Here is a 72,089-nt window from a genome sequence, read left to right on the forward strand (position 1 = left end):
ATGTTATCTGTGGATCCAATCTAAAAATTAATGAAATGTGGTCCCTGAAAGCAAAGAGAAGGTTGTAGCCTTCTGTAGGCCAACACCTACGCACTAGTATCTTGGCTAGTGCAAGAGCTAAGGGGGTAGTAGCTCCCTTCCAGGAGAAGCTGGAGAATGAGAGAGAGTTTTAGCTCTCTGCAGGTTGTAGCCTGTGTACTGGTAAAGGACTGCACCAGTACATTGTAAAAGAAGTTTCTAATTAAAGAAAGATAGAGACGAATTGCAGCAGGTGGTTTTCACCCACATTGGGTTTCCAACTTATATCTTGTGTTCTTGTGTGGGATTTTCTTTTTGCTCTGTTTTATTGTTTCTGGTTACTGGTTATTTGATTCTGAAACACATATTAACAATCAACATCAGAAAGATAAAGTAAATTAAAAGATTTCAATGTATACGTGAGTTTCCTTCTGCATAATTGCGTATATACGTGGGTTTAATTAGATGAAGTAGCGTATATCATTTGATTTTGAAAAAGGGTTATTTGTCTTGATAATACTGATTCACCCCCCCTCTCAGTATTATTTCCAAAAACATAGTCATGAAAGTATTTCTTATCAGGTGTGGCATGGAATGAGGCCCCTGAATCTACCACCCAGGAATCGATAATATTTTCGAAAGAAAGAATCAAAGAATCTTGTAACACCTCACCTGTCACATTTGCTTCATGATTGTTTTCTTGTTGTGCATCTCCTTATTTTCCCTTCCGAGATCTACAGTCTTTCTTTAGGTGTCCTTTCTTTCCACATTTCCAACACACTATCTAAAAAATTAGTCTCCTGCCATCGGAAGTTCCTGTAGAATCGCTAGGAAACCTTTTTGATAGACTAGATATGTCTGAACAACTGTCGACATCTAGGACTGTGTCATCTAAGACAGTAGTGGCGAAACCTCCTGCTGCTACTCCAACGATGTTTTCCGGCATACCATCTGTCCCAACTAGCACTCAATCACTAGACGAAATCCATCCAAGGGCTGTTTCGACAGTATGGTTTGTTCCTGTTTGTTCATTTGAAATAATATCTAGAATCTCTTATGTTGAGTCTCGGCAAATTGGTCCTTCGCAACAATATCAATTTGGACAGTCCGGTCCCCAAAGGCAAATCATCCCTTTGAGCATTGGATTGCCGCCATATGGGGGGCAGTATGCCCTTTCATTGTCTCCTCCGGGAGAACAACCGTACGAGAGTTCACAACAAAATTCGGGTTATGCTGGAATTACATCCAACGGTTCGGTGCCGGTACTGCCTCAACAACCAAGAGTTGTATAATCGATGCAACAAAGTCTACCTATGTCAAATATCCCCACTACGCTGGCTATTGTGACGGTGTCGCAAGTTCAAGCATTGCCTGTTGTATGCCAACCTCAAGTTTCGCAGGTCGTAATACAATAGCCTCTTGTCTCTACGAGGCAACCACAATCGCTGACTAGTGATTCCTTAACTGGAATGACCCAGGCCCAAACGAGTACTATTACCCCTCATCTTGGTCAAGTAGTTAGTATTGGACAACAACAAATGGCCTCACAACCATGGCTGGTACAATATCAACAACCGAAATTCCAACAAGCTTACCGAGGATCTGAGCAACAAATCTTTGCAAGTAATGGGCAGCTGTATATTCAAAATGGTCAACATCAATCATATCATAATGGTTATGCCCATCAACCTTACCAAAGTTATCAGCATCAAATGCATTATGCTGGTATGCAAAGACCCACGGCTCAGGCAATCCCATCTTATCCTGGGTATGCTTCGCCTAACCTAAATCAACAGTTGCCTTTTGTGGCAACTTTGGAGTTACCAGATCTAAATCGGCTAACAAATGATCCAATTGCTTATGCCCCTTGGTGGACAACGATTCCTCATAAACTTCCGTCAGATATTCCTAAATATAATGGAAATCCAGGTGAGGACCCATCGAATCATGTGATGACCTTTCATCTGTGGTGTTCATCCAACACTCTCAATGATGATTCGATTAGGCTTCGCCTCTTTCAGCGAACGTTGACTGGTCCAGCAGCAAAATGGTATATCGAATTACCTAGAGCTTCGTTTGATAACTTTAGCACCCTAGCCACAACCTTTCTAACCCATTTTCAGTTACCCATAAGGTACGAAACGGGAACAGAGCTTCTTACCAATTTCAAGCAAATGACAGCCACTCACATATCCGATCATATTCATGAGTGGCGTCGTCGTCGTAGAATGGTAAAAACATACGTTCCTGATCAGTTGCTGGCTGAATGGTTTATTAAGTCATTATTACCTTCTATTACAAAAGATGTGGCAAAGGGAGGGGTCGTCACTGAGGAGCAAGTCATTGCTCGTGCGCAATATCTAGACTTGATCTATACTCAGTCTGGCACGCTCTACCATAAAATACCTGATGCTCCTAGACCAGAGTTCTCCGTTCCTCCTCCTCCTAAATCAAACATAGACTCTCATGCCGACGATGGCGTGATAGGTACAACAAGCATGAAATCGACAAAGGCCGCATTTAAGAAATCCCGTAAGATTTCTAGTCAAAATGCAAATGCGGAACTTCTTGCCTCGGAGGTAAATGCCGTGTCGACTAACAAAGGCAAAGAACCGAAGCAAGTAGGGGGAAAGAAGAAAAAAAAAGGGAAAAAGAAGAAACAGGAGGACTCGTCTCCTGAAAAAAATTCTGCAAACCTTCTGGAGAAAGGAAACCAAGTCATCCATGCTTTATATGTGACGAGGATCATTGGACAAGAGATTGTCCACATAAAGCTGAGCTTAGGAAATTCTTCAAGAGTTTGAAAACCTCAGTGGTATTGACTGATCCATTTCCAAACCCAGGAACCAATCTAGTTGCTAGTGATAATGCTTCCCCATCCCAAGTGCTAATGTTGTCTATTTCGAAGTAGCAAAATGATGCTTTGATATCGATAAGGAGTAAAGATTACGTGAATCCACAGCTGTCGAACAACGAGGCTAATGATCAACCTAGTAGTTCAAAAACAAATTCGACCGAAGTTGTACCATCCATCATTCCTGAGCTAATGATAAAACCGCCAAAGGGAGTAGTACATAGATTGACATTTAATCCTTGTGCTGGAGCAGCACAACATTATAATATAGTGGAGGATCTGGCCCAATCGCCATCCGCTATGTCGACACTTGAGGTACTGCAAAATTTCCCCTCCCAAAAGCAGGATTTATTATCAGCAATAGGTGGGATTGAGCCAGCGGATTCCAATCTTGTGGCCTTTAGTCATAAAGGATATGACCCTTAGTTACCAGCTCAAATAACTTTCCTTATTCAAGTGAAAGCCCTCAACAAAACTGTTCATTGAACAATTATTGATGAGGGCGAATCTACATGTATTATGTCGATGAGTTACTGGAAAACTTTAGGATCTCCACCCTTGTCGCGATTGTCAACGACATTAAAAGCATTTGATGGAAGAACATACACCCCATACCGGATTTTAAGTAACTTGCAAGTCGAGCTGGGGGGAAAAATAGTAGAAATTGATGTTGAAGTTATCGAAGGAAACCTCGATTACAACATCCTACTAGGTAGGTCCTGGATATATGCTATGGCTGCCGTTGTGTCGACGTACTTCAGGAAGATTGCATTTCCCTTCCAAGGAGGAATCACAATCGTTGAACAATAAACATTTTCTCCCCAACAGTCCACAAGTTACGGGAAGCATTCCGATGATCCACCGAAGCCCTCATTCGCTTCAAAATATCGAAGTAGGCCTACTAAAAGACCCTACATTGATGGGGACTTTTGCCCTACCACCTCCAAACAATCTGGCGGAAGTGGCCACGGTGGGAACCTGCAATATGGTATCTTCTATTCAAAATATGTCCAAAAACGATATTAACACAGATCATCAATTGGTATTGCCTCCATGCCCAATAGAAATATTGTAGCAATCAATGTTTTCGGCATGGGAGGCAAACCCAAATCAACACTCATCGAATGTTTGGATAGCTAGGTCTAAGGAATATGGCACCCCTTCAGATCCTTGGTCGCAAGTACATTTTACAGATGAAGGAATTGTTCAGTCAATGATGATTGACAGGGCACCATGGGAAGATTACCACCATCGTTCCCATCTTCCGAATTATGACGAAGATTATTCCAGTGACCTTAATCATCCTTTAGTTTTTGATTTTCTATCAAATACTGTAAATATGGTGGATTCCGAGGACGGTTCTTATCTCGTGTCGACCTCGTTAAAAAATGAAATAAGGAGTCATGAGGATAGTTCTTTTACTATGTCAACCTCATTAAAAAATGAAACAACTCCCTTTCCAGTCGAGTCTTTCAAAGATTTCAGAGGTAAAACCTTCATTCCAACGATCGTGTTGAATGCAATGAAGCTTGGGGGGCATGCACCTCGATTTGCGTTATTATGCTGGGGGCATGCGAAATTATCATGAGCAATGTTACCGCAGGGTTCAAGCTCATTAAAAAATAAACCCGCCATGAGCAGTTTTTATGCAAAGTTCAAGCTCGTTAAAAATTAAACCTAAGCGATGAGAAAATGTCCCCCCTAGAGCTCATTAAAAAATGAACCAATATATGGTAAATAACCATTAAGAATGCATTATCATCAGCCTTTGAGCCTTGGTCATGTTCTCATCATCACCTCCACTCTGTTTTAGCCGATCATATGCCTCCATTTGATTGTTTACCCTTTTTGAGGAACATCTGCGACAAGTGATCTTGTTAGCCATCCTTGTGACACTACCATGATTGGAAAATTCCAAACCTTACCTGGAATCAACTGCTACCTGAAGTCATCACTCGTTCCTCAAAAAATGAGTCTCCTTTAAGCTCTTTTCATCTAACTCATAAAATATGAAAATATTGCTAAGCAATTGGCCTCTCCAGCTCGTTAAAGCTACCGGAAGTGCTATCCATCCTCTAGATTTTAATCTTTTTGGACCTGAGGGATTATTACACAAAAAGATCGAGCGCTTGTCTTGCTCGGCTCGTTAACACTATCGAAAATTCATCCCTTTCATATTATTTTATACTTTTTCGGACTTAAGGGATTATATGACAAAAAAGGATTATTGGAGTTTCCTTTCTGTCCCTTTTCAGACTCTCTAAAATTGAAAAAGGACCGATTTATCATTGTCGTTAAACTCGTTAAAATCAATAGCGACAAACTTGTCCATATAGGCAAGAACGAGTTTCACTGTCGCTAGGCTTGTTAAAACATAGCGACGGGTTTGCCCGAAGGGAAAATTATAGAACAAGCACATGTTATCCTCCTCAAGCTTGATAAAAATAAAGAGGTACTAGTCAGCAATGACTGGGGAAAAATTGCGAAGAAAACTTGAAGAAACTTTATTGGTAGCAAGTCGCTCTTGAACACTTTCACTCCATGTCTGAGACGGGTTAGGTTTTTCCGTTCGCCGGTCATATTTCCATTGGTCTATCACACGATCCATATTTGGGGTTAACACTACCAATCCATTTTAGTGTCACCGGTATGTTCAAGAGAAGTCGCTCAGAGAATTCACCTGTGTCTCATCCACTGCAATAAATTCACGCTTCATTCTTTCATGACCGCCACCCTAAACCTTGTATCATCAGATCGTTTTCACCTCCACAAAATCATTTGCTCCGTTCCGTGTCGTAGATGTGGGATTCATTAAGGCCCTCCTACGACAGGTCACTTCTTGTCGACATCAGCTCATTATCCAAGAAGCCGACCTAGGAACAACCCTTTTAGTACTTTGAAGCTTGCATGCCTCAATGGCAAGTTTCTCACTTCCGACGACAGGTTTACATCAACGGCCTTCGACTGAAAGATTTTACGTGGTGTTTGACGCCAAGTCCCATTTTCACACCACGTGAATTGTGTTGTCATACCTTGAGGGTCATCATCATTATCGGTGATTCCTCTCGTGCCTATTAACGGCTCACATCATTGGCTGGTAATCAGGTGATGTCTTTCCATGTTCGACTCCATAACATCTTTCACATGGATCGACCTGTACTTCGGGCGAAGATTGAACAAGTTTGAAGACCTCGAATCTAGTTTCATCCATCCAGGCTGCGATATATTCAGGAAAATAAAGACATCAAATGTACATCATTTCCGAATAGATGATCATCCGAATCAAAGGATGATGGCTCTATCCGAATCATCAGTCTATCACACAGACGGTTGTCTGTCCTATGTACATGAAAATGAGTTTATAAAGCTAAGCATGGGAATGCCCACCTCAGTTAGATAATGGAAAATATTATGAAGATAATGTATTGTATTATATCCTATTACAGGTCGCCTTCCAGTTCAAAAAAACTTTAGATACTCATGATAAAGCATTTCACCTGACATCAAAAGATTAACGATCTCATGCTTTAAGGGGCAACTGTTATAGACATTATTGGGCAATGCAACCCCAATTTAAATGTCCATAAACTGAGGGCTTCTAAGTCCCTAAAAGTGTTGCTTCACACCCTAAAGGAGCAAGGTCAGCTGATTACATCTTCTCCCAGAAGTTCTCCATAGAAAACCGCTCAGAACTGGTCAAAACTGGACCATACAGACTGCCCAGTGCTAAGGGTGCGATGCATCTCACCTGCCTAGTGAAAAAAGTGCGATGCATACTGAATATCCCTTCTGTAGGGTGCGATGAGCGAGGATGGACAAATGGCAGAGACAATTTGCAAGGTGGAGGATCATGGAATCTTCCAGAAACTTCTCCTGTGACATTTGCCTCTCTGAATTCGCCCAGGGATGAGTAAGAGATCATGAATCTACAAGTGGAACCAAGAACTATCATAGAGAGGACACTAATAAAAATCCCAGTAGCTGACTCACCCCCCTTCAAACATCTATATATGGATCCCTCATCACAGAGATCCGGAGGCTGGAATCTTGTATTTGTAAGGAAGTGTTGTTGGTTTCTTGGTGGAATATCATAGTGTTGGGTGATCTAAGCTTTTCATGAGGTGAAGAAGGGCTTTCATGTTGGGAGGATGATGCTAGGTTAGATCAATGGGTTGTAATCCTCTTTGCTATTCTTTCTATTAATAAAGCTATTCGGGTTTTCCTCCACATTCTTGTATGTTTGATGATATATGCGTTTGTGTGGTCAATATATATCTGGTCCTATATTGTTTATGATTGTAGATCTCTGTACTTTGATAGTGTTATGGTGCTTTAACTTTATAGGTACTCTCTGAAGCGGGATAAGCAAGGAAGAAGCAGCAAAGACCTGTTAGAGGGGAGAAGAAACAAGCAAGGAACCAAGCGAAAGACTGAGGTTGGTACTCTGCTTCTCTCCCATCTACTTCTCATAAAGGAAAACAAAAGTAACCTTAGTGTGTTTGTTTCTAAGATAGCTACCCGTCTTAGTGGGACTAGCAGCTCTGCATAGACACTAGATTTCCCGATAACAAATATGCTAAGTCTTGGGTAAATTATTGTGAAATAAAAAAAGCCATCACTTTATGAAAGAAAAATATTTAGAAAAGTATCTCATTTCATTCACTAACATAAATAAAATAAAAACAATGTTGTTAAAATACTAATAAATTCCCACATGCTACATAGTAAAACAAGGGGTTGAATAAATTCTCACAAGCTCCATAGTAAATTAGGAGGTTGGATAGTTCATGTTAGTTTCAGTATGTGCACACTGCCATCAGTGATCAAAACTCCTCTTTTCATATTCATATTTGGGTCTCCCTAAGAATTTTTTGTCATTCCACCTAGGTTCTCATTAAAAAATTTACTCACTCATGGTAGCCTCCCATGCACTCCTAGTTATGTTAGCCTCCATTCCCTAACTTATATGTCATCTCCCACATCCACGTCATTCATTTGTCTCATGATGATTTGATACTATGATTTTTCCTATACTCTACATTGACTTCAAACATTGTTTCCAAACCAATGAGGACGAATTTTCAGAAACTGAAAGATGTTTTTTTTTATAACATTATCATGTACAAAAATCTCTCTCATTTTTCTAATAGCTATTATGGTTTGGGATATACAGATGATGCTTTGGAGACATATTTTCCCAAATTTGGCTGTTTAGTCATACTTTTGCAGAACATATTGTTGCCAATCCGAGATGACTCCTGAGAAACTGGAAGAGGTTTATGTTCTTAATATTCCGAAGTACAACAACCTACTTCATATTTTACATATCTATTATAAAATGAGAGATACATGTACATATTTACAACCTATTTTTAGGACTAACACATATTTCATTAAATTTGGAAGTATTCTATTACAAGGCCTTCAACAACATTCATTCTTTTGTAAATCTCCATATTAACTTAATTCAATATAAAAATAATTTTAGTAATTTCAAACCAAGTAGAGATCATGAATAGGTCAAACACGGAGTTTTTATTTACAATAGTATCAATACACAATAGGGGTGTGAAATCAAACTCTTAGAAGCAATTGATTTAAGCTAAATCATATTAGTATGTCTAATATTCAATAAAGATATTATAGTTATGGATAACAAACTAGATTCCTCGATGTTTGAATTTTGTGTCTGATGACTCTAACCCCCTTTCCCACAACCTACGAGGGATTTATTGATTGAATGATGGTGATGTGAGGATCTTAGTGAAAATGGAAAGGATGTGTGTCCCTTGCGTTGCATTGAAACTATTCTACAAAAAAATTAGTAAAATGTTTTTGTGCTCAATTTCCTACGGTCCCTTCATGCCCTTATGAAGCACTAATGGGGGGGTGATCATTCATCTTCATAACATCAAGGGATCCATTATAAAAGTTAGGCATTGTTGATTTAGGTATTTTAAGAAAGTTAGGCACCTTTGATCTATCTCCACTAAAAATCCAAGTACATCAAATGAGAGTTCTTAAATGGGTATTCAAGTCATTCCATTGTGATGGACAATGTAACAAATTGAAGTAAACAAGAATTAGTGGTCTTCTTGTAAGTAGTGGAGGCAAGGGTTTTCAAAGATTAGTAAAGTTGATGGTAGTGTGGATATTGATATCTTCTTGTAAACATTGTCAAAACCAATAATAGTCTCAATGTATGTAAATAATAGTCTCAATTGTATGGAAAACCATGATTGACCATTACTTTCACTAAGAGGAGAAAATTATAAGAATTTTTAATGGGGAAGAAATATTTGTGAAACATAACTCATGAATTTTAGTTGAAATTTATATAAGTCCTCATGTTCTTTAATTATTAAATACTTAATGTAAATACAAATAAATTATCGTTAAGATATTGATTTTGAAGATTAAATATGTATTAAAAGGCATTCATCTATGACACTTGATTTTTGATATAATCTGAATAAACCACTTAAAGTTCATTATCAATTAATCCTAATTAGTTTTGTAAAAGATATATCTTTACTTACATTAAGAGCTTTATTTCAAAAATAAATTACATTTATAAACTTATATCAATACATATAAGTAAATGGAATTGAATAAATAGCTTCTAAGTCTTGTTGGATTCTATGAGATTATTTTAAGTACAAATAGTTTCTTTAAGAATTGAAATTTACAAAATGTTTATCTTGATGGGAAAATCATGTCATATGGTGCAAAAAGTTTAAAGACATTCATTTATGGCTCATCTATTGAATGAGCTTAAATAGTCTACTTAATGCTCATTGTGAATTCATTAACAATGTCACATTTATACATTCATATTAAACCACATGATAAATAATGGTTTCTTGACTTATTCACTTATATGACATGATTACATATAGAGATAATTGATTTAAGAATGCGTGGTTAGAAAAAGTTGTCAATTCAAAATAGAATAAATTAGTTAGAACTCATCAAAGATTGATTTTAAATTATTAATTTTCTAAAAATTATATTTTTACTTACATTAAGAACTTCATTTCAAAAACAAATTGCATGTATACATACATATATACTAAATAGAATTTAATACATACTTGTCTTATTGTATTCTATCAGATTATTCAATTACAAATAATTTATTTAAGAATTGAAATTTACCAAAATGTTAGGGGTGGGAAAATCAAATGTCCTATGTTGCAAAGAGTTTAATTACATTTATTTATGGCATGTATCTTGAATGAACTTGAACAATCTACTTAACATTCATTACCAATTAATTATTCTGTGTGTTGTTAGGAAAACCATTTAATTTTACATGGAGTTTTATTTCAAAAAAAATGTCACATTTATACATTTATATAAAACCTCGTGATAGAAAAATAAAAGTCAATAAATGCTTTTGTATAGATTAATTAGAATTCATTATCAATTATATATATTAAGCGCTACATTAAAAAAATACATTACATTTATAAACTTCTATCAATGCATGTAACCAAATAGAATTCTTCAAGTCCTAATGGGTCCTATGAAATTATTTAAACCACAAATAAACTATTTAAAAATTGAAAATGACAAAATGTTAATATGAATGGGAAAATCAATGTCTTATCGTGCAAAAAGTTTAGATACAACCATTTTTGACCCATCTCTTTAACGAGTCTAGATGGTCCACTTAACACATTGTTAATTAATTATTCCATGTTTTATGAAGAAGATAATTTTGTTTTACAGAGTTTTATTTTAAAACAATACAATATGAAATTAATACTCTTAATAAATTAAGTGATAGGATTATGGATTAAGAATTTCAATTTATTTAAAATACAAATTTACAAAAAATTAACTTTAAGTAATGAAATTAAATGTCTTAAAGTTCAAAGATATAATTCATCCATTGTTAATTAATTATTCCATGTTTTATTAAGAAGATAATTTTGTTTTACATAGAGTTTTGATTTAAAACAATACAATATGAAATTAATACTCTTAATCAATTAAGTGATAGGATTATGGATTAAGAATTTCAATTTATTTAAAATACAAATTTACAAAAAATTAACTTTAAGTAATGAAATTAAATGTCTTAAAGTTCAAAGATATAATTCATCCATGATAGTGTCTAACCAAACCTTGATAATCCACTTAGCAAACATTATCATTAATTATATGTTTTTTTAAGAAATGCAAAATTATTTACAATAGATTTTTATCTCAAAAATTACAAATCATATTTATGCACTCATATTAGTGCATTTTATATGTAAACAATAAATAACCGACTTTGTGCCTTGTTGATTTTCATTGTTATATGATTGCAACTACAACCATTAATTGATTTAAGCATATAAATTTAGGAAAATTATGAATTGAGAAATCACATATCTTATGCTTCAAAAGGTTCAAATCATTCATCTGTGACACATTTCCCATTAGCCTTAATAGTGAATAATGCATTGTGAATAGTAAATAGTGCACATAGCATTTATCAAGTAAATTATTATAAATCCTTGAGTAAGAATTACACCTTTGCTTGCAAGGAGTTCTATTTCAAAACTTATATTTCACATTTATATATGATTATTGATGCATATAAGTAAACAAAAATCATTAAAAATAACATGTCTCGATGGTTCATGTAAGATAATTTAAAAGGCAAGCAACAAAATCATTGCAAAAGAAATTATAAATAATAAGAAATATACATATTAATATAATTGGCAATTCCCATATATTTCAAAAAATATAAAATCATACAAATTGATACAACAAAAACTATGTCCAAAATGTATTGAAAATTTGGAATGTACTTTTCAACAAATTTATAAAGGAAATTATCTCCATCCACTACAATGAAGTACATGTTCTATTGAACATTCGAATGTACTCATATTTTTCTTTGATACAATGAGGTGTCTTAAGAAAGGGGAATAAAACTTGCATAAGTCAAGTACCTTGCTCTTTTCCTGTATAGGCTTTTATCAAGATGTGGTTTGATCGATATCCAATGAATTGAAAAGTATGCTTTGTTGTATCATTAGCAATACATTTGATTCTTTATAATTATCTCCATATTGGGACCACACATCAGTCAACTTTTTCTCATAAAATTGTCTTGTTCTCCATGCTTCCAATTTTGTTTGCAAATAACAATGAGACTTGTCCCATGCAGATTTAAAGTACTCTATATCAATATTTGACTTTTCAAGTACTTTTCGGATGTACTTGTCAGTGACATTAATGTCCATATTGTGACATCATAATTTTTTAAGCAACATTTTAATATTTATGGCCCTTAAAAAATAAGACCTACCACCAAACTATCAATCTAGTTCTCTTTGAATATGAAAATTGTGTTCATCTTTGGTGTATGATTTGAAGAATACTCCTTCCATTTCAAATATCAACATCTTTTGACTTCTAGTAATGCCCATCTGCATCTGCACTGCAACCACATGTATGATATTAAAATATCTACACTTCATTGCTTAAGGACATAAACACCTACCAAATTAAAAATGATGTTAATATTTATTATGAATTGTTTCCATTTATATGCAAAGGGAATTAATTTTACGAGTTAATAGTAATCAAAAATACAAATACAATGGCCCCATTAAAATGAACAAACTAATGATATGTTTAATTTATATATACAACCTAGTACCTTTATTTAATTTGTATGAAATACAATTCTTCTAAGAAAGCGTTGACCCACCATTAAAATCATTGATTTTAATACTTATGAGGATTTCTTTAATTGCAATTGAAAAATATAATTACAACGGTCTAGTGCAAGTAAACAAACTAATTATATATTAACTTCCACATACAATATAATACAATTTTTAAATTTCAAACCTAATTAATTATATGCTAATTTCTAGAGTCTCTACCTTAGTTGCTTTTGGTGCTTCTTTTAGTACAAATTGTATGTTTATTGTTGGTGCTACGTAGAACCTAATATAGTTTTTCAACTTATATGGAATAAAAAAAGTTATAAGAATGCAATGGGTCATCCTTCACATTACTAATTTCTAAGAGGTATAATGATAACTTAAACCATGATTGAAACAAATAATTGTAATGATCTAATTCAAACAAATAGACCAGTTATCTATTAATTTTTACATATAATGTAATCCATTGTAAAAATTTCTATAGCATGGGAAATTTTGATATGAAAAAATTAAATGACCATTCAAATCAATAATTGTTATCAACACAATATCTCACCAAAAATAAATAAAATAGAAATATTTTATTTTTAGTAATGACAAACCAAATCAACAATTATTTTATTAGTGTTGTGAAATAAAAGCAATAATTCATGATGTCATATATATAATAGCATGAAATAGACATCGCTCATCTTAAGGTACTTCTAAATGCAATTCGTGGCTATGTATTCGGTCTTGGTGGTGCTTATAACATCTGACTTACGTTTCCTGCTCATCCATGATATCGAAGCAGAACCCAAAAAGAACCAACACTGAGAAGTGCTCTAATGATCCTCCACACTGGGTGCCCAGTTAGCATTCGAATAATCATGCAGCGTCATATTTCCAACAGTGTATCTCAATCCATGAGAGATTGTGCCCCAAAGATATCTCAGAAGATTCTTGGCACCAATCCAGTGAGGCTCAACCAAATATGAGCTCACCATGCTAACTGCAAAACATATATCCGAACGGAAGTTCACCAAGAACATCAATGCAAATGAGTTTATGAAACTCAGAGCCATTTCCCAAATCTGGTCCGGCATCACCACCATATAACTTCTGAAAGTTAAGATCCTCGAGGTAGTCACGGGCTTGCAGTTTACCATTCCATATCCGGAATCCAACTCCCTCTTACTTCTGCAAGTGAGAGGGTCTGCACCTGTCAGAAATAGGTTGTTCTCAGAAGGCGCCGGTATGAGAGGTCTATCATCCACAACCTTCAAACAATGGTTTGGATCGCCTTCACTCTTAGTGAATCTCAGCTTCATCTGACAGCTATCAATCCTCTCATATCAAACCTGGGGTGATTTGCTTCAAGCCATAGAGGGCTTTCTTCCACCTACACACATGAGATTCCTGGTCATGAATCTCAAACCTCCTCGGGTTGTTCCAAACCTGTGGACCTGCTACATGAGGGAAATGGTCCCCTTGTGAGATTTTCCTTCGGTACATCTCAGACATGTACCTTCATGCTCCTTTTGAATTCAGGCATCCCTGTCATCATCTGACTCATAGACCTCTGGTGCTATGTGTCAACTGACATGGTCCCCAATGGACTTTCTGCAATTTGATAGAAATTGCCAACCCTGAACCCACGAGTAAAAGCATCCTTGAAAATTCTATTTTCAAACACATACCTTTCCATCGATGAATGCCACGCAGAAACCTTGCACTTCCATTGCCAAAATGGACACCAGGTTCTTCTTGCGATCAGGTACATAAAAGAAATTATGTAAATGAATCGAGTTACCCTCATTCAATTGAGGGGTAACACCCTTTCCGGGATAGGCGACATCAGCTCCAAGTATAATCCCATGAATGTTTCCATCTATACCAAATTAGAGAGAGAGCAACCTTCTATCCGATGGAGTGCCTTGAAGCACCACAATCAATAAGCTAGATTCCCAAAGAATCTGAAGGAGAGGGCCAATACAAGATAACACTTCTTTATCTTATCATAAACAACATTTGATTCTTCATACCTGGGGTTCCTTGGTTTCTCTAAAGAGTCGGTTGTGTCCTGTCATTCCTTTGATCATTGAAGATGTCCCTGGAATGATTGTTATCATCATCAAGTGATGTGTCCCTGCCAGTCGAACACTCCTTTGCATAATGGTCGAACTTATTTCAACCAAGGCATCTACCTTTCCTTCCACCCTTAGATTCGGACTTCCCATTGAAGTGATCTTCAGGTAGGCCATCAGAAACTTCCGCTGCGCCATTTTGATAATATTCTTTGCTTCGACTTCACCCTTGGTGAATTAGAAGAGGGATGAGGAATCCATTGATCATTTTGTCATTTCCCAGCTGTCTTTGGTGGTTGCTCTTTCACTCTTGCTTGGGCTTTGTCTTCATCTCAGCTCTGATACCATGTTAAGTTTTGGGTATGTTCTATTCTAGAGCAATTTATTTCAATTTTCACAGTTAGCTCAATATTTTTTCCAAATTAGCAATCACATCAGCATTAAAGTAAACTACAGATAGAACATAAATATAAATCGCAGAAGACAAGCCAAGACAAGAGGACACAAGATGTGGCGCTAGCCAGGGACAAACCCCAATGTGGGGAAACCCTTGATCAATTCTTCTTATATGTTCTTCAATAGTTCAGCAGAGAGAGAGAGACAGAGAGATAGTACATATACAACTGAAGTCAACACTTTGACTTATCTAAATGAGAGCATAGATCATCTCTAAGAAGATGATGCATGAGATCAGTTGAAGACATACTGCTTCAACTGATTCTCCAAGGTGACTCCTTCACCTATCATCGTGTTGCATCTCGTCATCATGCTGCACCTCACCGTGTTGCACCATGCTGCACCCATCATCACAATGCTGGACCTCATGACTGCTGCACTTAATGTTGTATTGTTGTCCCATGTGTCATAGTTGAACCATGTTGTCCATGTTTGTTGTCCCATTGCTTGCTTGTTGTCCCTTGCATGCTTGGTGTACTTGTTGCTAAGTACCATACAGTGGTCCCAATGTTAGTTTGATGTCCCTTACATGTTGATGTACCATTGCATGCTTGGTGTACTTGTTGCTAAATACCATACAGTTGTCCCAATGTTAGTTTGTTGTCCCTTGCATGCTTCTGTACCATTGCATGCTTGGTGTACTTGCTACTAAGTACCATACAACTGTCCCAATGTTAGTTTGTTGTCCCTTGCATGCTATTGTACCAATGTGCTATACTTGCAGCACCATGAACTTGCTACATCATACTGTTGCACCTCACCATTGTGTTGCCCCTCATTATGCTATGATACACTTCGTCACTATAACCATCATGCTGCAACATTCATCATCATGTTGCTGCAATATATCATCATCATGCTGCTTCAATGTATCATCATCACTGTTTTGGGGCTTTTCTATTCGCTGCATTACTGGACTGGTTAGGGCATTCTAACAGCAGTCCTAACAGCCTTCAAAATGTGGCCAGAATAGCCCTCCACAACTGCATCTGCCTTTCTAAGAGGGGAGGAAAGCCTTGGCTGCAATGCTCGACTGTTCCAACCCCTATTCCATCCTTCGGCCTCCTCTTATCTATTGTGGCTTGCTACAGCAAGTTGTCCCTTAGTTGCGGCAGCCCTTCTAGGGGATATTCCTTCACCTAACCACCCCAAAACAATCCCCCTGCCTCTCAACCTCAAGATGTGGGTTGCGGCCTTCTTCAACAGCTCCTCGGCCTCCTGGAATATCCTCCTAACTCCTCATTGTTCTCTTCTAGACTTTTTGCGGCTAGGGTAGATCCATACCACCCTTAGGGCAGCGTATAGGCTTCTTCATAGGCTACGTTAGGGCTTCTCCATAGGGCAGCGTTAGGGCTTCTCAATAGGGCAGCGTTAGGGCTTCTCCATAGGGCAGTGTTATTCCTTAGGATCTCTCCTCCTACTAAAACCCAAAGACAAGTAGAGAGGAAGAGATCCCAAGTGTGTGTAGAAATGACTTGAAGGCCACCTCTATTTATACTAAAACGTTGGGCACAAGTGGGGTTTATTTGGTTGTTCGCTGATCTTGACGAATTGTCCCATAACACAAATAAATTCAGATCTCCATGAATACTTATCGGAATCGGATGATCTTTAGATCAAACCTACACCTCTCGATGAGAGAGATCCAAGAAAAATATCAACTACCATTAATAAGATGACCCACGTGGAGTTTAGCCCTAGTTTCCAATTTTAACAGCATAAAAACAAACACATAGAAACATTATAGGGTGAAATAAATCTAGCATGTGTTAGAATTACGTTCAGCAAAAATACAAACATGTTTCCAACGACAATATTGCAAAGAAAATTAAATGTATCACATGCTAGATTTATTTTTAGTTCAGACAAAAGCACATTGCCAATAACAACATTAGAAGGGGAAAGAAATTTAAGCATAAGGGAAAAAAAAAAACTCATATCAACATTGGTAGGTGAAAGAAATCTAACATGTGCTAGAAAGTAATAACAACATTAGAAGGGGAAAGAAATTTAAGCATAAGAAAAAAAAGAAAAACTCATATCAACATTGGTAGGTGAAAGAAATGCTAGATTTACTTCTAGCACAAACACAAATATGTTGTCAACAACAACATTACAGCAAGGTAAAAGAAACTCTAGCACATGTTATATTTCCTTCTAGCACAAACATAAGTAAACAACATTATTGTATGGCTAAAGAAACCTAATACATGTTGGATTTACTTCTAGCACAAACACAAGCATATTACCAATAACATCATTGTAAGGAAAAAGGAATCTAGCACCCACAAGATTTTCTTCTAGCACAAACAAAAACACATTGCGAATAACATTGTAAGCTAAAAGAAATCTAATGTGTGTTATATTTCATTCTATCATAAACACAAGCACATAACAACATTGCAAGGTGTCAGAAATCTAGTATGTGTTAGATTTACTTCTATCACAAGCACAAGTATATTGTCAACAACAACACTGCAAGAAAAAAAGAAATCTATTACATGCTAAATTTCCTTCTAGCATAAACATAAACACATTGCAAAATAAAAACAATGCAAGGCATTTGATTTCCTTCTAGCATAGACAGAAACACATTGCAAAATAAAAACAATGCAAGGCATTTGATTTCCTTCTAGCACAAATAACTATATTGTCAAAAATAATATTGCATTGTGAAAAAAATATAACACGTACTAGATTTCCTTCTAGTACAATTTCACAAACATATTGCCAACAACAACATTACCAAACAAAACAAATCTAACACATGCTAAATTTCCTCCTATCAAAAACACAAGCACGTTGCAAATAACAACATTACAAGATGAAAGAAATATAATGCATAGTATATTTCCTTCTAATGCAAACATAATCACATAACAACATTGTAGGGTGAGGAAAATTTAGTCTGCATTATATTTACTTCTAAAACAAGCATATAAATATTTCCAATGACAACATTACAAGACAAAACAAATCTAGCAGAAGCTAGATTTCCTTTTAGCCCAAACAAAAACATGTTAGCAATAACAACATTGCAAGGTAAAAGAAAATCTATCTAACATGTGTTAAATTTCCTGTTAGCACAAACACAAGTACATAGCAACAATGTAGAGTGAGAAATCTAGCAAGTGCTAGATTTATGTCTACCACAAATACAAGCACGTTGCCAACAACAACATTATAGAGTATAAGAAATATAGCCTGTGCTAAAAAAAAATTCCAACACAAACACAAGCACATTTCAATTTGAAAGAAATCTAACGCACGTTATATTTCCTTCTAGCACAAACACAAGCACATAACAACATTGTAGGACTAAAGAAGTCTAGTGCATGCTAGATTCATTTCCATCACAAACACAAGTAGATTGCAAGCTGAAGGAAACAAAACACATGCTAGATTCCTTCTAGCCATTGTTTTAAAAAACGACCAAGTCGACTCCGACTCGGCCAAGTCAGAGCGAGCCAATGCTCGCCGGGTCAGCTCGGCGGCCGAAACGGAATGGCTAGTCGGGTTGTTATCGAGCCAGTCATTGACTCAGTCAGCTCGATAACAACTCGGTCGACTCGGTAATGACTCGGCTGGCTCGATAACAACTTGGTCGGCTAGCCTCTTTGACAAAAATCCTAAAGCACATTTGTCAAAAGTTGTTCCGCCTCCTACATATCAATGGTTGGGTTGTTATTTATTGCATATTTATAGCCCTAAAGTAATCTATCGTTGTGAGAAAGTTTTGAAAATTACAAGGCTGAAGTATGGTTATCCTAGTGGCATGAATTAGAAAACTGAAACAATGCATTGAGCCATACAATGTTTTTAAAAAGGCAAACGTTCTGGCAATGGACTAATAAATACATATTTACCTCTAATTGCTCTGAAGCTTGACCAAAATTAAATCAAGGGTTTTGAGACTTCAGTAGGGGCAGAGAATTGGTATTATTGTTGTTGTAGTCCAGTGATTGTCCTTAGGCTGAGGCAGAAAAGAATCCTGGCAGTGGTGGCTAAGTATGAACTTTGTATTGGATAGTGCACTGGGTGCCATTTTGATATAATGGATATATTCATGAGCCTACTTTGATCATATGTTGTCTTCTCTCTATATTCTAAAGCTTTGTGTTTGGAAACATGAATGAAAATATTTAAAATTATGTTTTTTATAAAAAAAATATATATTTAATGTATTTTTTACAACTACCGAGTCATTGAAATCAAACCGGTTGAGTCGATACCGAGTCAGAGTCGAAGTCGGAGCTAACCCTCGACCGTTTCTGAACTGGAGTCGGAGTTTTAAAACATTGCTTCTAGCACAAGCAACCATATTTCCAAAAACATTGCATTGTGAAATAAATCTAGTGCATGCAAAATTTCCTTCTAGCCCAAAGATAAGCACATCGCCAATAACAACATTGCAAGGTGAAAAAAATCAATGTGTTTTAGATTTTCTTCTAGTATAAACACATGCAGACACAAACATTGTAAGGTGAAATAATTCTAGCTCGCGTTAGATTTACTTCTAATACAAACACAACCATGTTGACAACAACAACATTACATGGCAAGGAAACCTAGCGCATGCTAGATTTCTTTCTAGCACAAACACAAGCACATTACCGTATGAAAGAAATATAACCCGTGCTAGATTTCCTTCTAACACAAACACAAGAACATAACAACATTGTAGGGTTAAAGAAATATAACACACACTAAATTTACTTCTAGCACAAACTGAAACATATTGCCAATAACAATATTGCAATAAAAGAAATCTAGCGTGTGCTAAATTTCCTTCTAACACAATCACATGCAAAATTCCAATAACAACATTGCAAGGTCAAAGAATTCTAGCATATTTCCTTCTAGCACAAACAACCAAATTTCCAACCACAACATTGCATTGTGAGAGAAATCTAGTGCATGCTAAATTTCCTTATAGCTCAAACACAAGCACATAAAAACAATGTAAGTTGAAAAAAATCTAACATGTGTTATATTTACATTTAGCAAAAACACAAGCCTATTGCCAACAACAACATTATCAAGCAAAAGAAAGCTAACATATGCTAGATTTCATTCTATCATACACAAGTGTATTGCTAATAACAACATTGTAAGATGAAAGAAATCTAACGAATGTTAGATTTTCTTTAGCACAAATAAGCACATAACAACTTTAACCCTTAGTAGCTCCCACACACATACTTTTATTTGCATATTTGTTTTTTGACACCTAACACCCCTCAAGTCATTTCATGGACTTTTTTGAGAAGCCAATGCACTTTTATCATAATTATTAAGTTATATGAAACCCACTTTGTATGCACATGGGGTCTTACCCCCCATACTCTTTTCATCTTATTTGGTCTGCAGTGCTAATGTGTTTATTAGTGTGCATGAAATATCATATTTGCAACACCAGAATTTTTAGCCTCAAAACATATAAAAGCATATGCACATTGATACTCTGGTCCCAAAACATATACACATAAATACACATGGGCATGATACCCCCACTAGCCTAATCTTTGCATGTACATGTTATTTACAATTGAGGGGTTGGAATTGGGGTGTTAGAAAAATCATCCAACATAGACAAAATTTTAGAACCTAAAATACACTAGAGGATGTGTTCCACGGTTGGAACAAGGTAGTTATATTTATCTAATGCTTTATTGATATTTTTGAAATCAATGAAAATATCGATTTCTCCATTCTTATTCCTAGCAGGTACCATATTGGATACCCATAGGGAATGATGAATGATAAAAAAAAATTTTCCTCTTATATTCATTTTCATTTGTTATTATATTGTTGAATACATATCTAGGAATGTTTGTTGAATAGGATTATATATTTCTTGAATGCTATCACATCCTGAATGATTTTAGTGTCATGGGTTTTTGAATCAGTGTAATTCTACGAGAAAAAAGTCTTTATAATCCTTAAGGAAATGAAAAAATGTAGCCCTCTCAATAGGCACGTATCCAATACCTAGATTAATATTTTGTGGGTATTATTTGTTACAGAGATTTGAACCACATATTTAAGAAATAAGTTCTCACTCTTTGGTTTTGCATCTAGAGGCAATGTATTAATTTATTGATCGCAATGTCAATTTTCATCAATGGTTGATCCCCTAAAAGTATCTCCCTATGTGAGGAATTCTAAAATAGGGGCATCATCAGCAAAAAATATCTAGTTTGTAATATTGTTTGGTATAGAAGGTCTGGAAAATTGTTCATTAGAAAACATGTCCATAGAAAAGTTTCCCAATGGTATAAATATAGGAGTTGTGTTCGAAAGTTAATTTGCATTTGCATTTTGAATTTAATGTACATAATTAATATTGAATGTTTCAAAATTAGAAATAATAAACCATGCCTCATCTCTATAATTCCTAAGGTGATTAAAATACAATGAACCGAATTTCCTAAATGTTTGATAACTATTTCTAAATCCTTATTAGTTGGAGCTATTTAACATCCAAATCTATCACTTTTTTAAGGCATTGTATCAAAGCCTCATACTTAGTGACATTATTTGTGCATGGGAAATACAAGCGACAAGACATCAAATATTTGTATCCTTTAAGATCTCTACGAGTGCATCTAGACCTTGCTCATGAACTCAACTTAGAGCCATCAAAAAATAAAAACCATACATTTTAATTTACATCTAAATTTAGTAATTTTAAAAATAACTTTGTACATGTTCTTACATAATTACGCTGATAGGCGTTCTCTTTGTTGGCTTGGGGTGGGCAAACATTGTTCACCCCTGGCCAATGGGAAAGATTAAATTTCGCCCTTCTAACCAATGGAAATTTTCCATTTGTCCAAATTGCTTTCGGTATGTTTTCTCATACCTGCGTGTTTCTACAGCACTTTATGGCATCCTCCGCCCTGTTTTGAAACCTTCTACTCCTCTCTAGCAAGTTGTACCTGTTAATTTTAGGTATGTTCTATGCTGAGAGCAAATTTACTTCAATTTTCCATATTAGCTCAATATCAATTCCAGATTAGCAATCACATTTAGCATGATAGTAAAATGCAGATATAACATAAACATAAATCACAGAAAACAAGCCAAGACAAGAGGACACAAGATGTGGCGCCATCCAGGGACAAACCCCAATGTGGGGAAACCCTTGATCAATTCTTCTTATGTTCTTCAATAGTTCAGCAGAGATCTTCACTAAGAAGATAACACATGAGGTAGCTGATTTAAACTCAAGTGAAGGCATACTGCTTCAATTGATTCTCCAAGGTGATTCCATCACCATGCTGCACCCATCACAGTGTTGCACCCATCACTGTGCTGCACCCATCACTGAGTTGTTCTGATCACTGAGTTGCACCCATCACTATGTTGCACTCATCATACTACATGCAATCATCATTGCGTTGCACCCATCATGTCGCACTTCATCATCACTATGTTGCACTATGTTGCACCATTCATCATCATTATGTTGCACCATTGTCATGCTGCACTATGTTGCACCATTCATCATCATTATGCTGCACCATTCATCATCATTATGCTGCACCATTCATCATCACTATGTTGCACCCATCATGCTGCACTTCATCATCACTACGCTGCACCATTCATGTTGCACGATGTTGTACCATTCATGTTGCACTTTCATCAATATTGTCATGGAACAGCCTTACCTGCTTGCTATGGCTTGCAGCCTAGCAAAGCAGCTAGCTACCAAGTTCTTAAATGGCAACGATACCCTCAGACTTCTAATATAGAGACAGTTGCCCCCAACTTACCTATGCCTTAGAACAATTGTAATTAACATTGTCGCTGCTAGGCTTCCTTTGCAATGTTAGCTGTATTTGTGACAACGAATTAAGTCTTCTTCAGGCCTGAGATTAGGGCCTCTTCTAGGCCTCCTTCCTGCGGCTTAGGGCAGCGTATGAGTAGCATATAGAAGGCTAAGTATATGCATCCTCCTTGACTGCGGCCATAGTGTTTAGGGCACTCAAGGACAACGTTAGGGTGACTGTGTATTCCCTACAATTAGGTCAGCTTATAGATCTCAATTCAGTGGATAGAGTCTCCATTATGACAGCGGACATTAGGAGTTGTTCAGACATCAGATTAAGGCTCTCTTTTACTGCGTTTTGAGGGTCTCTTGTAACAACAAATTGTGACCAGCGGCTAGGGCATTTAGGCTTATCCTTAAGTTGAGTGTAAGCCTCTTTTATGAGGGCTTACACTTCACTGCCCTCCTTGACATCGTTATGTGTGCAGCTAGGGCTCAGGGCTTTAGGGCAGCGTTAAAAGCCTATCTTCATAACTGTGTTAGGCCTTCATCTCCATGCCAGCGTTAGGAGCTAGGGAATCTTCTCTTACGGCAACATATTCTCTTAGGAACTCTTCCTTCCACTAAAACCCAAACAAGTGGGGAGGAAGAGATCACAAGAGGTGTGAGTGTGTGTCTCAAATGACTTGCAAACCTCTTCTATTTATAGTAAAACGTTGAAGATAGATGGGGTAATTTGGTTGTTCGCCGACCTTGACGAATTGTCACATAACACAATTAAATTCATATCTCCATGAATACATGTTGGAATCAGATGATTTTTAGATCAATCCTACACCTCTCGACGAGAGGAATCTAGGAAAAATATAAGCTGCCATGAATAAGTAGACCCACATGTAGTTTGGCCCTAGTTGCCAATTTTAACAGTACCCTTCTCCTTGTCGTTGGTCAGTTTATCACCATTCACCATACCATACCTTCGGCATTGAATTATTGCACTGGGCATAGGGTATTAGTTGCAGGTGCCACAGAAAACAACGGAAAATGGATTGTAACCTAATTCTTATCCAAAGGATTCAATATCAGGGTTGGTGTTTGCAATGTGGATAGTGCCAAGAACAGGGTGTTGCTTAACTGAGTGAAGTAATGGGCAATGTTGAAGCTGCCATCTATGCAACGAGGTTACGCTCTTTTTTGGATTTTCTAGCTCCTTTTTTATGCATGCCAGAGTTTACAGCTCTATCATGTTTGCAGCTTTTACCTAACGAAGCGTGGATGTGTAAGAATTGTACAACATTGAAAGACCTAAGTTCCTCTTCTCCCCATTGATTACCTCTGTCTTCACTATTCTAGAGCTCTGACGCAGGCACCAAGCATAAGGTTAAGATTTTTTTCATCATAAGCCTTGGATTCCCAATTTTCCATTACTCTTTTTCAGAATTGCGATTGATAGGTTTAGCAATCTCAGTTTTTGGGTATCTGGGTACTCAACAAACTATTGATTTACTGTGTGAAAAGGAAGTGGGTCTAATCAAGCACGTCTTCTGCAGGATAGAATTTGGGAGGGTTTTCATCGGATTTGGGCACCTGCGGTTGTTTGGCATGCTGGGGAAAATTGCCTCGTTCTTTTCCTTAAGGGCCCAAATACCTCTTTTGTGATACATTTTCGATTGTTTGGCATGCTGGGAAAAACTGCCCCCGTTCTTTTCCTTGAGGGCCCAAATAACCCTTTTGTGATACATTTTCGATCTGGAAAAACGACCTACTCCCCTTATCAGTTCTTTGTTTCTTGAAACCCTCTGCTTCCCATGGTAATCTCTCCTTCTGCTGCTGCAGCAATCTCTTCCTCTGATATCAGCTACAGAAAACGGCTTACTATGAAATGCTACAATTTTACTACTAGTGTTCGGGATTTAAAAAAGGTTTGGTGCACCTAGTTTGGTAATAAAAACATGTGTAGAAAGTAGTGCTTTTTCTTTATACGCCAAGTTTGGTCCCTTGGATCCTAATATAACATGCATTGAGTTTCAAACAACCTTGCCTCCAAAGAAAAAAGAAGACCAAAGAGTCTTAGATGTTGAAGCCCTAAAGGCCTTATAATTTGTTCCTGAGATGAAGCAGTGTTTGGCTGCGAGGTTTAGTTTGAGATTAGGAATGAGGCCACATGGTGTAAGTTTCCTAGGCAACGTGAATACAATATACCCCACTACTAAATTTTCAGCATATAGACAGGTAAATATACAAATAATGCAAATCTAAATTGTGTCATAGCTTTCCTTCCTGCTGTGAGTCAATTGCATTAAAAGATGCCTTGGTTTCAGCAAATAAATGACACCTTTTCAAGTGCGTGTAGCACAAACAGCTGGCTATAGAATTTCCAAGCCTTTCTAGTGTAAAAGTGATGGTTATGTTCTGAACTTAGAATACGCGTGTAAACAAAGATAGAAACCCAAATCTAAAGCCCTATGGCCAACATACAAGTATAGACATGAATACTGTTATGTAGATGCAAACCAATTCTTTTAAGCATTTTGTAAAATAGTTTTCATTCAAACACATAACAACTTCAGAGTTATAAATTTTGAGTCATAATTAAGAGAGGATTGTTATTTCCAGGCATTAAGAAAAATTCACAAATGTTTACTTTGCATCTATAGTCATCATCAAAAGAATAAACCAACTTTGTTGTGCATGTACAAGAAAATTCATTCAGAAATTTCATAAAAATTTAAGTCTCTTGTCCAGCCAATTAGGGCCAGTTTGTACTGGTTAGGTACCAGTCTAGTCAGCAGGCTGGTTCAAAACCATGCCCAGTCCAATGGGGCGATTTGACCAGTTCTGATTCTGACAGGACCTACATATGAAAAAGCATTCAAACAATTGCATTGCTTTCTGATGTTGAATAATGAGACCCTAGTGCCTGTTTCTACTCAGACAAACCACTAGAACACTTGCATGATAAAGATAGGATAAACACCCAGGGGGTTCTATAAAAAATTCTCCAGACCTAAAGCTAAATTACTGGCACTTTTCATTGTCTGAGACTGAGAAAGGGAAGCAAAAACACAGACTGAAATTTCAAATTGTAAACAATGAAAAAACATGGAAAGTTTTACTTCCTGAGAAAGGGAAGCAAAAACACAGACTGAAATTTCAAATTGTAAACAATGAAAAAACATGGAAAGTTTTACTTCTACTGTCACTTCAGTGATCAATAAACAGCCTCCTCCGGTCTCTTAAGAAGACCCTCAAGTCTGTCCAAGACTTGTTAGTGATTGTCCTGCCATATCTCTCAACGTGGCTCTCAAAGGTAGAGAGTGCAATATTGATATGGAAATATGCATGGGTAATGAAATTTCTTGAAATAAAGATGCACATTCAGCACCCAGAAGCATCGGAACCCACAATGGAAAGCTCACATATAGGGCAGATATTTCCTTGTATGACTGGAACAAAGCATGTTGTACAATATGGACAGGACACATCCTTCTGATTGACCATGGTATATAGGTGTAAAATTTGCTGCACCACCAACAAAAGGATTTCTGAAGTCAAAATCATAATTCAATTTTTTGGCATCCTGCAGCTGCCTTTCGCATGCCTGCAGAACTTGTTGTACCTTTGTTGAATGGTTTGCAGGGGTTCACTTTCCAATAGTCATCAAGCAAAGTTAGCTGTTGTACTAAAGCTCCATCCCTTATAACAAACACCCATGGTATTCAGCAAAGCCAACCTCAAATGGAATTTTTGAAGGTTGCTATGACTAAAATAAACTGCAAGCTCTTTCTGTTGAACAGTATCATCCTTAACTTCCTTTCTCTTGCGCTGCAGCTAAAGACCCAGAACACAACTGCAAGCTCACATATAGCACATAGATTTCCCTTTATGATTGGAATAAAGTGTGGTGTACAATGTGGACAGGACACATACTTCTTACCATGGTATAGAGGTGTAAAAGTTGCTCCAAAAACAACAAAAGGATTTCTGAAGTCATAATTCAGTGTTTTTAGCATCCTGCAACTGCCTCCCACATGCCTACAGAACTTGCTGGGCCTTTGTTGCATGGTTTGCAGCGAGCTCATTTGCCAGCAGTTATCAAGCCAAGTTAGTGGCCCTGTGGAGTTCCGTGCAGGGGGGGTGACGGCGTGAACTTGCTACAGCAAGGTGGCTGAGGACTAAAGGAGTAGGCCAAGGCTTTGAAGTCTGCTACAGGAGGACTGAAAGCAGACCATGGCCTACAGGATGTAGCTGAAGAACTGCTTGATGGGCAGATTGCTGATTGAGTGTACAGGGGGCATGCCAGGAGGGCTGCCAAGTCACTAGGAGCAGTCCAAGGTGTCCAAGGAGTTGGTTGTTGGAGCTGCTAAAGGAACAACAATTGTTGCATGTTGGGACTTCAGTTTATACAGAGCTAACAGCTGTAAGTATTGTCTCGTATTTAGCATTTTGTGCAGGGATTGTAAAGGGCCATTATCCCTAGTGAATAGAAAAGAAATTATCACTAGTGTTTTATTTCCAACTGGAATGATGATATGGTGAACACTGAAGACCTTGTTGTTGTAGTTAAATGTACTGAAAAACCAAGCTTTTATGTTTTCGAAAACTTGAATTTCCCTAGCAAACACCATAGCTAAACGGAATCTACATCAATAACTGGAATTGCGTGCAAGATTGTAAGAAATAACCTTAATGCTTCACTAAACTTCCCATCTGCTGTGGCTTTGTAAGCTAACTTCCCATCTGTTGTGGCTTTGTAAGCTAATCTAAGTTTCTCATCTAATTGAAAAAGCTTAAATACCAAAGCTCATGGACCTCTGACATTTGAGCTAGCAGTCTCACTCCAGCCTCCCTCTATTGCTAAGAAGACCACAGTGCAGAAACAAATGTAGGGAGGTATGTATGGCTGCCCATGTAAAGATCCAAAAACAAAGGTTTTAACTTTTAATGGAGTGAAATTCTTAATACCAAGTTGTTGACTTGAGAGCTGCATCACCATATTAATGTTACTAGCAGCTGCATTCTCACCTGCAAGAAAAGATTTTGTGTATCCATATTTGAATTACTGGCATACGTGGTGATGGCGTAACTAATGACATTATGAGTTGTACCTGCAACATTTGCAGCGTAGACATCTGTAGGGAGCTTCAAATCTTCTACATCCCATCCTACCTCATCATCATTGTCTCCTCTCCAACACTACAACCTCACCATTTTGTTTTTCAACTCCAGAAGTGTCAAGGTCTTAACCCCTATTGGCTGCAGCTCCTTCATCCTCTTCTTCATGGACTGCACCCCCTGCATTATCCAACCCACCAGAAGTGTCAAGGTCTTAACCCCTATTGGCTGCAGCTCCTTCATCCTCTTCTTCATGGACTGCAACCCCTGCGTTATGCTACCCACCCCCAAAAAGGCCTTTGGTAACCCTCAATAACAGCCATTCATGATTGCAACAAATTGATGGAGGTACAATAAGTGATGATTTCTTTCCAGATGGCAGAGTGGGCAGATTGCCACCTAACTATTAAGTACAAGCATATCAGCAATCTCTGTAAGCCCATGAACTGCTGCACTCACATATGGGCATTGTGAAACTGACCCATAACATCATTTTATATTTATGCAATCCCCAACATCTTCAAAAACTTATCAATATTGTCCATGACAAGATACAAAATGAAAGCCTTTCAAAATTCTTTAATCTTTGGTAAGCATATTCAACAATGGCAGCATTTCCTTACCAAAGGGCCTCAGTTCCAAGTGTATACCAGTGACCTTAAAATCTCTCTGTTTTGCAGAAGCAACATCAATTTGAATAGTTTCACCCTACACTGCTAAGTTAAATCATGCCTTCTCATCTTTGAAAAAGTGAAGAGCCGCTTCTGGGAAGCCCTTCAGATGCAGCTAAGCAATCACTGCCTGTCCACAAATCAGTTCCTAATCATGCTCATAACATTGTCATACTTCCTTTTTATCAGTGCCAGCTTGAATATATACTCATGCATCAATCTGTATGACATGGTTATTTCCAACTCATTCATGCAATTGACAGAATTCTCAGACACCTTCATTATACATACTTGAACATCAAGTGTTCCAATAAGGCCACAGTTTCTGTTTGGAAGACAACAAAGCACAATTGTCACCCCGAGCACCACTCTTAAGTTTTAACACAAATAATCTTATGTAGAGAACAATGTACAAGCTCCTTGCTTCCAATGATGATTGCATGCTTGCTCAGCAAGGCTACATTTTCCATGTCATCTGACTAAATGTATTTAGCAAATGGAGTATGGAGGTCCCCAGATACAATCCTCTGTTGCAAACCAAGGTTGCTATCTTTTCTTCCTGTATTGTGTCACTCTTCTGTCCCAACACTATCTTCTGGCCCAAGAAGAAGGTTTTATGTTCCTGCACAGAAAATTGTATCCACAGTTACTGGACAACTAGACTTCTTGATCACCTTATTTCTGCGATTTTTATCACTTGGTTATGACTCATGTCAGTGACTGCCGATTGATTGCAAGCAAAAAAGGCAGCAGGTCCTCCAAGTCGTTGTCTTTTCTTCTTGCATTGCGTCACTTCTCCCAAGTCCCAACACTATCCTCTGGCCCAAGAATAAGTTCATATCACCCACCATCAACATCCAAACGTATTAGGACAACATTCTCCATGGGGCTAAACAACAATGATCATCATCCTTGATCCAATTCATGGATCCAGCCCTACTTATCTGTATAAGTTGAGAGTATTTTTGAGTTGCAAATTGATGAGCAAACAAAAAATGGTCATTGTTGCAGTATAGGGTGCCCTCATAAACAACAAAAGCAGATCTTTCTCTTTCTAACTTGAAAACAATCATCCCACGGTCATGCCCAACAGCAAGAAGATTCATATCAAGATGTGCTACAAGGATCTAGAAGCAATCATGGTCTCTACGAAATGTTTGGACACCTCTACAATACTTGGATACATCTCAAACTCAGATACTTTTATCTTCTAAATGTTAACAATAATGTCGTGGCGTGGATGGAACATCACACGAGACATATAGTTCACATGCCCTCTTAAAAGTTAAAATATCCAACTTCCCAAGCTTGGTACCCGAGAACAAAAAACATACTAACTTTTCACAAATGAATTATCTACAAATTTTTCATGTGCCCTCCTAAAGTATTCAACTTCCCAGGCCTTGATCTCTGAGAACAAAACTAACTTTTCACAAACGAATTATCTACAAACTTTTCACATGCCCTCTTAAATTATCCAACTTGCCAGGCCTTGGTATTCGAGAACAAAACAAACTAACTTTTCACAAATGAATTACATGCAAACTGAGATGCTACTCAATAAAAAGGAGTAACAGAAGAAAAAGATAAAAGAAAAAAAAGTTAATATATCTCTAATGAAATAGATATAACTTCACCAAGCAATTGAATCTGCATGCCATTCAATCTGCTTGGTGACCATCTGCTCCTGACACAATCAATGGCAAGCTGGGATGAAAAGCAGCAGCCCAGTTCACTCCATGGTCATGACATTCCAAAACATATTTGACAACAGCATCACCCTCTCCAAAAATATCTGTGTTCATTTGTGTTAACCTTAATATCATCAGCAGACGGTTTTCCTCCTCGGAGCACAAATATCCCATACACAATCAGTCTGATCCAAGGGGCTTCAAATGAACAAATCTTCCTTAGGATGAAAAGAAACACACATTACACAAAAAATGTCGCCAGTAAGGTCAGATACAAGTTCAAGATTGCCAGTTCCATATCGTTTTTGTTTGTTCATCATTGGCACTGACAATCTAAGGATACTCATTGTGGAACTTAACTCTCCGGATATAGGCAGCGGTGCATATTGTAGTTCCATATATTGATCTTAAAGACATTCCCTGTAACATTAACAAGTAAATTGGAGTTATAACAACTTTTCATAATTGTATTTTTGACTGTTATGTCAGATGACTTGCAGTTAATATCATTTACAATCGAAGGCACTACTCTTTAGATGTCCTAAATATACATGCACAATGTCTACATAAGAAGCTACATGGCTGGGAAGCTTCGCTAAACCTACCAATTCTAAAATAACTTTGTTCCTTGGATGGGAGAGGGTGGGATTTTTTCTTGCAGCTCTCCTTTGGCTAAGTGGCTGCACTATGAGAGGCATTTCTAAGCCTGCCAAAATCACCAAGGACTTGTCATCTGGCCCAATCCCCGCCCATTCAGAAGGTTTTAAACTAGGTATACCAGTTTGATTACCTTGCGACCTTTTTCCTTGCGTGTAATTTCTCACCCCACCCTCCATCCGGTAGTGAGACTGAGATATTCCTCATAGCTCCAAACAACAATTGACTCTATTCCTCATAGCTCATGAAGAAGAGCTCCAAACAACAATTGATTCACAAACAGGGAAAGATAACATTTTCTTCCCAACCACCCAAGCTAGACCCAATTGACACCACTACAAAACTTGCCACTAGACGTGTGTAATTTCCAAACATTTTACAATACAGAGCAATTAAAGGTAATCTCCTAGTTGATCCATGAAAATTTTGTCAAAATACATGAGGGACTCACACAACACCAATGTGTTCAAGACCCTCTCCATGTCACCAAGGTGTTAGACACCCACCATTCCAGGATATAAAAATGTATCCATTGAAACCCATATCAATCGTCCAATTGATGGAACTACTGAAAAATGAACCTTGGTGATCAGTTTCAAAGTGCTGCTCAATCTCTGAAATACATAAAAAAAGAGGTCCACATGGACCACAAAACATGCAATAAATATCCAAGCCAGTTGGTTTACCTACAGACACAAACACGGTTAAGCCTTGTGAAAATGTACTCCTCTAACCGACCCATCATGCTCATCAAATCTATCAATGTTCCCATTTGATAATGCCATTGTTAGTGTCAGTCTTTGCAGTCTTCCACCAGTGATCAAATATGCTCTTATAAAGTGGTCTTGGGGTGTCGAAATCAATTTTTTGTCATTTCAATGAGTCTTCATGTAAAATTTGGTCACTAGGTATTAGGTCTAGGATTGTTTTCACTCCTTCCAAAGTTTTCCAAGTACTGGTCCATGTCACCATTCAGCTGAGTGTGCCATCATTCAAAGAGTTGTCATCATTATTTCAGGTTCCAATGGGTCATTTTACACCTTGTTTGTGCTTCAGTTGTGCTTAAGTAAGGCTCATTTCCCTCTCCTAGGGTTTTGAAGGTAATTTTTCTTGGATGGTCAAATCATCAACAAAACTTGTATCCTAATGTTCATACACCTTCCCCTATCCTTAATATACCTTCTTAAACACCTCCCATCACTTATATCCCTCAAATTCATCATTTTCCCACAAAGCCTAGCCTATTGCTACAATTTAACACTTTTCTAGGTTAGGCCTGTGTTTTGCCCTTTTAGACCCCTTCCCCTCACTCAATCTTTGAAATTCTACTTTCCCCTGCTTCCTAACATCCCTTCCTACTTCCCAAAATTCTCAAGAAATTAGAAGCCCTCATCCCCTTCATTTCCCTTCATTTCTACAAATCCCCTGTGCCACACATCGGGATAGGTTTTATTCAAATGATGTTTCTGAGCAAGAAAAGATGAATTTGAAAAAAGTGAGAGAGGTTTTTTCCCATAATAGACTCAAGAAGAAAAACCTCCTTCAGTTTTTACACAGGTCTCATGGTTTGGGAGAAATGTCCAAAACATCATTTGCCTCGGGAGAGTTGCTGCACTTCTGGAGTGACTTTGGGAAAATCAAGATTTCTCCTAGCTAGAGTGACCAAATGACTTTCTTGATGAGTCAAATGATAACTAGACACCGATATCTTTCCATTGAGCTATCATGAGCTCAATTTGGAGTTGAGGAAGACCTCCAAAAGTTGACTGAAACAACACTCTGCATTTTGGCAGCCTCATTCTGCACATTTTGACCAGTCTTGGGAGATTGAGCTTTTGACAGGGCAAATGAGCTCCAAATTAAAAAATTCAAGATTTTCTGGAAAGTAGACTCGACGAGCTTTCCAACGAGCTATCCCACACCCAATTTGGACATCGAGAAGGCACTCAAAAGTTGATTTGAAGTCAGCGCAGTGCGTTTCCTTAAGGCGTTGTGCGTTTGTCCAGGAGAGGCGCTGCACGTTTCCTTAAGGCGCTGCGCACTTGACAAGCAGCCCAATTTTTCACTATTTCTTTGGTTTTTCGCTTTTCACCTATGGAATTTTAATCTTTTCACTAATGTAATGTAAAATCATGATGTAATTAAAGTGTATTTATGTTACCTAGGGTAGATACATTAGATGAAAAGCTTAAATGAGATGAATGAATCAGTTTGCTTCATACTAGGAATGTTTCAGTTTCAGGCTTTCAGCATCCTAGTCTTCAACTGTCTGCTCAACTTTTTGTGCCACTGACTCCTCCTCTCATGGAATTCGACCCCTGAGGCTAGGATTAGTTGTTTGGGGGTCTATATCATGTATTTTCTAGAATTACCCTAGAATTGTTTGTGGTTACCCTAGAATTGCCTCCCTTCAGCCTGAGGTCAATCTAGGTGATAACAGCCATAACTGAATAACCCCATCGTGACGACTGGCCAGGATCCATGGCCTTTTCATATAAAAGCTCAACCCCTTTACCCAGTTACTCTGGCACTCGAATTTGGTCGACATTGCAAATGATCTTCCAGCCTATATACCATAAAAGGGGTTGAATCAGCATACAGAACCAGTACAAACCCTAGACCAAACCCCACATGCAATGTCATGAACGATCCAAACCATTTGCCCCATATTTATGTGGTATTGTAGTGATGCGTTATTATTTCTCCTTAAGATTCTTATTTATAACAAACATTTTGAGGCATTCCCCTCCTTTATGGGGAGAAATTGCTTAATGTGAATTTTATAGATGGCCTTGCTCTCACTACAAAGCTCATTCAGTCGTTTAGTGGAGGGAATGACACAATGTCTTGATATCGTCACTACATCAATAGGCATCATGGTTAATCAAGAAAAGATAGAGGCCTTTATTATTTGGGTAGGAAGACTTTCTAGATTGGCTTGTCAATTAGGGGATTATTGTTTCTTAAGAGAACTTAAGGTTGGGTTCCCTCACTTGCCTTGATAGTTCCTCTTCATAGAAACTTGAGGTAAGTGAATTCAAAGAAACTCTTCAAGTTATGATCATTTATGTGTTATTTATGTTGACAATGCATATGCTGGTAATGCAATCGGCGTTGGTAAGGAAAATTCTGTAGCTCTCTCAATAAAGGAAATCATTTTCCTTTTCTACAAGGAAATCCCTTTACTAGTGAGGGAAGGATATTCCTTTCCTCTAACTCAAGGAATCACCTTGCTAGTATAAAATGAAAGTCCTTTTCTTACAGAAGATTAGAGAAGTATAAATCTCAAAAATAATTAAAAAGTAATTTGAAGAACGAACTTGAGAATTGGTTGAAACATGTTCTTGAGAGGAGATCCTAGAAAGAAGCAAAGTATAGTTAATCATTAAAAAAGAATGACTTCTGGAGACAAAAATGATAACTACCAGTACTACAAAAAATACTTTTGGGGGGGCCATACGCTGCCTCCAAAAGTGGGAATTAGAAGCGGTTTTAGCATTAGTTGCAGTTTTTTAAACCCTCACTCACCCCACCCCCCGAATTAATAAGAAGGACAGGCGAGGATGGGGCGATCAATCGACTGGTTATACAGTCGCCCAAGGATACGCGTGCCTAGACGCAATACCAAATGCGCCCATAGATCCGGCCCCGTGGAAGACAGTATGGGGCAATTCCACGCTGCCAAAAATCGATATCTTTTGCTGGATATTATGCCACAGGAAAATATTAACCGAAGATAAACTTCAGAGGCGCGGTTTCTACGGACCATCCAGGTGCTCGTTGTGCCATGACTCTGAGGAAAGCGCCACGCATCTGATTCTTAATTGCAAATTCTCAATTCAGGTCTGGAGAGAACTGATGGAGTATTGGAACCCCAAATTCGAGCTTCCAGCGACCATATTAGACCTGTTTGCCACCTGGAAAACCTGCTATCCCGGACCCCCTCCCAAAAATAAAGGGATCAAAGCGGCCTGGGCATCACTGCTAAAAATTTGCTGCTGGCAGCTATGGCTTGAGCGCAACAGCAGAATCTTCAGGAATCTCCATCACAATGCCAAGACGGTGGTGGCCAAGGTAAAGACCCAATTAAAAGAATGTTTGGGAGGTCATAAAGATGACTCCAACCTCACCCAGTTAGACAGAGATTGGGGGTCCTCCTTGAACCTGAATTTTCAACAAAATATCAGAAGCATGGCTCCTCCAGAGGAATGGCAAATAAGGGGAAAAGGCAGAGAGGACTTCCAAAACTGGATTCTCAAACAGAGGATGCACTCCCTCTTCTTTGACGGTGCAGCAAAAGGTAACCCGGGCAGCGCTGGAGCAGGGGGAGTAATTAAAAGCATAGATGGTGCAGAGATCCTCCATTTTGCCTGGGGATTAGGAATCAACTCCAGCATCCAAGCTGAAGCATTTGCCCTCTTCCAAGGACTCAAACAGCTTCAGAACCTGGAAATCAAGGAGGCCAATATCCTGGGGGACTCTAAAGTGATCATCAAACTTATGGTGACTAGCTCTATTCCACGAGATTTAAGATTAGCAAGGCTGATCCAAAGAATCAGAGGAATGGCAAAGATGTTCCAAAATCTGAAATTCTATCACGTGCTGAGAGACAACAACAAAGAGGCAGATCTTGAAGCCAATAAAGTTGCTCAGCTATCGGCCGGGACATTGAATAAAGACGGGGAAGAAGCATGGGTTCCAATCCCTTAAAGCATTTCAGAAGATGTTTTTTTGCTTAATTCTAAAGCTGTTTGTATGTATATTTAAACTGGGGCAAATAGGAAATAAAAGCACAATTGCTGATTCCAAATGGAAGCAGACAGCAAGGCTAAAAGAATTTCAGAAGGAAGAATCCAACTGGATAGTGCCCAAACCTATTGTATTCAGAAGACTGGTATTTAGACCAACTCATTAATACAATTCATAACCGTTCTTGTTAAAAAAACATGTTCATAATGATAAACTTTGCAACCTATTTAGTTGAATGTCTAAGATATTGCTCAAGCAACCTACTCCCAACAACTAATTTTACTTTGTTGATCATAACGTGATTATTCTCATTAATTATCACTTCCCAGTTTTCTTTGGCGATTGAACAAATACAAATGAAATACAAGATCATAGCAATCTCAATTTTGGATTTGAACATTTAGAACTCACTCTTTTTGTTTGTTTCTCACCAATTATTCCAAGCAATTAGATTTCTATGCTTAAGTTTTAAATATCCCATAGCTTCCATGAGAGAAAATAGATTTATGTACTGAATTTGCCTATGGATTTTGAAAATTGAAGTTGCCTCCTCTTATTAGGCAACCTAGTCATATGCTTTGTTGACCTCCAAGACAGTAATAATTCCATTAACTACTGATCACATAAATTTTGTTTCTAACCCCATCATCTACCGCATTCTCGACGATTTTGAAAAAGTGATTCTCAAAAGAATCCCCGAGAGGCCCTCAAAATAGACCCAAAAGATCCTCCGTGCACAAAGATCAAGTTGACCTACATGAAGGGGCAAGTCGGCCTAAAGAGAGCAATTTGTACCCCTCACAAGCCTATAAATAAGAAGGAACTCAACCTCATTGTGACTCACCAAAAGAAAGTTCGATCTTCTCAAGATAGAAGCTGGTAAAAGGACAAAAAGGAAGGCGAAGAACTAGATCTAAGTTTTTGGGCCTCTCTCTCTCGTGTTAGGGTTTCTACATTTGATGGGCAAAAGAATTTGTTGGGGAAGTCGAAGTTGCAGAAGAATTTGTTGGGCAAGTCAAAGTTGCAGAAGAGTTTGCTGGGCATATCGAAATTGCAGAAGAATGTGTTGGGCAGGTCAAAGTTCTAGAAAAATCTGGTGGGCAAGTCGAAATTGCAGAAGTTGCTGGAATCTTGTCATTTTCCCTATTTCATGCAGTTTCATAAAAAGTCTACCCCGAGTTTTTGGCACTTTCTGGACTGTTACCCTACCCATTTATAGAAATTCATTGCTTAACATTTCCTAATTCTGATTTCCTTCAATTCTTTGATTATTTTGATTTTGACTTATTTGGGGTATAGTGATGGGATTTTTAACTTTCACATTAACAGTAAACCCTTAAAAATAATCCAAATCCTGTTACAATCCTTCATGCTAGTTTATCATTTGGTTTCTCATTATTTTGTTGCTAAGATGGAACACTTGAAGAAAGAAACTAACAATCAATTCCTTGGTGAGGAGCATACAATGATCTCTTTGATTTCAGTGGGAACAAGTGTCAAATAATACACAAACTCCTCAACATTTTTGCTATAAGATAAGTGTTGACGAATGTACAGGAATGTATCAAAATAACTAACAGCACAGTTAAAACCTCAAATTCGTTTACAACCCTTTGGAAACAAAATGTTGTTCAGAAATGCATCTGGATAACTAGCAACAGAAGGTAAAACATAATGTATTTTTGATAGCCCTCTGGATAACAAAAAGCTAAAACCTACTATATTTTTGGCAACCCTTCAAAGTTTGGACCATACTGATCCTACCAGCCATTCATGTCTTGATAACGCTCTTAAGCCACTTTGGAAATGAAACAGAAGAAACCCCTGCTAAAACTGAAAATACAAACTTAATAAAAAATTCGCAAACGCTAGTTATGGTCGTTTTATACTTGAAGGAAATTTTAGGATTATTTCAAATAGTGTCATTTGAATTAGTAAAATGAGATAGGTTTCCTATAAGAAACCATCCATTTTGCATGATGTTATGTAATTTTCGTCTTAATTCCCGCAAATTTTATTATTCTCTTAAAATAGCTCCCAAGGTTCTTTAAGAAAATCATTACCCTTGAAGTCGTTCCCCGAGGTTCTTTAAGAAAATTATTTACCCTTGCAAACCCCCAAGTTCAGGGGCCGGTTGCCAAGTTATTCAATCTAATTAAAGTACCACTACAAAATGGCAGTTAAGCGACCCTATCTACTCAACGTGGAAACTTATTCTTCGTCATGAGGTTGCATACAGAACTACATTGTCATTGTCGAAGCTTAAAATAAACCAAAGAACTGCAAACCCTAAATTTATCAGACCCTGATGATTTTAATGAGACCTCCGAAAAAAACCCATGGAAAACCACAGTCTATTCCTTAATGGTCTTTTTACTTAAAAAATAAAATTGAAAACCCAATACATTGTTCGATGACTAAAATGTATAGCCAGAAATGGCTGACTTAAGACAACTTCATTAAAATTATTGGGTATGAAACCTCAAACTAAGAAGAAAACATGAAGATACGAACCTCGCGTCTAGAGAAATATTTTGGAGCAGAAGGATAGTGGGCAGAGTGGAGTGCATGTCTCTGAACCTATCTCGCTCCCTGTATTGATCGCACTCCCTGCAATCCTCGTAACATCTTTGATGAGGAGGGCTTCGGCTCCCCCTGGGATGTCGCTTCTGCTGCGTCTCCGGTTTCCTCCCATTTCGCCCCCTGCGGAACTGTTTGATACGAATCAAATGTGAGAGAATCTATGAACAAGTATTTAGACAGATAGCTTTGCTCTGTCGCTTGTTGTGGCTATCTAGCGGATGTAAGCAAGTATTGTAACAGTCCTCGGCTTCGCAAATGGAGAGAGGGCAAAGGAATGAACGTGTGTGGGATAATGGGTTATCTCAATTCTTTAACTCATATTAAATTGATATAAATTAAGATTATACATAAATCATTTATAAATTAGGTAATTATTTATTATTAAATTGGGATTTTATATAAATTATTTATTAATGTTAATTTATAGTGATTTTTAATATATTTTTGTTAAATAGAATTATTTGAATTATTATAGTATCAAGAATCTTTTTTTGTTGATTTTTCTATTATTATATTTTAATTCGCTTTAAACATGTTTAAATAATGCTTTCATCATTATGTGGGGAGGTTATCTACTTGCATATTCAAAGAGTTGTTTTTACCTTTATATGTGGAGGTTATCTATTTGCATATTCAAAAAGTTTTGATGTAGCTTTTGCCTTAAAAAATGACTATTGTGACTCTATGGTGAGAAAGTAATCTATAAATAGAGTTAAGAATTATTTAGAATAAATAGGAGATTCTTTCCCATTATCTATGACTAATCTTTGAGATATTGGGTATACATTCCCTAATTATCACATAAACAAGAGTTCAATCTTGCATTTAGTGTTTTATCTCCATGGAGGTTTGCTAAACGAAGGGAATACGTCCTCCTATGTGACGTTGATTATCTCTCCCTCTTAAAGGATTGCTAAACATTAAGAATTGAATCTTCATTACTTTAAAGATGCAGTCTTGTCGAATATACCAAAAACATAGTAGGATTCTTTCATTGTGGACAAACTCAAGTACATGTTAGAGGGAAGTATTCCTCTATGGATGGTTAACAAGTTGATCAATAACTACAATCAAATGCTTCAATCTATATATTTAATGATCTCTAGTCATCATCTAAAGAGTTCAAGAATCAAATAAATTCCAACCTAACTTCTAAGTATATAGTATGCTTGTACTTTAGAGGTTCTATTATTGTAAAATTTGATTATGGAAGTTGTGGCAAGGTCTTGGAGGAGGGACTGTCATTTTGGAGCAAAGCTAGCCTCTTTTTAAAGGATAGTTTCTAAAATTGAATCCATCTTCAATGTTTGTCTCTTCAACCCCACTCTAGATTTGAATTTTGAATATCCCCCTACTTATTTTGGGATGAGACAATCTTTCAAAAGCCAACATAAATATGTTGGGGATGTATAACAAGATACAAACCAGTCAAGGAAGGTTATACACACATGTGCTAAAATTTGCATTGAAGTTGACTTGAGCAAAGGTATAGCAATGCATATTTAATTAAATATTTGTGATTTTAACAACCCATCCATTTGATTACAATAATGATACTTTATGTGTATCTATGTGCAAAGAGAATATACTCGAAAAACACCTTCCCAACAACAAAATGATTATAAGAAAAATTGAAAAATAATAGCGAATGGGTGGTAGGATTGAATGAAGAATCAAAGATCATGAAAGAAGAGGTGTCCAAGTTTAGTCCCAATAAAATATTCTATGACACCCTCCAAGGAGTGTGTTATTAAGAGTGACACAAACATGATCATGGATTACATGCCAAAATCTTATGGGAAAAACAGGAAGCAACATGAATGAGATATTATAGATTTCAAAGAGAGCATTTTATTCAATCCAATAGAAGCAAGGCAGTTGGTGCTACTTGAGCCTCCCTAAGCTCTAAATAAATTGGTTGAAAGCAAGAAATCTAAAAGAGAAATGCAAAGAAAGGAATATTAAGTTGTTAATATGTTGAGAAGTATTTTTAATCATTGGAATTTAGTCTTCAAATCAAAGGGGCCATATAAGAGTTCTACCATTTTCTATTGCACATGTTTAGAGATATTGAATTCTACATGAATTGAAATTTTTTGAGATTTGTGTCCAAGAGACCTTCAAATAAAATAAAATGATCTAGTTGCTTTGTAATATGAGCATTTCTTTGTATATCATTAGGCAAGTTGGCAGATGCTTTGTAGGGAGGATATCACAAAGGCCAATGTCATCAAAAAGGTCTATAAAGAACTTCGAGAGAGGGTCTTCCTGACCATATGGATCCCAAACTTAAAAACCCCCCAAAGAGAAATTTAAATATCCCTTGACAGTAATGTAACCTGTTACCGCTCAAACTAGCGGGGGTCCTAAAAGGGGATCCTTGAAGGGTTACTACTAGCCTAAGGGCAACAATGGATCGATAGCCCATTGTCACCTTGGCTAAGGCTCCCTTCTCTCTACAAATTTTCATTGATGGGAGGAGACCCATTATGATAAGGATCACGAAATGGATGGACCAATGATAGGGTGAGGGGTGATCCTAGAAACCTATTCACAAGAGAGGCTCAAATATGTGGCTTGCTTCTCTTGGAAGACAAGATGTAAGGCTCTTTATGAAGGGCTTGGGGAAAATTTATAGGGTTAGGTTTTAAGTATGTGCCTTATAAAGGAGATCCCTAAGCCCTATAATTATTGTCGAAACTTGGGTTCCACGTGATCTTTGAAGAATTAACCTTGATAGTGCATGGGACCACATGGGACCAAGTGGACACAAGGTTCAGTCAAGGGGCTAGGATTTAGCAACCAATGATATGCTTGACCTAATTAGGGAGGGGAAAGGGATTAATGAATGAATTTTCAATGAAAGACAATGCAAGGATACCAACGATGTTTCTAGTCTAAGGGAAACCAAGGGAAAGAATTGGTCTTCGAGCTATGGCTTGCGATATCTCAAGATCCCACCATCAAAACCTCGTGAAGGTAGAGGAGCATTAGTCATCATGGTTGATCACATGACTTAGAGGCTTCAAATGTACCTGAATCACTTCGTACCTTATATGAGTCATCTACAAACTTGTGAGCACACTTTTCAGATTTATGCATAAACCATGTGAGGGACATTGGTTTGTTGCAAAAAGAGTCATGAGATACTTAAAGGGGACTCAAGATTATGGGCTTAAGTACACCAAGGTGGATGACTTCTATCTTGTTGCACATTCTAATTCATACTTCAATGGGGACAAGGAAAACATAGTATCAACTTCAGGATATCTCATGAGTCTTGGATCAACAATGGTTTCATGCACGGGGCTTCACTCAATGAACCTCTCACATATCACGTGTGCTTGTGGCATACTAAACGATACCCCTAATTTGATTACATATTGAAAAACACATCTATAAATCACATTATATAACCCCATTATGAATGAACGTGGTATGGTATTGCTCCCCAAATGAAGCCCTCGTGGTCTCCTAGAGGTCACGCAAACAATCAGTTTCGATAGATTCAACAACAAAAGCAGAATATGTGGCATTCGCAGAAGCGACAAAGGAAATTGCGTAGCTCAGGAAAATAATTGAAGGCTTGCAAGAGAAACAAGTGAACTCAACTCCTTTACGTTTAGATAATAATTCTGCAATCAAGTTGGCTAAGAACCCAAGATTTTGATCGAACCAAGCACATCAATATCAAATATCATTTGATTCAATATCACGTAGAGGCCAAAACTATTCATCCAATACATTGTTCTACGACTAAGCAAATTGTAGACATCTTCACCAAAGCTCTAGGAAGAGAAAAATTCGAAAATTTCAAAATGTTGCTTGGGCTAACAAAAACTCCTTGGGGACATTTAGATGATCATTGCTACGAGGCCCCAACCCTCTACCAGAGTCTAAAAAAGGGATGTTTGGCGAGTCTAAGAAGGGGGAAACAAAAAGGCGAGCAGAGCATCATAAACTGTAACAAGGAGGAAGGCTAAAGAGGAGGAGGGTAGTAGGGAAACAAAAGTAATAGGGAGAGAAGGGGGAATATAGGGGAGGGAAGGGACGAAAGGAGAACATCAAGGAGGAAAGAGAAAAGGAGAGTCTTTGGAAAAAAATTAGGTTGTCCCTAAGATCCAAGGGGGAGGAAGTGATTCATGGAAGGACACTAAAGCACAAAAACACAGTAAGAGATAGGCAAGGAACTAGAAAAAGGAGGTTGTTGCTTGGGGAGGGAGGGCCCTACTATGAGGTTGGTGGAGCTTATCTGATAGTGTCTAGCAAACTCGATTAAAGTTGAAGATCAGGAGCACTCTTCCGTGCATGACACAAGGGAGAAAAATAGGCTTTAGATTATGATATTCAAGGAGATGCTTGAATGTGTGGAGTTTTGAGAGTTTTACCATTGATGCTAAAGAAAGGGCCATTGCTGAATTGGAGGCAAACCTTAATATGTTGCATGTCTCATGAGTCTTATTGAGAAATGTTCAAGCCTTCTTAAAAGACTGCCACCAAGGAATTCACTATCCCCTGAAGTATGAATAGTGTAAACATGTGCGTAGATCAATAAATAATAAACATATGTATGTCTATGTGTTGATTGTATGCATATGGTATCACAATCTCAAAGATGTGTATGGTGAACTCTTATCTAGTGGGTATTTGATCCGACCTAGTGAAGGCAAAGGAGCATTAGTCATCATGGTTGATCACATGACTTAGAGGCTTCAAGTGTCCTTGAAACACTTTGTATCTTACACGAGTCATCTACATTCTTTGCATAGAAGATGACAATTGAGGTAGTGAACACATTATCTGATGATGGTTGGATGTCATTGTCGAAACATGGTTTGGGGGATGTCACTATTTGTATAAAGTCTTTGTCAAATTACTTAAACCATATATCATCGTTAAATAGCCTATGTTCAATAGACATGAGCATCTTGAGTATAAAATCTTCCCTGCTTTTACAAGAGGTTTATATGGTAGACATCTTGAAGGAATGATTTTGAAGTATTTTGATAAAGTTTTTTTTTTTTTTTTTTTAGTTAAAGGCTTCAACCTAAGAGGATTGATGTCCTCATATTGACCAGGTTGGTGCTTGGATTGGCCTAAGAGGCTTTTTGTCCTCATTCAAGGTTGGCGCCTCGAAGAATTAAAGAACTTATATTACAAGTTGGAGCTCATATTTATAAATGAGAATCAAAGTCCTCACTATATTTAATAAAATTATTATTTTTGTTCTACTTCTTATGTTCTGGCTTAACCTTTTAACTAACATAATATAACAATTGTAAGAAGTATCAATTCACCCCCCCAATATTTCCAACAAGGGTTGAGACATATTTGGACATACCAAAGCCCATGATTATGTTGTTTATCTGATAGATAAGTATTTTCCACCTGCGTGTCCGCTGAGACCCTTCTCTGGCACTGTAATTCTATAATGGTTAGTAATGGCAACAAAACTACATGTACAAACTACTTGCAATATGTTTCAACATATATTTTTCTAAGTTGATATTCAGATCTGTCATTAGGTAATGGAGAGATTTTGCACTGATTTTTCAAACTATTTATCATTCATAATTTCAAACCCTCATCATATAGCCTATATCAACAAGCTCATCTGCTCTCCAAGGTCACCTTCAAATAATTAGGAGGTTGAGAATAAGGGAGTGTTCTCCAAATAGATTTGTTGACCTCAGAGTGCAATGTACCAATTGTGCTTTCCACATACTCTCGAGGTGGGACATTCCTTCGACCAATCTAACAAACTCTTCAAAATAGAAACATGTGCCAAGATGGTAGCTCTCATTTAATAAATCCATATCTATTTATAATGAGGTCATGATAAGCTCATTAGATTCTACTTATAATGGTTGTTCCAACTTACACCTCAAGCCTTGAAAATGCTCTTTCTAAATTCAACTCAGCTGGTAATCCTCTCAACATTGCCTCAATTATGGTGGATGTTTAAGGGTTTAAAACAGGTCTAGATTGGTGCATTTCTATTCTCAAACCGCTTGATTCATCTTCCAACTTATGCTGAATCCAATGATAATTATTAGCATAAATGATTCCCTCCAACAGAGTCCCATAAAAGCACTTAACGTTGGGCTAGTGCTTTCATTCCCTCAAAAAATCTAACAATTTTAAAAATACATCTCAATTTTTTAATTTATATATTTTACTAAAAATATATTTATATTATTAAGATAATTTTTTTAAAATATATATAATTAATATATATTGAATCAATAAATTTTGATTAACACATTAAATTAAACAAAATAAAATAATTAATAAATATTAAATCAATATATCCTAATTAACACATTAAAATTTTGTAATTATTACATAAATAAAAATTTAATTTATATATTTTACTAAAAATATATTTATATTATTAAGATAATTTTTTTTAAAATATATATAATTAATATATATTGAATCAATAAATTTTGATTAACACATTAAATTAAACAAAATAAAATAATTAATAACTGTTAAATCAATATATCCTAATTAACACATTAAAATTTTGTAATTATTACATAAATAAAAAATCGATGGGGAACTTTTCAAACAATTTGGTGGGAAATTTTCAAATTTTTCAAATTTCAAGCGCTTCGAACAATTTGGTGTTGAAGCATTTTGGGACACTTTTTCAGCAAACAGATAAACCGTTCGGGGAGTGTCGTGGAGCATTAACAGGTGTGGTGCTTCCGCAATAACCCTTCCACACCATAAGACATGTTTACAAGCTATGCAGTTACAGCAATTCCTTCTGCGAGGCCCGATCTTCCATGGATTTTGCAAGGCCCGATCTTCCATGGTTTTTGCCTAAAACAGGTATTTTTTTCTTCATCTCAAAAATTAGCTCTTTGAATAAATTATCATCTCCAGTATGTGAAAACGGAAAACATTTCTCCGGTCTCTCCTTGAGAAGGATTACGCTTTTTCCCTGCAGAAAAGATAGGTGGTAGAACTGCAGGGCATTGCAATCGACAAATTTTCCTTTAAGTTAGATTGAATACACAAGCAATTGCTCCCAGTAATGGGAAATGTAATGCTCGAGACAATAACAAGGGTCAAACTAATTGACCCGAATTTTAACCTTCAAAACTAGGACACCAGACAACCTGAACTTTAACCCTACTTTCGAAACAGGACACCACGCAGAAGGCATACCGGTCTAGATATGCTCTTTAGTAGTCCATGCCACCCATACCGTCTCTCATACCTGGGATTTCCCTCTTATCCTTCAGAATCACAACAATGATGCACTCTGTTGTGGTTAACAATGAAGGCACACTTGCAGCGTCAACTAAAACAGCTCTGATCACTTTCAGGGGATCAATAATCCCTGCCTTCACCTTATCAATGTCTTCACCTTAGTCAGCATCGTAGCTAAAGTCAAGATTATATTGCTCAGTAATTTCCCAACAACCACTGCACCTTCCACACCAGCATTTGCAACAATCGTACATGAAAACATCTTCAATCGTATATGCAGTTTGACCTTCCTGAGGCAGAGTTCGTCTTTTTTTCCTGAGGCAGGATTTGGACCCTTTCCTGAAGTAATTTGGGCCTTCACTTCCTTATTTTTATGTGATGCCAATTCATGCAGATCTGTAGACTGAATTATAACATCCTTGACAATATCTTAGAGATCGTTTTCTTTCAAAAAAAATGTTACCTTGGCTTTTGATGACACCTATCTGGAGGCACCATCTAATTTGTCCTCAAATCTGAGACTTGATGCTGCCATCTCTGAGATCTATTTTACAAACTTTTCAGATATGAAAATAAAACAACAAAAATATACCCGCAAGAGTGGTTAGTCCTTCAAGCAACAATAATGAAACCCTCTAACTGTTGGTCTTTGATTCTGGTAGTTGATCTATTGTTGTAAACCCTTGAGGATCTCAATTAGAGATGATCCTCTTATACCATGTAAAATTTTTATTATTCAAGAGGACAACTGTCCTGTGTTTCTTTCTCAAATAACTCAGATCTTGAATTACTTTAATAACTGAATAAAATTCTGAACATGCAACAGTCACACATATAACTGGAAAACCTAAACAGTGGACTCATAATAGCTTTTCAAGTACACACATAATTCTGTCCTTCAAATCAGCTTATCATTAATGATCAAAACTTACAAGGACACGTCAAAACTGAGGTTTTCAGCTTCCTGGACACTCAGATCTGCTCTATCTCCTTGCTGGATACTCAAACCCACACTTTACTGAATTGCTGTACAGCACTGTTCAATATGGATTCTGATCTGACCTTGGCTACTCTCCTGTGCTTTGAATCTGCTCAGCTGATCTTTCTCTGATCTCTTGTCTTTTTGATGTCCAAAAATGTTTGCATACAACTTCTCTCATCTTGTTCTATTTATGCTTTCAGACTCTAATTGAGAAAATTAATCTCCCCTATCTTAGCAACTAATCTCTTTAATCTGAGCAACCACCTTTTCTCAACAATTATGTGTACAGCTAAGATTAGATCAAATACAAATCACTAATATTCAAAAAATATCTAGAATATTTCATTTAGATTTTGAAGAGTTAGGAGATCTAGTGAAATTGATCTTTCACTTTTATTTACTAAGTGAAATTACAAGATGGTATTATTTCACAGTTTTACTAGGTGGTCACCAAAAGTTGTCTTGAACCACTTCTCACACATTCACACCTTACATGTGTAAGAAGTTCCTACATGAGTTACACTTATCGACATACCCTGTATACCTTGTACCTAGTTCCAAATCAAAGCAAAGGTCTTAGCAGAATGCCATTTCTCACATGCTGCTGGTCACACTGGCTTCTTTAAGACATATAACAACAAGAGTAATTTCTTTTAGAATGGACTCTAATAAGAGGTGAAAAATATTTGTTGCTTCATTTGAGACTTATTAGAGGAATAAAACAGAGACTGTGAGAAGTCCAGGACTAATGTATGCCTTGCCCATTCTGAATAAAAGGTGAGAATCCATTAACATTGTCTTTAGAAGTTTGCCTCAGGCTGGAGGGAAAATCTCCATCTTTGTTATTTCTAGGGTGCTACTGACAACTTCTCACACGTTGTTGAACTATTCATGCCACATGTTTATAGGCTTCATGGATTTAAGAAAAATCAGTTTGGAGTTACAAGAGCCAACTAGGTTTAAAAAGAAATTTAAGGCTGAATGGCAACTTTAGGGTAACAAAAATTAGTGGTATTAATTTGAAATTTTAACAAAATAAAGTTTATTGTGTAAAATTGGTTATCCCACATGCAAGAGATAAGTGAGCCTGCCTGAAGGCTTTAGACGGGCTCTTAAGCCTGATACAAAAGTATATTTGGGAATGTTTTCATGTGGGTAATCTGTGAGAAACAGATTCCTAGGTCAAGTGCAGTGTCCATATTCCTCTTGGACAAGCATGGATTCACATCTAAACCTATCTAGGAAAGCATTTTGGGGTAATGCTTCAAAAAATGTGCCTCGAGTGGCTGCACCATGGAGCAAACTTTCATTGGCGTAAGGTGTGAATTTTGAGGGGTATTTATTGGCGTAAGGTGTGAAATCTGAGGGGTATTTATTCTGTGAACTCTGAGGGGTATTTATTCTGCCAAAATTGCTCAGGACATGCACCATGGAGCAGAGTTTCATTGGCGTAAGGTGTGAACTTGACGGGTATTTATTCTGCCAAAATTGCTCAGGACATACACCCAATCTAATCCCTTTAGATCAAAGTGAGAATGGAACCCTGGTGGACAACAAAACACTTGTTCACCTCACCAGTGAGTCAATCGCCCATTGGCAGGAAAAGCCATTTTATCCTATATATTGTTGAAGCATTTTCTTTTTCATATTAATAAAGGCTCCGTTTTGAGGGTTCTCCCCAAATATTTGAATGTTGTTCTTCTTTATTGTCAAACATTCAAAGTGAGAATGGAACCCTGGTGGACAACAAAACACTTGTTCACCTCACCAGTGAGTCAATCGCCCATTGGCAGGAAAAGCCATTTTATCCTATATATTGTTGAAGCATTTTCTTTTTCATATTAATAAAGGCTCCGTTTTGAGGGTTGTCCACAAATATTTGAATGTTGTTCTTCTTTATTGTCAAATATTCAACGTTTTATTCCAAAATTCAGAATTTTGTTTCAGATTTCAGGTATTTCAAAACATTTTTATTTTTATTTATTTATTTATTTTTTTGTCTCGGGGAAAAGTATCGTAATTTTCATTATCAAGGAAAATTACATGTTGTAAATGCCATATGCATATGCAGAAAAGTGACCGTGGTCATTTGAGAACTGTTTTGTACTGTAGAAATCTATACAAAAAACCTAGAGAAGGGTGTGATGATAGTATCTGATCATATACATTATTATTTACATATTCAAATTTTTTCAAAATTTCACCCATGGTGATTACTGTTTTGTAGACAAAAAATAAATAACAGAAATAGATAAGTTAGGGCTTGTCAACCCTCTGCAGTTCCTGATCCATGTATGGTCTATGGAAACACTGGTAGATCTGTTCTGGTGTGTGCTCCCTGATCAACCATTCCCCTCTAGGATGATGCGTTGCCCCTTTTGAAAGCCGGTCCGCGGGTTCATTGCGCTCCCTGTAGATATGAGCACATGAAACATGATCAAAATGTGTTTTTAAAAACAAAAAATCATCCAATATGGTTATAGGTGTATATGCATTGCATGTAGAAATGCAGTTGAACCAGTTAATAACAATCTTGGAGTCCCCATAAACTTGTAAATATATACAGTTTTTGTTTATAGCAAAATATAAAAGATGACGAAGTGTAAGGAGCTCCACAAAGTTATTTGTGCCATCTCCCAACCCCATACAAATATGGAAATAATGTGTCTCAGATATATGGAGGATAATGCCACCGCCACAACCCTGTTCTTGTGCTGATTCGTCGAAATAGGCCCAAGGGTGTGCTTTGTCTATGACCTCCGGGGTGATGGTTCGAATCTTGGCAACCTGTTCATCAACTGGAATTTCCATATAACTGTTACAAATCTTAGGAATAATCAAAGGCCAAACTATATGCTTCCCACGAAATATGTTGTTGTTCCTGCTCATCCATATGTGCCAGCAAACCATTAATGGAAGATTTCGGTATCTTGGGTTTGGAGCTTAAGCCCACCATCGGTTCCAGGCATTTAGTATACCATCGCCAGCCCAAGTAAGTGATAAATTAAGAGTACGTAACACCTGCGCCTAGACCTGTTGTGTTGTAGGGCAGGAGAGAAAGAGATGGTGATTTGATTCCTCCTCCTCACGACATAATACACACCATGTAGGTCCCTGAAAAGATAGTTTTATGAGATTATTTCCGGTCGGGGTTTTGTCCATAATGATGTTCCACATCAAAAGACGAGTACCCGGCGGGCCTTTTAGCTTCCATATGCTGCTCCACCAACTATCCAAAGAATCAGGTTTATGGCTAGCATGGATAATAGGATATCCATCCTTTGGAGTATAGATCCCCTTCTGTGCAAAACCCCAAATCAGTTCGTCATCCTCATCCCTTAGTCTCACATGGGATTCAATTAAAGCCACCAAATATCTCCTCCACTCCATATGCCACTGATCTGGTATATCCAGGGCCTCCACTGGTATATGTAGTGGTGTTGTATAGGTCCCCGATCTGTGTGATGTTTGCCACTCCATTATGATTTAGGAAGGCAATCAAGCCAAGAGGGAGATGGTGTGAGTTGCCGCAACCAATCCATGGATCAATCCCAATGCGGACAGACATACCGTTGCCGATCCGCCAAGTAAGACCCATTCTAAGAAGATGAGCATGTCATCCACAAAGAGCAGATGTGTTAGAGTGCATTGCTCCATGATCTTGAGACCCTTGAGCCTCCTGGCTCTTTTTTCCGACGCAATCAGCCTGCTTAAGCCTTCCATCACAATAAGAAAAAGCAATGGGGAGAGAGGACACCCCTGCCTGATTCCTCGCTCCGCCTGAAAGGAATGGGAGACTGATCCATTGATTAAGGTTCCAAAGGATACAAATGTAATGCAACACATTATCCATCTGATAAAAACCAGTGGAAAGCTCAGGTGAGTAAGGATCATCCTTAAGAATAACCAGCGGACCCTGTCAAAGGCCTTTGAGAGGTCAATCTTGAGCATCACCCCTTTAAGCTTCTTCTTTTTTGATGGAGTGTAAGGCCTCTTGTGCTGTGTCGATGGCCTCATGGATTTGTCGATTGTGTAGGAAGGCAAATTGTTCTGAGGAGATGTTGCTCGATAGGATCAACTTGATGCGGTTAGCAATGATCTTCGCAATAATTTTGTATAGGTAGTTACATAGGGATATAGGCCTGAAGTCATTGAAGGATGGCGGGGAGTCTGTCTTGGGAATGAGGGCTATACAGGTGGAATTTATAGGTTCATACATTTTGCCCGATGTACAACATTCCTCGATCACATCGGGTAGATCTGGTCCAATAATGTCAAAGAACGTAAGATAGAATTCCACGGACCAACCATCTGGCCTCGGACTTTTGTCCTTCTTAAACCACTTCAGGGTGCCCTCCAGTTCCCCCATAGTAACAGGTTTTATGAGATCCTCCACCAAGTCAGGTTCCACAAATCTGGGAAAATGCATTGCAATGCGAATGATATCAGCTAGAGGTGTGCCTGGTGGGGCTTTGAATAGCTGCTTGAAGTGAGTGTTACCCAGCCGTGCCAGCTGATTATAAGTTTTAGCAATCAGACCCTGTTCTGTAGGCATCTGCTAGATAGTATTGCTGGCTTTCCTTCCATTTGCAAATTTATGGAAGAATTTTGTATTGCCATCACCGCTTGTAACCAAATTGCCCTGCTTTTGAGTCTCCAAGTTTCTTCCCGATCCAGCAGAATCCTTGATCTCTGGGTTTCCAAGACCACAAGGTGTAGTTTTGCTGCTATATAGGTGTACCCTCTTCCCTGTTCATCCATTAGAGTGGCCAACTGATTTTCAATGTCACCAAGGTTATGTTCCTCCTTGGCCTTTTTCCTTCTGGCCCAATCTATGGATAATCACTTGAGTTTGATTAGGTTACTATAGAAACCCTCAGCCTTCCTCTGGACATTTGGTAAGGGATGGGCCTTCCAAAATTCCGAAACCAACCTGAGATATTCAGTGTCCTTTAACTAGGTCGAATTAAACTTAAAAGGAGCCCTAGGTTTTTTGAAAGAGCCTGCCACTTCCAGATAAATAGGGGAATGATCCGATATTCCTCTAGTGCCCACCCACTGTCTATAATTTGTGAGGGAATTAAGTAGATCTTCATGAATGAGATACCTGTCTAGTCTCCTCCCCTGAGCTGCATCTCCAGTCCTTCTGTTGTGCCAGGTTGGCAGCTTCTTGTTCATAGGGACATCAATAAGACCATGTTGCTCCAAGAGGATGTCGAGCTGATCCGAGAGTGGATCCAGCTGCGAGTGGTGTCCCCAGAATTCTTCATGTCCGATGGAGAAATTAAGATCTCCCTCTAGAATAGTGGATTGGTCTATCAGGGGATTCTCAAGGAGCTGCTGCAAGAAATCCAATATACTGTGATTGGATGCATAAATGTTCATAATACAGAGATTTCTGCCTAATTCAGCTGAAAATATATCGATACCCAGGAAACCCTGACCTCCCTAAGCCGATGTAACCTTGATGGTTCGAGGGTTTATCCCGAGAGCTAGACCCCCAGATCTCCCAGCAACATCCAGGGCTTGAAAGTGCCACCCTGGCATGATAGTTAGAAGGGTCCTAACAATCAGCTCAAAGCTACCTAGGGTTTCTTGAAGAAAAATAATGTCACAAGGCTCACAGCTCAAGAGTCTCTTAAGGGCTAATTTTTTAGAGGGACTAGCTAATCCCCTACAGTTGAAGGAGAGCCACTTCATGGCGGAACATTGCCAAGGGTGTCTGGTGCTCTAAGTACCCTTTCAATGGTGTTCTGTCTGCCCTAAGCTACATCATCCCCAGCAATCTTAATGGCTTTGGACATCTTGGAAGGCCTCCCCCGGGTGGGTTTATGCTCAACATTAGAGGGTGTGATACCCAATCCAAGCGAGTCAGGGATTTCCCGATGGCGGGAACAGAGGTTGTAGGAATGTGAACCCGAAGCAGAAGGGGAAATAGGATTTTGTTGGAGCCCCTGTCCAAGGACAGCCGGGGGGGGTGGTGGAAAAGATAGGCAATGGGTGATCACGTGCACAGGTAATGGGAGAGGTAACCAAACAAGGTGAAGATGCAGATGATGCCAATGAGAAAAAATATTGATTAAAATTCAGTGCAGAGGATAAGGGAGAAGAAACTGTACCCGATGTAGGAGCAGCCTCCCCAGCAGACCGGGATCTAGTCATAGGAGGGGAGATTGGCGGCATCTGGGAAGCACTGGATGGATGAGCAGTGACCCCAGCCACATCCTTTGGACTATCCGGACCTGTGGGCTGCTCATCCACAATCGGGTCTTCTGTCTGGTGATGTTTGGTTCCCTTTGTAGCAGCCGGAGTAGTAGGCATGAGCAGTGGGCATTCTTTGAAAAGATGTCCAACCTTATGGCATCGTCTACACCTGAATGGAACGCCTTCGTAATCAAGATTTTGTCAGCGAGAGAAATGCCTCCAATGTAGGGTAATCTTTTCCTCCAGGCCTTCTATGGTATCCAAATGAACCAGGATGCGAGCCATAGTCATATTCCCTGACGTTTCATAGGACTGATCATGTTCCAAATAGGTACCTAGTGCGTTGCCTATGCGCTTAAAAACGACTGGAGTCCAGTATTGCATTGGAAGGCCTAGTAATTGAACCCAAATCGGCCCAGCTCCCATTTGTTCCCTCTCAGGATCAAATAAGGGATCCCATCTTTTCAGCAGAACAGGGGCTAATTCGATATGCCAGAATCTAGAGAGTATCCAGTCCGTGTACTCTTCCCTGTGGAAATGAAGGGCAAACCATCCTCGCACAAGCACCCGAATGGTGGGTAATTCTTTGAGTAAAGAACCCAAAATCTCTGAGGTCTAGAGACGAAGTCTCTCCACAGTATAGTTTCGCCCCGAACTCGGCCCACCAAGACCTTCTTCGCTGTATCAACAACTTCCCCCATCGAGAGGTCTTCGCCCAAGGATAGGTTGATGTCCCTGTCGACAGCTTTTAGGCACCTTCCTTTCTTTAGCTTGTCAGATCTGCGAGCCGTCGGATAGTCCCAAAGATGTCCCCGTATGCCTTGGTTAACCGTCTGTGGGGTGGATGGGGTCGATTTAGGGTTTGGGACCGGGGAGCTGAAGCATCCAAAACGGATAGGGGTGCTGGGAGATGGGCCACCAAGATTAAGGGTGCTACCGGATAGTGCAGGGACAAGGTAGGTAGCAGTCCCAGGAGGGGGGATGCCAGAGGAGGAAGGGTTGTAGGGCGGGGTGGAGATGTGGGGTAGACGGGGCAGCGGCGCATTGAAAGTGGGCGATGGTTGCAGGCAGGTACCGAGGAGATTCAAGGTAGCCGGGAAAGCGGTGGGTAGTCCAAGCCGGAGGCGTCTTCGATGTTGACAGAGGGTGGAGGATGGGGCACAGATGGCCCAAGTTTGTCCAGTGCAGAGCTAGGAGCTGACAGAGGTCGCAGAGATGCGGCAAAAGGACCAGAGCCCGACATAGCGTGATGGCGAGACCAAATGACCTCATGGGGATTGGGGTCCTCCGTATAGTCCACCTCGTCCAGGTCCATTGCAACCGATAGGAAAACGGTCGATGGTGGTTACGGACTACGAGGAAGGCGGGAGGACCATAGGAACGGAAAACGCTAGAGAGCCCGTGGGAAGGAGGTAAGGTTGAACGGAGTCTGGCGAGCCGTGGAGGTTAACCCTTACCGTCAGGTGCCTGGCAGCAGTGCCATAGTAATTCCATTATCGATGACCATCAGAGCTCCGCTAGGGTTTCTTTTCCTCTTCGTTTTCTGCCATTTTCAAAACAATTATTTGTTTATGTTCTTGTCTATAATTTTTTTTGGAATAATTTATAAAGATGTAACAGTCAGGTGGTTTCAGATTTTAGATGTTTCATCAAGTATATTCCAGTATAATACTGTATTCCAGCTTTGTTTATCAGACAGTTTTTGTTCAGGAACCTTACATGTCATATTTGGCCATGATATAACTGTTTACTATTTTAGTATTACAGTGAATTGATCAATGGACATAGGGTGCTTGTAAGAGATTAACTGCATACATGAGATACATTTTGGCCCTGTTTGGGTACACCAAACTTTATTTATAAGATATTCAATACCTGTTCAGGTACACCAAACTTTGTGTATAAGATCTCCAATAAAGAGAGTTACTTTACTTCATTGTTGCTCCAGAATGAAGTCTTTTCTCTTAACCTGTCATTAACTCTGTCAGTATTAACTATTTAACATGTTCTTTAATTTGTTTAAACCATCAGCAGATTGTTGTTGTAGTTGGTGCATTTTTAGTGGGAAGATACCATTTTGTTTGAACGCTTTATTTAGTTTATTTTTTACACAAATGTTCTTATGAACAATATTTCTATGGATGTCATGGTTTGTTAAAAGTGAGGACTCATAAATAGTGAGCACCTTATTCACATCCACCTACTCATTCTTTAAACTTTATATTGAATCACAATGCAGGAAATTCCAGGGATGCTCCTCGCTTTAGTGCTCTGTTCTGATTACCGAAAGAACAGGGATCTTGGCAATGATACAAAATTGCCTGTTATGAGGGGCTGCAGGTATTTTTGGCATGCACTTTCAGGATATACGACTGGTTTGATTGCTGCTCTTGCTGCAGGAATCTTGACACGATTACCACAGCCTGCACTTCTGTATTTGGTATTGATTAGCATCATGCACTTTAAACTGGATAACTTGCAAGTTAAAAATATATTTCTTTGGCATCTTCATTGTGCTCTGGTATTCCTCAGTTACAAACTAGAAAGTTTTCATGTCATTGTCTACTTTGAGAATATGAATGAACTTGCATAGATTCCCTTTGAGAATATCTTATTGGGAACCTGTTTTAATTTTTTTTGTCAGTTCACTCACTTATTTCTTCCTTAGATGAAATGGCATTTTTTAATTTTTGGAATGGGTTATAGTTGTTAGGAAGTATTGAATAGTTAAGAGAATTCCTTCTTTCATGTATGAATGTAGTTGTTTACCTTTGGACACATATTAATAGAAAGTGTATTCTGTCTCCAATTAAGAGATTTTTGGAATTGCCTTGCACTATATTATAATCAGTATTTTGACCTTTAATCAAAATGAACGAGTACGTCTTCCATAATTTTCCAGGGTTCTAACATTAGAAAATACTCTGACTGCATTTGATTTCGTGTATAAAACGTATTTTCCCATTGGATGTTACATGGTATTTCTGATGCCCGCCTCTAGTATTGTTGTTGTCTGGAGTCAATGAGTTTACACCAGATTCTTTGTTTAGAGACTTGAGGTGTTTGGATGTTTCTAATATTGTGTAATTGCAGTGATGAATGGACCGATAAGTTTGACCCAAGTAATGGTACAAAACTTTTGTTTAAGGTCCATTTTTGTCAATTTAACTTCATCCTATTGCCATTGAAAAATTAGAGCCTTCAAGGTCATGCACATTTGATCCAGAAGACCAATAATACCCACAAATGGTCGTTTCTCATTCAAAAATTGAACACACAGTGAGGGGAATTAGAAAGATGGAACCTGATTGTTTTATAGTGGTCCACTATAAGTAACGTCTTAGAGTCTGTTTATGAAATATAATGCCCAGAAATTGATACAAAGACACAACACTTCATAACGGTGCTTGTATCACCATCAAACCCTAAACCCCATAAGCTGAGTGGTCAGAGCAGCCAGATCTTGTTTATGACTAGGTTGAGAAAACGTCCTCTTGCTGGTTTCAAGATCATTTTGACCTATATCATCGATCATTCCAGAGTGCACCTTTTCCAGGCCCCAAAATTGTCCCTCAGCGTTGACTTCATGTGGATTTGTTAGAGGTTCGTTGTCTACATTTCCTTTTAAAAATCTAGTGCATGAATGATTGTCCACATGTTCATGAAGAAGAGAACATCTTTGCATTTGATGTGGTCCAGAGAGAAATTTTTTATTTGGTCAAGCCTGTATTCTTCATCAATTATTTTCTTGACATCGTTTTCATTCTCGGCACTGTAGTTGTATATGTCATCGAGGGTTTCATTACAGGTTTCATCAATATTCTGGGCTGTCCAACTTTATTATTGTCAACAATAGAGCCATCTAGAGGTGGAAATGGATCTGTATGACTGAAAGCTTCAATAATTGTGTGTTTATAACATACCCTTTGTTCGTCTACCAAGGAATATCCATCACATATGTCAATAACATTTTCTTCCAGATGAGTATTGACAGTAAAAGGAAGAGACTTCCCTATCCCATCAGGCTTGAGGAACAAATTCAGATTGTAGGCATAAAAAATAGCAGGACTGTTGGATTCCATGATATAGGATCTTTGAGGATTGAACTATAATATTAATTGTTTCTTCACTCAGATAATAATAATGGTCACATTATTACTTTGCTGGCTTTGAAAAACCTTTTGAGTTTATTGACCTCAAACTGTAGGAAATCATGATTACTTCCATTTATTTCTTACACGATCATGATTAACATCAAAGTGCAACGTGGGGGTTACATTACTCCTCAAACTCACAATGAAATGTTGAGGTGCCAAGTATATTACCATGAAAGTCTACAGCTCCCTTAATTTCAGTGTCTATGAAAATAGGATTAGTGTGATTGAACTATATTTCTGTGACCTCAAAAGTGTTTTCAGGATTTAAATTATCAGCAAGGGAAGCATGATCTTCATCATCCTTTTCATATGGTTGATCTTTTGGGGTAGAAACATGGTTTCTACCTGTCTAGAACTGCATTTGGGTTGTATCATCGGTGGAAATATTAAAAAATTCTTCATTTCCTCTGTTTATCACTTTGTCATGTAGGAAATCATGACTGGCATCCTCACAATGGTGAAAATTATTATCATGCTCCTTGTTTTCATGCAAATCATTCATAGAATCTAGGACAGATACATCAACACATAGCTGTTCTTTGATGAGGATGGGGTTTAATGTGGGGCCACGTTGGTCACAAGTAGCCTGTCCAAGAACTAATCTTGTGAATTTGGAGGGTCTTTTTCAGTGATACTGTTATCATCTTCAAGAGAGGTGGGAGCTTCTTCTTCTTGTACGTCTACCACAAGGTCTTGAAAGGTATTTTCATATCATCGGAAACCAGGGCCCCAATGCTCGAGAAAGCCCTCAATTAGACAAGCAATAGAAGATATTCCCTTTGGACTACCGGATCTAACCCAAGCCTTTTGTTTTTCCTCAAGATAGTATAGAATTAACCTCATGCATAACGTATATATATTCTTTTGAGAAGAGTATATATATTCTTTTCAATTCATGTCCTTGCCTTGCAGGACCTTGAGAGGGGTATATAGATTCTTCTCAATGGAAAACAGTTTCTGTTTGTATGATTGTTTATGATCTAATCATCTGCAGAATATCATAGTGCAAGGATTGTTAGGGGATCTATATTCAAAAGAAGGCTTGAAGATAATATCCACTATCAAATCAACCAAGGGTAGGCTTAAAAGATGAAATTGAAAAACATTTTACTTCTTAATTCTCCCTACAAAAGAATTTTCAATTGCAAAGACTAAGCACACAGAATATTGTGTGACTAGTCTTTGACCTTGGGTAAGCTAGCTGCTACCCTCTCAAACATGATCAATGATGATGGTAAGTCTTGGGATTAGACAGATTCCAGTGTGAATTCTATAATGCTACCTAGTACTTTGTCAATCCAAACATTTTGTATAGGTTTACAAAGAATCCATCACAAGAGCAATCATTGAGAACCAACTTAAACAAAGGTATTATCAAGTTTATACCCAAACCCAATGATTCCAAAGTGACTATGAGCTGGAAGCCTATCACTCTGTTGAATGTCGCATGTAATAGTCTTACCAAAGCTCAATGCTCATAATCAAGCATATTCTCATGATTATTATCAAACTTGGGCAGACTTGTTTCATCAAAGGGCGATTCATCATCGCCAATATTATTGCAGTCTGTGAAGGCATGGAATGGCCCAGTCATTATGGCCATAACATCCTTGTCATCAAAACCAGCTTTGAAAAAACTTACGTGATAGCATGGTATCCCTTTATTCTACCTCTTGCATTTGAGCCAATTTCTCTAAAGGCTTTTAAGATATTATTCACCAAGACCTAACCTTGCCTCTCTCTTAAAGAGTGTAAACCAGAGTTAATCCTTTTCCGATCAAGTTGCCAAACAGAGGCCAGTGTATGTCTGATATCTCATAGGGTCAAGCAAGGTGTCATTAAAGTGGATTCATCTGCACAAACCGTATCCAAATAATCTTTTGAATGGGCTAAAACTCATTGTTCTAGATTGGAGTCAATTGATAATGTCTTATAGATTACTTAGGCATTTTCTGCAAGGCCCTTAGCTCTAAACATTCAATGAGTGAAAACCTATTGCTACAGGTAGAGCTCACAAAACATGCCCGATTGACTTAAAGGTAGAGCTCACAGAAGATGCCAGATTTACTTAAAACACAAGGGTGGGTTTGGGTCAAGGCAAGCCAGATTTTTAAATTCCTAGGAATTCCTTTTCTTTTCAAGAAACACGTGAGGAAAATGGGATATGCTTATCCAAATGTGGGGAAATAATTTTGGTAAATGGATTTATAAGCCCAAGACCTTAGCAGCATGATTTCAGATCTGTGCTAAGTGTTGGCTTCTATGCATGTTATTCTTTATTGTGGGTGCCCTTGGTTGCTTCTTTGTGCCAATTTTGACGGGGGGATGGGTTTCAACTTTTCATAGATTCAGGAACCTTTAATATAGATGGAGGGAATGGAGTGGCTTTGGTATTCCCAGAACATCTGTAGAACTGTGGTTGTGTGTACCTTTAATGTATTTGATGACCACTGTAAATTTTTGCAAGAAGGCAATCCAGTTGAAATGATGTCTTTGGTGCACCTTGGAGTGGATTTGAAGGAATTAGAAAGGCTTATGATATAAAATGATAATTGTCTCTTGTCCCAATATTTTAAGTTATTGATGTTATGCATAACAATTGTTGTTATATTCGATATTCTGCCAACATGCCATGCAGATTTTGTTTCTCAATGTGTATTCATGTATTAATTCAACTGTTTTCAAACTATTTTATGTGATCAATGATATGCAGAGGCACTTTCATGGGTGCTTCAGATCCTAAAAGGCTGAACTTGCATACACAGGAGTTTATATATAAAAGTGAAGATATGACAGGAAATAAATTTTATCATGCTCTAATAACCAACTAGGGTTTTGGTGAACAACCTTTTGAAAATATAGTCTAATGGTTCTTATGTGTATTTGTATTCCTGTAGCAGGATAGTTCCAACAGGATTTGATTTAGACAACTTCCAAGAAAGCCATTAAGGTAATTTTTACATGTATTAGCTACAACTACAGACTATTTTAGCACACTTTGTCTTGATGCTCTTTGTTTGTCACTAAGGATTAATGAGGATCACTGTTTCATTGATAGCTTTGTGCACAAACATTAATGATTAAATAGGTTATTTTAATGATACCACAGTTGTGCATATTTGTTGTGATTACCCTTTTGTTCCCAAAATTGGTTAGATCTCACCAAAATCATCCTACACCTTATTCATCTTTCCACTTTATTTTCCCCGGCAAACAATTCCCTATCTAATGCATAAGGCTTATGGTGGGTCACACCATCTTTAATGATGCGAATTTGTGTCATACATTATGACAATCCTGTTTCTTGTGTCACTTTAGTATAGGTGACATATCTGTCAGAGGTTGACTGCAACCAGGAAAAGCCATTTTGGGATCTTGTGATTTGATGTGAGCTATTATAGGAAAGGTCCTGAAAGGCTTGCCTTGGTTCTGTTGTTAAAATGTTAGGTCATTAAAGTAATGGTCAAATTTTGAAATTAGTGTACATGAAACAATTGTGTGGGGTGTAATTTGAGGGTCTGTAAAATGGCAAGTCAATAAGAGGACAAACTTGGCTACATATGTGGTGAGAGAGAGATTATAGGAAGTGAAAGGTTATTGGGCAAATAAAGAGTCATACGAATTGGAATGTTTAGTGTTAAAAGCTCTATTATGTGTTCATGTGCTTCCAAATCCATTTTCTTTTGCTCTATCTTTGTAATAAAATTGTCAGTGTCTCATTTCATAGTATTTTTGTCTTATTGAATGATCTATGTGATCCAGTTTCAGTGATAACATGATGCTAATTTGCTTCAATTTTGACCTGGCGTCAGAGCTGAAGCATGTGTTTTTGGAAAGCAGAAGATGGATAGCTTTGAAATATCTAAATTGAGAGCAACACAAATCACGAGTTAATTCGTAGTGACATTTGTGGTCCTATCAAAACAAAATCACTTTGAGGAGCAATCTACTTAAGCATCTCTGCCATGTGAGCCCTGGAACTCTTGTTTCTAGGAAAAAACAAACTGTAAAAATAACAGTTTCTGGGAATCTATTGAAACTGACTCTGTAGCAATCCCTAATCACTATAAAGACCTAGATACACCTGTCATCAAATATAGACCCTGAGATATATTGACTGCTCAACAGATTATGAATCTCAACAATAGATTTTATTCAAGGTTGAATATGCCAGATGAAGGTATTGTACTTCTGGAAAACTGAAGCCCATACATCATCAAGATGTACCCTGACTGTCATACATAATCATACTAATAGTAACATATTCTGACTTCCCAGGATATCAAAGAAACTGCTTTAATATTCTATTCAGTTGTAGACATATGGCAAATACTTTGAAAACCTTGGTAGCTTTGCTTAAGCTATTAAGCAAGCCTTCGAACTTCTGATCAGCAAGTCTTCCATCTTTCATCTTCTTCCACATGCATCTTGTCATATGAGTTATCAATACTGTAAATCAGCTATACAGAATTTTGACAAATCTCACTCAAAGACAAACCCTAGGCACCACCAAGAACATCGACTCTCAATCTTGATGTGCATTATACTACCCTGCAATCGTTATTTCACAATTGTGTATGCAGTAGTACTGACTCATGTATAGTGATCTCAATGTCAAGACTTTCACAATTCTCAGCCTTTGCAAAATTCATACAACAGCTACTCTCAACAAATGTAACTATCTGAAAGTATTGTCAATAGAATATCTGGAGAAGCAATTGAAGTGACCTTTTGAGCTATTGCTTTAGAGACAATGACTTGATATTTCAATCTCCAGAAGGGATATAGCAATATTCAATAGTAGTAAGCCACCAATCAATTATGGATGATCAAGTGAACAAGGTAATCATCATAGTGTTCCAAGGGTGATCTTCACAAGATGAAAAGCTTAGGACATACTACCTCAAATTATATTCTTCAGATTTGAGCCACAGAGGTATTTCAACTAATAAAATTAGATATTCAAAGATTGACACAATACAAGGGTGTGATCAACTTGAACCCCATATGATGCTTCTGTCATTTATCTTCATCCTCAGGATTGTGCCATTTATATTTATATCATATACCAGCAGCTACAGGGTTTACTGTGCTAAAGACTTAACCTTGTCAATGTTACTTCTATGCGAGGTTCTTGTCAATTTATAACCCAGATCTAAGGAGATATGTCATAGATACTGATTTCAGGGCACTGAGATAATGTCGTATTACAGGAGCAAGCTATCTCTGGCTAGATTATAGTTTAGACAGCTTCAAATAATAATCACAGGTGCAAGCTTGATTAGTACGAAGTTAATGAAATCTGAATTATGTTATACTACAAGGTTACAACAGTACAAATATGTTATTGATGAGAATTGTGGTCACTATCATGGGATTTGCAGAGTATCAATTTCCATGTGTCATATCTTATCCATCATATCATGGCCAATATGGAGTTTGAACAGACTATTTTACATATCAAGGTGTTGTGTAGACATAATGAGTCATTTTCATGCGACTTGAGAGATCTGTAGTGATTCTTATGAACACCAGGCAGGCCAGAGTTTATAGAATGCAAATCATAAAATGTGAGTCATAGAAACAATGCAGGTCGAGGATCTTAAAGGGCTGAAACACTTCTGTAATGATGAACTGAGATAATGCCAATTATTGAGAGGGTTTGATGGCAAACTGTTACAACCTTCTTTCTTTGCTCCTGGACCCCTACCTGACTGTGGCCTTCCTCCAAACACCTCTGTTCCAATTTGCTGATGGTTTGGACTATTAATCAAACAAAAGATAAGAGTCACAGTCTCCCATCCAGAGATCCAAGGCCTGCAGCCTCCTGCCAGCATTTCAACCTCCTGTCCAAGGCTGTCAAGGCCTGCGGCCTACTTGTAACACACAGCTAGGGCTGTGGCCTGCTGTAGGAGAGAAAAATCCAACTATGACAAGCCCAAACATCATGCAGAACTCCCTCTCGGATGCATCTTCCTCCTTGCTGCAGTTTGGACCTATGAGAGATTACAAAGCAGTCCCAAACACATGGAAGAGTGCTTGACCTAGCTGCGCTCTAGCCTTGGCATATGTGGCCTAGAGAGAAGGATTTTACACCCTCCAAACTGCTTACCAATAAGTTGTTGTAGCAGCCCTCTTTCCGTGGCTTGTAATAGAGATGCAACACACCAAATGGCACAGAAAAATACCCAATGAGCATACCTCTGACTGCGGCCCTATCCAACAAGAAACTCACTCTCATAATCAAGAGTTAAACTTCCCAGACAATCCTCTAGCCTCCACCCATGGTGCCTCAGACCTGCGACTCTCTCCCAAGGAAACTGCACCCTAAATAGAGATAAACATCTTCATAAACTTGACTCTTGACACCTACGTCCTTGCCTTAGATATCCACCTTTTTCAGAGGTGTGGATGATGCACTTGGATGTGTCGAAATGTGGTGAGAGGACACCTCTATATATACAATTCAATGGGGGCTCATGGGACGTGACCATTAGGCTTGATGAGTCGACATAAGGATGAGGCCGACCTTATAAATTTACTTGAGAGAACATAAATTCGAAAACCCATTTTCCTTATCCAAATTTGGCGATCTTTAGATCGATTTTGGTCTTATCGAAGAGAGGAATTTAATGTTGCAATAATCTTTCCCACAGGAGCTGTCCAAAGTGGAATTTGGCCCTATTTGCCAATTTTAACAAACCAACATGATGGAGTCTAGCTAGATTAACCCTCCATTTGTGCAAGGAAATTTTGGGTTGACAGACTTACCTTTTATAGGACCTAGTTCATTCTAACAAACAAGAAATGCTTGAGAATCAGTGCCCCGTGTCATTTTCAAATGCTGCAATGGATTATGAGTTCTCCGACAATGTTCTCGAGGCAACTGTTACAAAAATAACAAAAAATTATCTTTGGTCATTTCACAGAGATTGTTTTCCTTTAGAAACAGAGAGAGATTGTTTTTACAATACCTTCTTTTGTTTGTGGCATGTAAGTAGATCTTGAGAGTAATATAGAATAGGAAAACCAGTTGGTCAGCTTGTGATAAAGGTGAGTAACTACTTGGATACCAAATTCTAACCCTGCCACATTCTTCTAAGAACACTGGATCCAGAAATCTCCAAGGCTTCAACTACACTGATTATGTCATAGAAGTTGGAAGAACCAGAGATGCCATGGATGTGTAACTGTTAACATTTTGAAGATGATAGCACGTGTGTCTTTCAAGGTTCATCACCAATCATAGTGCAAACAACAAATTTTACCACTAATATAGTTCCTCGGTCATGGATATCAATCAAGCCTAGTTAGCCTTGCTTGGTAAGGAGATGAGGCTTCATGTTTTCCATCCTGTTTTCCCCAAAGAAAGTTATTCTGCCAGTTTAAATTATTCATTACTTTCCCCTTTTACAAGCAAACACTTGGCAAAAAAAGGATTTCACACTGGGAGTGTTTTGTAGGATAAAGGGAAAGGTAAGTGGGTATCCTAGTAGTAGTTGCATTGGTCTTATCATCATTACAACACTTTTCATATGGGTCTTCACAACAGAGAATCACCATTACACTTTGTTGATTTATAAGCAATGATTTGGCTGAGTGACTTGGTGCAAAGTCACTACGATATATGTCATTTATAGATCAAGAAATGTCAAAAGATTTGCCTTGTATGGATCATACTAGAATAACTGAATTGTTTCAGAGATATGGGAATGACGACCTTATATTGTTTGACCTGTCAGAGATAGCAGACCAATGCCAAAGAAAGAAATTACACATTATATATGATAAGTGGGATCACCCATGACAATCTTTACTTCAACCTAATCTAGGTGAATTCGAGGGGCCTGCTCTCATAATTACTTTTGAAGAGACTGTGCTAAGTATGGAGGAAATATGCATTCTCCATCTTAATCCTCCATGGAAACTTCGAGGTCAAACCCTTAGCTATGGCTTAGGCTTACTGAGTTGTTACTTGCTATGTGACCTTCCATTGATAGTTTCTGATGGATTTCTTTATTTATTTGATCCTTTGGGTTTGGTCCTTAATACGTCTTTGAACCCTGGTCATTTTATACCTTCAAGATCACCAAGTGCAAAAATGTATTATTTACGAGGTAAAAATTTGCCTGGGAGGTTCCAAGATCAATTTCTTCCACTTTCTGTTAGCAAAACTCTTTCTTGGGGATCATCTGATTCTACAATTATTTGTATGCCTTCGAAGTCTAACTCTACAAAAGACGTTGTTGAAAGTGGTGATCAAAGAATCAAATGATTATTTAACAAATTTAAAGATCATGGTTTTGTTGTATTGTTGGTTTTTATGTCAGTTGAACAGGTGTTATTGTCAACTCGAGAAACAGGATTATCATTTCCATGCCAGAAATATGCTGTCTCTATGGGTCCCACATTTTCCATTCTAAGGAGTTTATTTCTTGAAAAAAAAAGTGGAGAAAATTTCAAATATCAAATCTATTTAGTAGCTCAAGTGTTGCGACAAAATTGCATACTATAGATGTATGCATAGTTGAAGATGGGAGTGAAATTACTGACAAATGGCTTGTTGCCATTACCCTTGGCTCCGGACAGACAAGTGTGGCATTGGACAGGAGGTATATGTCTTACAACTTGGCTCAAATTGCTGGTGTTGCTACAAATGTGTCCCAAAATGGAAAAACTACGAGGGTTTGTTTAGATAATTGCATCTTATCCCCCTTCCATTGAATTTCTCAGTCAGCATGCTAGTGACGATCATTGTATGTTTTCTTATATGCCACAATGCGGGGTGATATCTATTTAAAAATGAAGCCTTCGTAACTGCTTTTAAAAATAAACATGACACACACAATCAAATTATTGCCTCTTGGAATAAGGAATTGATGGCTTTTGTTCACGATTCCTATGTGGAATTAATGGTGGAATTTCAAAGACTTAGAAAGGATCCTTTAACTTCACGTGTGGACTTATTTGTTGCTCAAGTTGTGAGTGGGATCTTGCAGATCTCTACTGATAAAGTTTATTCATTTTGGCCACGGGAAGCCTAAAAGACTATCTCCTAATAAACTTCCATCTATCGAAGGTTTTATGAGTACTTCGAAAATTTGAGATGTTGAGTGGCAATGTCTGATAAAGGGAGTTATAAGGCCTTTTTACTCATGTCTTGTTGAACTACTTGTTTGGCAAAAATGTTGTTGTTTGCTTGTGTTTGTGCTATGCGTAAATCTAACAAGTGTTAGATTTTCTTCACCTTGCAATGTTGTTATTGACAACATGCTTCTATTTTGGCTCGAAGAAATCTAGCATGTACTAGATTTTTTTTCACTACAATGTGGTTGTTGGCAATATGCTTTTGTTTGTGCTAGAAGTAAATATTACCATGTGCTAGTTTTCTTTTATCTAGAAATGTTATAATGTGTTTGTGTTTGTGCTAGAAGGAAATCTAGCATACATTAGATTCCTTTCACCCTTTTATGAGTTTATTGACAATGTGGTTGTATATGTGTTAGAAGGAAATATAGTGTGCACTAGATTTCTTTCGCATTGCAATGTTGTTGTTTGCAATTCAATTGTTTGTGCTAGAAGGAAATCTAGTATGCGCCACATTTCCCTCACCTTACAATGATGTTATTGGCAATGTGCTTGTGCTAAAAGGAAATCTAGTATGTGCTAGATTTCTTTTGCCCTAGAATGTTGTTGGTAATATGTTTGTGTTCTTGCTATAACAAAATCTAGCATGCGCTAGATTCTTTAGCCCTACAATGTTATGTGTTTGTGTTTGTGCTAGAAGGAAATCTATCACACCGGATTTCTTTTGTCTTGCAATGGTGTTTTTGGCAATATGCTTGTTTGGGCTAGAAGTAAATCTAATATGCAGTATGTTTCTTTCACCCTACAATATTGTTATGTGCTTGTGTTTGCGAGAGAAGGAAATCTAGCATGTGTTAGATTTCATTCACCTTGCAATGTTGTTATTGGTGACATGTTTGTGTTTGAGATATAAGTACAAATATCATGTTAGATCTAATTCACCTTGCTATATTGTTATTTGAAATATGCTTATGTTTGTGATAGAAGAAAATATAGCATGAGATAAATTTCTTTTACCCTACAATATTGATGTTGGCAATATGTTTGTGTATGGTGGAAGGAATTCTAACATGCACTAAATTTATTTTTCAATGCACTATTGGTGTTAGAAACGTACTTGTGTTTGTACTAGAATAAAATCTAGAATGCAATAGATTTCTTTCGCAATGCAATATTGTTGTTGGCAACGGGCTTGTATTTGTGCTAGAATGAAATATAACTTGCATTGGATTTCTTTTTCAATGCAATATTGTTGGAAAGGTACTTGTGTTTGTGCTAGAAGGAATTCTATTACGCGTTGGATTTCGTTTGCCCTACAATGTTATTGTTGGCAATGTGCTTGTGTTTATGCTAGAAGTAAATCAAGCATATGCTAGATATCTTCCACCTTGCAATGTTGTTTTTGACAATGTGATTGTGTTTGTGCTAGAAGAAACTCTAGAATGTGTAAGATTTCTTTTACTTTACAATGTTTTTGTGAGTAATATGCTTCTATTTATGTTATAAGGAAATTTAGCGTGTGGTGGATTTTGTTCACCTTATAATATTGTTATTGGCAATGTGCTTGTGTTTGTGCTAGAAGGAAATCTAGCATGTGCTAGATTTATTTGACCATGTAATGTTGCTTCTAGCAATATGCTTATGTTTGTAGTAGAAGGAATGATATTGATTGTTAGCTTTCATTTGAGGTGCAATGTTGTTCGAAATGGGCTTCTACTTGTGATAGAAGGAAAGCTAGCACATTATATTTCCTTCATAATGCAATGTTGTTATTAGAAATATGTTTGTCGTTTTGCTAGAAGGAAGGTTAGAATGTGTTAAATTTCCTTCATCTTGCAGTTGAAAATGTGTTTGTGTTTGTGATAGAAGTAAATCTTGCATGTGTTAATTTTTTTTTCGCAATGCAAAATTATTGTTGGAAATGTGCTTGTATTTGTGTTAGAAGGAATTATAGAATGCACTAGATCTTTGTTCTTGTGCCAAAAGGAAAACTATCAAGATTTCACCCTCACCAAGGTTAGTGCTCTGATATTATTCTTGGCAGTGCATTTGTGATTATGCAAGAAGGATACCTAGCGATTACTAACTTTCTTCTAGACACCATTACGCTTATGCAACCAATGCTCTAAGAGTGACATTGTTTAAATAATCACAATGGTTAGAGTTATAGCTTTTGATGTGCCTTTTTATTGAATTTGGAACAATTTATGAAGATCAATGATAGTGCAAAATAATCGTATATAAATATATGTTATTGTTGGCACTACATTTGTGCTTGAGTTGGAAGGAAAGATAACGATATAGCTTTCCTTTTGGCACAAACACAATAATCCAATCATAATTATTTGATCCATGGAGAATAATGTGAGCTTTGTATAATTTTGAAGTTTATGAATAAATGTCTTATTGAGGTATACTATAATTTTCTTCCAATGCAATTTCTTTGCTTTTAGAATAAAAATGAGAATTACCTAGTATTTACAGTACCAAAACTTTTATTTGGAAGAAAACCTCTAGTTTGGCTTTCGATTATCAAGTTCAAACATCAAACATCTTTACTAAGTGAAATATAAATATAATTTCTCCTTCTCATGGGGATTTTAGACATCTTATGTAGCATCGATCTTGGAATTTCTTATATTTTCCAAAGGACCATGTTTTGGTTCTTCAACTTCTACAAATTTCTTATGATCATTATTCATAAACATGCATCAAGACTACAAGTGTCATTTCTAAAGTTAAATAGGAACTTGGTGGTTTGATACGAGGTTATATTTTTCATTCTATGATACTATCTATATCTCTAATTGCCCGGTCTTCATATATTTTTTTTGGTGTAATTTGTATGTAAAGTAATTTTTGGTAGTAGGCACTAGATGGTGGGAAACAATGTTTTATTACATACAATATGACTACCATACTATTTAAATTATTGCATCTATATTACTCTTTTTGTAAGTTGTGTTTTTGCGAAAATATAAAGTCACACTTTACATGGTTCAACCTTTTAATTACATGTTACGATTTAATTTTTGTTATAGAATTGATACAAGCTACAATGGAAAATATAATTTTGGCAAAAGGGGACTATGTTGATCTCCTTATTAATGATCAGGTCATTGGGCTAGGAAGGGTCGAATCTGCAGAGTCTAGAACTTATTATGTCGGAGAAAGGGTTAATGCAGGTTATGTTACAATTTTGATAATTGGTATCACTCAACCACATTTGATTGATGAGGATGTTAATGAAGGGGACATACATCCATGGAAGATCATAGATTTGAGGCACAACATAGGTAAATCAAAATATTGAGGCATGTGTTAAATATTATTGATAGTATAGTAAATGTTTTATTGAGTAAATACTAACCTTATTTACATTCGTTTATAGGTGCAAATGTTTCTTCTACATTTTCTATTGGAGACAAGGTAGATCTTTTGCAACATGGATTGAAGTTGGGTGAGGGCTACATATTCAATACAAAGCTTGGGCATAAAGGATGGTAAATAAAGGAAGCAATAGTGGTTCAAATTGAGAAGGTGTTAAAACATGATGCTCCTCTACCACATCCAACAGGATTTGAGCATACATTAGGGGGTGCATTGGAATCTTATGAGATTTGGTGAGAATCAGATTTGGAGCCTCACTGTCATGATCAGGCAATAAATATTCCCCAAGATAGGGTTAGATTCATATGTACAAAGGTTTCTCTTACACATGAATGCATGGGAACATGCATGTGCATTGCCAAAGGAATGCTAGTTAATGTCTATGAGGAGCACATTGTTGAGGGTGAAACACTAGGTGAAATGGAATTTGGTGTTTTTTTAAGAGATAGATGGAAATTGTGAGATATAAAGAATTGGGGATAAGTCTATATATTGTTTGGTTAGATGGCCAATAAATAAGTTGGTGGACAACAAAGGTGTGATATCAAGGGTCAAGGAAAAGTTCAAGGAGCCACCCAAGGAAATGGTGATATGGGATGTTATAGAGGACACAAATCCCTTAAACAAATGGGATGGGTATCTTTGTAATGAAATAGATAGAAACTCAATTGATATGCATGTAACAAGGCCATATAAAAGGATTAAACGAGTTATGGCTACAAAAAAGATTGCAAAATGTCAAACAAAAATAGATGAAGTGAAAGCAATTCGACTTTTGGCAGCAGGTGTATGTTGTAGAAAAGATTGTCTTCAACATGTGGATCGGAAGGCCATTGCAGGTGCTAGGAAGGGTATGAGACAAATAAATAAAAATGGTATTAGGGAATTTGTCTTGAATTCACTCATGTCAAACACAGTCATGTGAAGGAGCCATGGCCTACCACCTATTGCTAGAAATGTAAAGGACATGATATTTAATGGGAATATTATTTGTAAGAAAGCCTGGTATAAGATACATAAGATTCCTCAAAGCACATTCTATAACTACCAACATTATTTCCAACATGGATAGATCAAAGTTATTCATGGAAACACCAACACATGCAAAGCATGAGCTCACACAAAGGCAGCCATAGAAATATTGCACAAAATTGTAATGGATAATTCAGAATTTTCACCAAACCAAACATGTCAAGTTGAAGAAGATGGAACATATTCTCCTTTAAGATTGCTTCCTTCGACTTACACACAAAATTCTTTGTTAAAAGAGATCAATGAGGCTCTTCAAAAGCTCAATTACCCATCAATATCACAATCAACAATGAGCAAGATCTGGGATACTAAGCTTCGAGATGTGGCATTTTCAAAGAACCCCAACTTCAGTAAATGCAGTGAATGTATTGTGTTGAAAGCACAAATGAAGTCAGAAACTACAAAAGAGTTGGAAGAAAAGGCATGAGGTAGGTTGAACAAACATAACAAGATTGTTATGTGTGGAAGATAATGCTACTATGCCCACATAATTATGTTAGAGCGGTTTCCAAAGGAGTATTTGAGCATTATCCATGATAAAATGGACGAAACAAAGACTTCAATCCCAAGGCAACGTGTCAAATCAAAATCTATTGTAGGAACAAATTTAGGTTTGCCATTGACAGGTATGCTTACACATGGGCATAAGACAAGAGGTTTTGGTCATTTCTCTTTACCATTTGTACATATGGGATCACAATTTACTATTACATCCCTTGCAAAGTGCTTAAGGGACCTTGAAGACTCACAAATGGATATGTATGGTGATCCACTTTATGAAAGTGGAAGTTCAAGAAACCCACTTACAAATGCATTACTTGACACCTCTATTTACTCAAAATGTCAAGTGTACAAGGATGATTTTATATCTCATGGAAGATCAACAAGTCAAAATGTTGATTTTAAACCTCTTCCTCGACATTTGTTGTTACAGTTGGACAATGCAGCAAGTGATAATAAGAATCGCTATCTTTTGTTGTCTCATCACTTTTAACTGCACTTGGTGTCTTCATCACTATTGAGGTTGGGTTCTTGCCTGTGGGGCACACCCATGAATACATAGATGGAACCTACATAAGAATGTCTTCCAACCTCAAAAGTAAAGATATATATTCTTAACCTGAAATGATGGATACATATCGCATAATTGAAGAAAATCGAGTGTTTCCACCTATACTTATTGACAAGGTCTATGACTTCAAAAGTTTCCTTAATGGATACACCAAGGAGGGAAAAATGCACTAGTTGGACATCTTAATGTCCAATACTTCCAATTTCTTGTACTCAATGATGTTTCAATACTAAGGTACAAAGAATCAATTAGAGATACTAAGTGGTCAGAACAAGTTGAGTTATGGAGATGATGAAGGTCGACCGATAATTCCCATAGGGAAGACATCTTTCTGAGCTTCCAAACAGAATGATGTCTATTTAAAAGAACTAAACGAAGGGATAACATCATACATAAAAATGTGGAAAGACACTATCGGGAATGAGGATTCACCAATTGTTATAGAGGAATGGAAAAATAAAGTAGTGTATTGGGAAAGAGTTCTTGATACATTAGATGGAATCTATAATGATCATAGAATAATAGATGGAAGTGATTCATCTTCTGAGGATTTCTAGCCCAAGAGAAGGCAAAGCATTGATGTTGATTGTAATGCACTCCATGTAATCTCAAGTATTATGGATG

The 72,089-nt window shown here is 37.5% G+C and overlaps 1 long non-coding RNA gene and 1 pseudogene across 1 annotated transcript; both read right to left on the reverse strand.

Annotated features, from left to right (window-relative positions):
• Nucleotides 1–11,884: 11,884 nt before the first annotated feature.
• Nucleotides 11,885–38,608, reverse strand: LOC149214717 (uncharacterized). Its single transcript, XR_016250951.1, has 2 exons — nt 38,249–38,608; nt 11,885–12,312 (listed from the first exon to the last, which is right to left on the reverse strand). It is a non-coding gene; the product is annotated as an uncharacterized LOC149214717 (long non-coding RNA).
• Nucleotides 27,482–28,221, reverse strand: LOC149214718 (coatomer subunit alpha-3 pseudogene; annotated as a pseudogene).
• Nucleotides 38,609–72,089: the final 33,481 nt, after the last annotated feature.

The sequence above is a fragment of the Pinus tabuliformis genome, chromosome 1_1 (assembly GCF_031772625.1).
Source record: "Pinus tabuliformis cultivar Carrire ecotype Pingquan chromosome 1_1, CPIR1, whole genome shotgun sequence".
NCBI classification, from domain to species: domain Eukaryota; kingdom Viridiplantae; phylum Streptophyta; class Pinopsida; order Pinales; family Pinaceae; genus Pinus; species Pinus tabuliformis.